The sequence below is a fragment of the Ictidomys tridecemlineatus genome, chromosome 12, assembly GCF_052094955.1.
Source record: "Ictidomys tridecemlineatus isolate mIctTri1 chromosome 12, mIctTri1.hap1, whole genome shotgun sequence".
Lineage (NCBI taxonomy): Eukaryota > Metazoa > Chordata > Mammalia > Rodentia > Sciuridae > Ictidomys > Ictidomys tridecemlineatus.
The window spans coordinates 48,836,445-48,908,165 of NC_135488.1; the positions used below are offsets into that span (position 1 = coordinate 48,836,445).

Below are 71,721 nucleotides of genomic sequence, written 5' to 3' on the forward strand. Positions count from 1 at the left end.
CCCCTTCCTCTGCTGTAGGCCACCCAGATGGCAGGATTTGGTTGCAGCAGCCCAGGACCCGCCTGAAAGTCTGAGCTTGTCGGCCATGCAGGTCGGATCTGGGACACAGACACACTCTGATGACTACATGGTCTCACCCCTGAGGCAAGACACGCGCCAAGCCAGGCCAGGTGGGGAAAGGGCTAGGAACACATGGTGGGGGCTGGTGCCTGTGTTACTGGGAGCACTTCTGACCTGTTTCCCTGATCTGCTGCCAACACAGACTACAGAGGAGGGTACAGGGACACAGAGCACGGATCTTCCCCACTCAGGATGCGCAGACAAACACCATGGCCAGGAGCCTTGTGTCATCTGCCCATCCTGAGAGCTTTTCCCTCCCTCACCTACCACTACCTCCCCATTGCCTCTGGCAATATCTACTCAGTGGATGGCAACATGCCTGGGTGCTGCTCTCTATTGAATGCACGGGAGCCTGTGAGCCCAGGAAAGTGTGTTTCAAACACCCAGATCAAACGGGCCACCTGGAGGCAGGAAACAGAGGTGGCTGAGGCAGAATGCCAGGTGTGGACTCCTGGCACTTCATTATTTATATTAAAAGACAAACAAATAAACAAACAAACAGGTTTTGGTGTTTGATAATATTTGATGTGCAAATCCTCATCCCCCACCCCCAATATTTTAATTTTTTATTCAACATATGAAATTTTACCAATATGAACTTGATTTTGTATTATAGAAAATTCATTGAAATCACATTGGTATAAATAACAAATCACCAAACCTTCAATGTTTGTTCTCCTTTCCTTTTAGAAACCACTTTTCTACAAGAGAACAGAGGACAGACTCATGGAAATGCTTGAAATGACAAGAAGCTCCCACTCAAGCTCAGCATTCAGTCCTGGACAGGGTACGACCAGGCCACTTTGACATCTACTCCAAAGAGTCTACCAGACAGAATCCTCTGACTGATCCCTGACTGAGCCATAGGAACTGGCTAGAAAAGCCTTCATATCCTGAATACATTCATCACTTCAGGACACTTGAGAATGAATCAAATCCATTTCTCATTACCTTGCTCCACAGCCAACAATTCTTCAACAAATTCAAAGGAGCGACTCATATAAGCACATCCAGAGTAAGGTTAACTTCAAACATCTATGTGTAAAAAATACAGCTGGTATTTCTTCTTTATCCTAGATATAAATGAAATCTCCCCCACATTACTTCCACAAACCAAATAAAAATATTTGTGAAATTCCCACATAGAAGACAAGATACACTTGCCAAGGAGGCAGTGCCAAGAATTTTGACACTCCAAATGTGGAGTGTGTGTTTAGGAGGCAGTCACAGTTTCCATGAGAGAGTCCCATGAAATCAATTAGGAAGATCCATGCTCTAGCCCTACCATACAAGTGATGTGACCTTGAAAGAGTCATTTAGTCTTAGCAACCATCACCACTAACCACTAAGTCAATGAATAAAGGTCCTCAGGTGTCAAGCTACAAAATGCGGGATGAGCATGGATCAGGATGGGTGGGAGAAGTCTCCCCCTCTAACACAATTAGGGAAGGCTGTGCCTGCCCTCAAGTGGCTGGGGGGCCTGGGATCCTGCCACAGAGGGGGATTCCAAACCTCACATCCCCTGACCCAGGCCAGAAGACCAGGTAGACTCCAAGAATCCTGGGGTGGCCCAATGGCAATAAAGGTCAAAAGGAACTAGGGATCTGCCTGGACCCTCAATCCCCTACTCTGAGCAGGGCTGCATGAGGAGGCCAGAGGCCATCCACAGCAATCTGCCTTTACAGGAAAACAGGGACTGCAGGCTGCCTCTGGCTCACTGAATCAGGGTGGTCTTTTCATAAAGCAAGACCACTTCCTCACTTTTTTTTTTTTAAGAGAGAGGAGAGATAATTTTTTAATATTTATTTTTCAGTTTTCGGTGGACACAACATCTTTATTTTATGTGGTGCTGAGGATCAAACACAGCACATGCCAGGTGAGCGCGTTACCGCTTGAGCCACATCCCCAGCCAAATACTTCCTCACATTCACCAGCAGCTGCCTCTAGCATCGAAAATGCTGCAGAGACACTTGGCTACACCATGAACAAGCTCTACCATTGACTTCAGATCCTTCCCTGCTAAGAAAGGAGGCCAAATGCTGTCCAGATGCAGCTAATAGAATTTTCTCTGTTCTCTGGCTTTGATTCTTCAGAATCAAACACACACACACACACACACACACACACACACACACACACACACACACATACACAAACGCACACACTATCTCTCTCTCTTTCAATGAAATAAAATTTGGACCACAGCACACATATCAATATGGTAAATAGTAATTATTTACAGAAGAAGGTTCTAGACCATGTGTTTCCTTGATGTTATTCTTTTTATTATTGTCTCAAGAGGCTAGGAGCAAAGAGGATCCTGTGGCTGTCCTCCTTAAAGTCTTCCATGGCTCTTCCTTTCTGGCAAGTCTCATGGGTTGTACAGCCAGGAAGGGGAATGAATTTGGAGGCCAGAGCTAAGGACAGCCCAGCCTGTGAAATCAGATTTGGTGTTTTCTGGCACAGTTTGGAACACTGACACCTGAGCCCAAAGATCTGTCCAGAGAGTCAATTTTGAAAACACTTGTTTTTACACATGAAAGGCACATCTTCATGGAAAGATTAAAGGAAAGAACTGTGTCTTATAATTACTGCTAAGCATCTGTTAGCAGTTGTGTATACTAATATGGCCCATGAAGAAGGCCAAATTTATGCCCTGTTTCCAAACCTCACACACACACACACACACACACACACACAAATTCTAACAATTAAAACATTCATGACACCTATCAAATAATTGTGAAAATGGGTAAAATTATATGTATACAAAAAAATTTCAGAATACACTGCTGTTCAGAGCTTGTCAGAAACGCTGCCACTCAGAGGTGCTGGAGTTTTGCACTGACAGAAGCCACATTTGAAACAAGCCCCGAGGCCATACCTGAACACACCCAAGCTCTTGTGCTTGTACTCCACACTGGGTTCCTCACCTTGGCGCCCTTGGCCCATCAGGCCAGATCCTTCTTAGTCTGTAGACGTCTTCCCCGTGCAGTGTAGACATTCAGCAGCACCCATGGCCTCTACCTGAGTTTTGCACCAGCACCCCTGACTTGTGATAACTCAAAAGGTCTCTAGGCATTGTCAAGTGACCCGAGGGGAGGAGGAAAGTCACCTGTGTTGAGGGAGCCCTGCCTGGCCTGGATCAGGCTCTCAATGAACATCAGTGGAGAAAGGCATTGCAGTGCCCATGAGGACATGAGGACAACAGCAGAAGCCCTCTGTCTCAGGGGCTTGAATTTGCTGTGGATCCTGTATGTTCTGCAAAGGGACCCCAGCTTCCTAGATCCGATTCTATTAGAAGGTGTCCTTGCAAATGTGGCAACTGAGCAAAAGTGAGCTTCTCCATCCGTGTGGATTAGACAGGACCTCAGGTAGATCTGCAGGCATGTTGTAACCAACAGCCAATCAACATTTGCTTAGAAAATCTTGGAAAGACTAATGACGGGGGTGGGGTGCTTCACAGATGCCAAACCCACACCTGCCTTCTTAGTCTGTAGAGGCCTTCCCCGTGCAGTGTAGACATTCAGCAGCACCCATGGCCTCTACCTGAGTTGTGCACCAGCACCTCTGACTTGTGATAACACAAAAGGTCTCCAGGCATTGTCAAATGACCCGAGGGGAGGGGGAAAGTCACCTCTGTTGAGACCCATCAGCTTCAGGGTCACCTGGGACCTTGTTACAAACACACATTCTCAGACCCCACCCCAGACTGGCAAAACCAGGAACTCCAGTGGGGCCCAGGAAACTGGTTAACTCTCTGTGAGACACAGGCACTCTGAGGTGGAAGAGGACTCGGGAAAGGCCCTGCAGTGAATCACTATTTGGTGACAGAGAAGTCACAGGGGCCACAGCATGACCAAGAGGTTGCAGGCCGTGAGTGATAAAGAGCCCAAAGCTGTAGCCACCTGAGAGGGTTTGCAGCCAACACTTCCCCCTGTGCTATCTCCATGACCTTGGCCAAGTGACCTGATCTTTCACTGCCTCAGTTGTCACCTATGGAAAATGGGGACAACCAAAGCACTGTTCCTCCTGCAACTATTGAGAGATGAGGAAGCTTTTATGATAAGGTGCTTAGAAGAGTGCTTGGCTCCAAGACCTTCAGACAAGTCAACTAACTGGTCTTGTCTTCACCACTGGCCTGTCTTGCCCCCGATTGTTGAGTCCCCTACAAGCCAGCCAGGCAGGTGCTTCATTCTCTGCCACATCCTCAGCAGGGAGCCCTGGCCTGGCCTGGACCAGGCTCTCAATGAACATCGGTGGAGAAAGGCATTGCAGTGCCCACGAGGACATGAGGACACCAGCAGAAGCCCTCTGTCTCAGGGCTTGAACATTGCTGTGGATCCTATATGTTCTGCAAAGGGACCCCAGCTTCCTAGATCCAATTCTATTAGAAGGTGTCCTTGCAAATGTGGCAACTGGGCAAAAGTGAGCTTCTCCGTCTCAAATCATCATGATAGATAAGGTAACAAAAACATATATTTTTTTAAATAATAATATACTAATGGAAACAACAAATACAGGATAGAGTAACAACTGTGTTACTAAAAAAGGTCAAGGACAATGGCAAACTATAGATTCAAACTTTGAAGCAAATAGTAATCAATGGAAATATTCCTGGGCTGCCTCAGCCCCGCCCAGGCACACAGCAGCAGAATGGTTTTGCAAGCATCCTCAGGAGGGCTGCAGCCTTCTTTGCAGGACGAGAGGGAGGTTGAGGCTGGATCCACTCATCATTCTTTTGGGAGAGGCTCCTTTTCCTCAGCACGAAGTTGGGTTCTGTGTGAGGGTTCTTTGCATAAAATACGTTGGCCTGCGCTGGAATCCTCAGCTCTGGGGAGAGAGGGGTGTACAAAATAAGGTGGCTCAGGAGGTGCTCCCTAGGACACCCCAACATCTGAGAGCCTGTGCCAGAAAAGGCCAGAGCCACACACCTGAACGCTCTCCAATTCAGCACCAATACCAACAAGACAGCCTCCACAGTCCTCCCTGAGGAAGAACTAGGCAGAGCACTTCCACAGACCTAATGTCTGTTCCTACCAAAGGCTTTGGACTCCAGAACATCCCAGGTCCTCTTGCATCTGCCAAAGCACACCACTGGATTTACATCTGAAATCTCCCACAAAAGGCTCCTGTGCCGAAGATTCAGTCCCCACATGAGCCATCTTCACAGGTGGGTTTGGAGGGAAGCATTGGATGGTGAGTGCTCTGGTGTCAACATGAAATTCTCATTCAAGATGAATACACTACTGGGAGGTGGGAGGGACTGGAAGAAAGGTTGGGCATGGGTGGAAGAAGACCTAAACAGGGTTGCGCCCGGGGCAACAATACCTTGTTCCTATTGGCTCCACTGAATCCTCATTCTCCATGTAGAGGTCCTCCTTCTCCTCTCCATCTTTCTCTCTCTCCCTCTCTGCCAGCCTCGTTCCCTCTCTCCCACTCTATGCCTTTGTGGCAAGGGCTGAGGAGCTCTCCACTGCCACACACTAGAGCTTTATGGACAGCCTCAGTGCACAACCAAAGGGAAAGCTATGAAACCCAGAGAAAAAGGCCTAGGATTCCTCTTCTGAGTTATTTTCCTCAAGTATGGCCACAGTGAGGACAGGCTGACCAGCACGGATACCACATTAGAGCCATGCTTCTGTGTTGGTGGAGCCCACCTCCATGTGAACCAGGCTTCTGAGAATGGAGGCCATATCCCAAATGCTGCCCTACTGAGAACAATGGTTCCAAAGACCAGCAAAGGGACTGCTTCCCTCCAACATGGTGTATGGCCCAGTGGTGCCATGACCCTGAGTGGGGGAATACAACAGCCAGCTTCTCCTTCCTCTGAACACCTGTTTCCTGTCGCCCTCCTCTAACCTAGAGCCTGTTCTCCATCCCTTCTGGGTTGGATGTGGGGATCTCTGCTATGAATTTCTAAGGCTACCAAGGCCCCAGACAGACTTCCTCTTCCATAGATTCTACTAACCTAACAGTAGGTTAAGATAGGAGAAAATTGATCCTAGAACTCATAGGGATGGTGGTCTTCAGCATACATAGGCTGGGATAATGGCTGCTGTGGTGTTTGGCTCACAAAAACCAACCAACCAACCAACGAAAAAGCGCTGGCATTATTATCAGATGAGCTCTGTGGCTACGTGCTCAGGAAGCCCTCATCTGACTTTAATTAGGGATCATAACCTGGCTATTGTGATCACTCCTTGGCAGGTGGACTCAGGTACAGACAACCAGGGAATTTGCCCAAACACAGATGATTCAGGCTGTCCCCCAGGCTGTGTTTTCTTCCCAATTTCATCCTGTTACTGCTTGCTAGAATCCTGGCAATGCTCTGCCCAGACAGTGGTTTTCTGATCATACAGAAGGCTTTCAATCCTACTGCTTCAATCCACAAAATGCCAGTTCCCTCTTTAGCCCATGCATTCCCATGTTCCTCTGAAACCACTCCTATCCCAGACCACAGAACCATACTGCTCCTGGAAAGAGGCTTTCCTCCTCACTCCTCACTGATGTCAGCTTTAGATGCCTGTTCATGTCCAGGGGAGGCACCTGGTGGGGAGCCACAATATCCACTGGGGTATACCATTAAACCTCGAGACTTTCCACCAGCAGAAGTGTAGTTGGCTTAGTGCACGAGCCCCAACACACCCTGTTGGAGTGTTCTTGGGGGTCAGAGACTACTCTTTGGTGCTAAGAGTTAACTTCCTGACCCTTGCTCCCTGCCATCTGATTGTCCCACTTACTCTGACGGTGAGAGATGATTTGGCCCAGCTCATATTCCTCCGGCTTCTCCTGAGTAAGCAAGTGTAGCTCGAGGGCCCTGCGGATGACGACAGGAGCCCGATCGTGGCAGGTCACCTGGAGCAGCATGGGAGACAGGCCTTCAGGAAATGGGCCTTGAAGTGACTACTCAAGGACAGTGGGCAGGAGCATTCTGGAGGCACCTCCACTCTAAATACAAGGGCAACATCCATGACCCTACTACCTGAAGCTGGCCTCCTGCTCATCGGGCGGGCTCTTCCCATAGGTTACTAGCCCAATCCTTGTACATAGGACTTCCTGGGCCTGCCATTGCTCCTTGTGGAGCTGCACTCCTCTCGAAGTGAAAGGACCCCACTACCTGCATACAGATGCAATCTCATCCCAAAAGTTGGGAGGAATGGGACAATAGCCTCCAAGATCCCAGGTCTGCCCGAGGATGCAGGCGGCATTGGGAATGGCCTAGGCACAAAACCTAGAGGCTTTGGTCTAGATTCCAGGGACAAAAACAGACCCAGAAACATGACCACACACAGGAGTGACGAAAGATAGTCACGAGAGCTCCTGGCCTCCAGAGGCTCAGTGCTGGCTGGGGTGTAGGAGGGCACCTCATCCGGCAAGGGTGGTCACTGGGTTACCTGGACATTTAGTGTGCTTGCTCCACATCCATATCGACTCTGCAGAGAGACCCTCTCAGCTCCTTGTTCAAGGAACATGCAGAACCTCACACTGCTGTCCTCCTCCATAGACGTCAGCATCCCATACAGGGGAAACTGCAACCTAGGTCCCGTCCTGTTCTCATCTGTCACCCATACCGGCCTATGCCCTTCTGGACTGCATGCTGCCACCTGACACACAGACTCCCTCAGACATGGCGGTGGACAAGCTGCTGCTATCCCTCATCTCAGCTCCAGCCCTTCACACTGACCTCTCCCTTCTTGACTCCCATCTATCCTCCTGATCTTCCAGAAGCTCCAATGCAAGAGGGCATGAGTAGTCCATGGTATTGACCAGTGTCTGCTCCCCACCCAGGTGTAAGCACCAGGGGACACCCCTGCTCCCAGGCTTACCAGGACCTTCTTGGCCATCTTTGGACTTTGTGTTTCTAAGTGGACGTGAATTAAGCAGGTGTCTCCCACCTGCTTGTGGGAAAGTGGCCTGGAGGACTTGCAGGTTGATTCTGAGAACTGTGGGGGATGGAACATCATCAAACCCAGAAACAGAAAGCCACCCCAGCCTGTCAGTTGGCTCTATGGGCTTCTAGCACATATGTCCAGGTTATGAGGCTTCTTATTTCCCCAGGTGGGAGTGGAATGGCAGCACAAGTACAGCTTGAATAAGGTAGGTGTTTACCTCCTTTCCCTTGACCTCGGGGCGTTTCCTCACGACAAAATATTTTATTCCCGGATTCATGGACAGATACACGAGTGAGTGGTCAGGGACCTTGATTTCTGCAGAGCGAAGTGGAGAGAATTGTTAGGTGGCACTCAAGGATTATACCACAAAACACCCACAACCCCTGAGAGTCTCCGCCAGGCCCACCACACTTTGGTATTTTGGGGCCAAGGCCCACTTTCTCTTGGCTGTGAGTTATCCTGAGCCCACTGTCGATCATGTCTCCCCACTGTCTGATTGTCCTACTTACTCTCATCCTCAGATATCATACTCAGCAGCTCAAAGTTGTTCACATCCTCATGCTGCAACAAATTTTGGTCCAAGGCCCTGCGGATGAGGCTTGTCACCGTCTCCTGACAGGTCACCTGGATCAGGGTGGGAACAAATGTCATCAGAGAATGGCTTTTAGAGGAGCTACCCAGAAGACTGTGGTCAAACATTCAGGAGAAATGTTAGCTACATATACAAGGGCACAATCTTGTTATCCTACTAACCAAGTGTGGCCTCCATATCCCCCCTGGGTTCTTGCAATGTGCTACTAGAACAATCCTGGTACAAATATCTGCCTGTACCTGCCATCTCCCCTCCCCCTGGGGAGCCACATTCCACTCAGGTCAAAAGACCAAACTGCCTATGCACAGACACACTCTCATCTCACTGAGATGGCAGCAATGGGCCAGGGATCTGCACACCAAGTGTGCTCTGGGATGCAGGCTGCCTTTGTGGGTGGAAGAGGCAGATGCACTGAAAATTTTGGTCCTTTATGCCACTACACAAAACAGACTCAGATACAAGAGTGTGCACTTGAGTGCTTCGTGACAGCTCTAAGAGGCCCTGGGCTCTGGAAGCTCGGTGCGGGTCTGGTTGTAATGATGTACTTGACTCAGCACTGGCAGTCACTGAACATGTCTCCTCTGCAGCTGGACACCTGCAGCATTAGCGTGTCTACTGCACATCCATAGAAATTCTGCCAAGAACCCCTTTAGCTCCGTATTTACATACATGCAAAGGCTGACATTCCGAAGCTTTGGCATGACCTCCCAGGTGATCCCGACCCCAAATTCCTACACCTAGTCATGCTAAGGAGGTTCTCTTCCCTGCCACCAGGAACACATCCCCTCTAACATATGTGACAAGTCACTGCCACCTCCTCTGCTCCAACCTCACTAATTGAGAATACCAAGTTGTAGGCACTGCAGCCTGCACCCTGGACATATCTCTGCCTTCATCTGTCCACAGCACTTCCTTCTGCACTTCTGGCCTGCCAAACCCACAGTACACAGGCCCACGCACTGCTGGAGCTGGGCATGCTGATGCTCTCCCTCCTCAGGTCAAGCCCTTAAGACGGACCTCTCTCTATTTCCCACCACAGCCCCGGGGTTGGCTGTGTCTCCTGCCTTCCACTGTGTGGACACCCAGGAGGCAGCCCTGCTGTCGGGCTTACCAGGATGCGCTTTGTCTCCCTCAGGCTCTGTCCCTCTAGGAGGACGTGAACAAAGCGGCTGTCTTCCACCTGCTCACTGGAGTGAAGCAGTGAGGAGCTGCTACTGGTGACTTTTCTCAGGCACCACTCATTGCTTTGGGTGGCATGGGGCAATGATCCTGCAGTCACTGCAGAGCTGCTGCTCATAGCTGCTGGGGTCCTGGATGCCACTGCCACAGAAGGCTCCAAGAACTGTGGGGGATGACAACATCAGCAAAACCCAGCAACTGCACCCCACCCAGCCTGGCAGTTGGCTCTGTGGGCGTTCTACAACATCCATCCAGAACCTGAGGTTCTTGTCCCCTTGGAGGATGTGGAGTGGCACCAGGAGTAAAGACTGAAGAAGGTGGCTGTTTACCTCCTTTGGCTTGATCTTCAACGACTTGCTGGCATCTGTTTCCCGAAGAAGAAAGTTATAATCCACTCCTCCATCCAGGGCGTAATATACTTTCCCATCTGCAGGGATCTTCAGCTCTGGAGAGGCAGGGGCAGAGGCGTGGTAGGTGACACTCAAGGAATACACTACCCAACATCCCCCACAACTGAGAGCCTCTGCCAGCTCAGGTCTCACACACAGACCTGAGAGCCCCCAAATCCAGCTACTGTTCCACCAAAGACTCCCCACTGATTCCTCCCTGAGGACCCTCTATGCACAGGAGGTCCACTACAGGAACACCTTTCAAGAAAATAGCCCCTCGCACCCCAGAACCTCTTAGTTCACGTTGGACCCACCTAAGAGAAACAGCTAGACTTTGTATCTGGATTGGTCCCCAAAGACTCATGTGTTGAAGGTTTTCTCCCCACTGCAGCAATGATCACAGGTGGGTTTGGGGAAAAGCACTCGATGGTGGGTGCCTCCACCTTGCCAGTGGATTTATCCACTCATATAGGGCTACACTAATTTGAGGGGTATGGTTTGGAGGTGTGTTGAGCGTGGGTGGGGTGGAGGATGTCCACAGCCAACAGGGCTGTGCCATCCAGAGCAATATATTTCTCTTGAGTTCCCCACTTCTGCATTTCCTGCTCATGAGTATAATTCTCATTCACATTTTTAATCAATTTATTGTTATACTTCTTGTTCAGCTTGTGTTTCTCCTTCTTGTTCTTGTTCTTCTTCATCTTCTTCTCATGCTTCTTCTTATAGTCATCTTGACCTTCTTATTCATTGTCTTCTCCTTCAACTTATTTTCATTTTTCTTCTCCTCCTCCTCCTTCTCCTTTTTCTTCTTCTTTCTCTTCTCTCTCTCTCTCTCTCTCTCTCTCTCTCTCTCTCTCTCTCTCTCTCTCTCTCTCTCTCAGAAGAGTTTACAAGCTGTGAAGGGTTCTATTCTACCACACACTTCTCTCTAGAAATGGCCTCTGGTCCTAAATGGACTCAGTTTGCAGTGAATAGAAAGATTGGAAGCCAGAAATGATTCTTCATTGAACTGCTTTTCTCATGTACTCATCTAGCTCAGGAAAGGCTGCCAAAGTAGGCACCCTGTGGTTGTCTGTCTTCTTTGACACAAGACAAAGAAGCCTCTATTCTTGGCCCCTTGTGGATAATAGCTTTGCAATGCCTCCTCAGGCCAAGGAAAGAACACATGATAGGCAGGTCCACAGCCCCTGGGGAACATGAAGAACCTGCAGATTTATGCCCCATCATTACACTTTGTTTTGTGCAAAAGTCCCACCATACTCTTCCTGGGCATTGGGCCAATGCACACTGTGTTTTGGCTCCCAGTTATCGTGAGCCCACTGTGACTCACTGCTCCCTACCCTCTGATGGCTCCACTTACTCTGATGGTTCGAGACAATTTGCAGAAGCTCGTAGTTTTCTGGATCCTCCTGCTGGAGCAAGTGTGCATCTAAGGCCCTGCGGATGATGACTGGAGTTGTGTCCTGGCAGGTCACCTGAGCAGGGTTGGAGAAAGCTCATCAGAGAGGGAATTTGGGAGTAGCTACCCAGAGGACAGTGCTCGAGGACAATCAGAGACAAGTGAGCTCTCAACACAAGGGCACCATCTTGATACCCTGCTACCTGAGGCCTTCATGTGATCATGTGGGGTCTTCCTATGAGCCTCTAGTCCAATCTTGGTACAAGAGTTTGCTTCAACCTGCTATGCCCTACAGGGACAAGGGAATAAGGACCAAAAGGCTTTGTACAGATACACTCTAGTCCCATCAAATGGGAGGAATGGTCCAGTGGATTTCCATATCCCTGCTCTGGTCTGGGATGCAGCTGCATTTTTGTGTGGACCAGGCACAAACCCTAGGTGCTTTGGTCCTGACAGCCAGAACACAACACACACTAGGACTCTTTAATGATAGGCATGGAAGCTGCTGGGCTCGAGAGTGTCAGTGCTTTCTGGGGTGTCAGGAGGTTCGGACCCAGCAGGTGCAGTGGTTCAACATGGCTCCCCTGCAGCTGGACACCAGAGTCTCATGATGGATACTCCACACCCAGGAAAATTCTGCAGAGAGAGCCACTAAATCTCTATTCACATACATGCAAACTAGGACACTAATGGGCCCCTCCAAGGCCCCCAGTTGTCTGTGACCCACACCTACCCACCCTAATCATTCTACAATGGCTCCCTTCCCTTCAACCAGCAACATGTCCCCTCTCACACACAAAAAAATGACTGCCAACACCTCTGCTTCAACCTCCATGGTTCAATACACTCCTCCTCAATACCAAGGTCAGTAGAGGATGGCCTGTACCCTCGATATTTCTCTGACCTCCTCTGAACCCAGCACTCACTCCTGCACTTCTGACCTGCACACCCCAAAACACGCAGGCCCACAGGCACCCAGACCTGGCATGCTGCTGCTCTCCCACCTCTCTCTTCCTCACTTTCTGCTCTCCTTCCTGACCTTCCAGAAGCTCCAGTTCAAGAAGACAGGCCTAGTCCAAGGTGTTTGCTGTGGACTCGGTCTTCCCCAGTGTGGGCTCCCAGGAGACTCCCCTGCTCGAAGACTCACCAGGATGCTCCTATACTGTGTTGTGTTTTCATTCTCCAGGTAGACGTGAATGAGGCACCTGCCTCTCACCCGCCTGTTGTACTGGGGCCGTGGGGAGTACCGAGTGGAGACCCCTGATGTCCTGGACTCCAGCTCTGCCCCTTCCCTGGGAGAAGGCTCTGCCTCTGGGGTTGGCTTAGGAGCCGTGACAGGAACTGAGCTTGTAGCTAGAGGAGAAAAGATGCCAACATGACTGCCTTGCCCTGACCTTCCCACAGACAGACAATACCCCTGCTCCCAGGAAGAACTCAGGCCCTTAGCCCACACAGGACCTCTTTGCAGACTGGGATCACTTCCTGAGTGGACAAAGGCTTATCCTAATTTCCAGCCCAACACCAGGCATACAGACTCCCTGCAGTGTGACAGCAGTCGGACCTTTCCTCATATACCCTTAGGTACTCACCACAGTCCGCCTGGCTCTCAGGCTCTGCCTGGCTTGATATGTCATCTTCAGTTGGGGCCAAGAGGTGGTGTGCTTGGTGCTCCAGGAAGAGATACATATACGGCAGCAGCAGCTGCAGACTCAGAGAGCCTGGAGGCTGATGGGAAGCTTCGGTGAAGAAGTTCACCCAGGTCCCCAGGAAGGAAGGTGAGGCACTGTGGGGAGGCAGGTGTGGAGTCAGCAAAACCCTGGCCTTGCCTTCGCCACGGCCTCCAGAGCAAACCTCTGACCCTACACTCCTGAACCGTCCCTGGCTCTGAACACGCCAGTCCACCCCAGACAAGTCACAGTGGCTGTACAGGCAGGGACAAGACAGGTCGCCACAGGCAAAGAACCTTCAATCAAGGAGCACTACACATCCATGGTTTGACCAGCTCTCCCCTCCTCTGGGCAGGCCTGACACTCTTCTTCCCCTTGGCTACGTGCTCTCCAACCTGGAATGCACCTTTCAGGAGTGTCTGTCCTCCTGCCCAGTCTTCTCAGGGCTCAAGAGACACCTCCTCCCCTGGCGTGGGCTGCAATGCTACCACATTCTCTGTGAGCTCTCACTGAGTCCCCCTGAGTAGCAGTGGACCTCTCTTTTCCCATGAGTGCAGACCACATCTCTGTGGCCCTGGGGGAGGACAGGGAGGTGTGATGTGGGGGGATACATTGTCCCAGGGGCTCTACCAGAGGACCATGACTACCTACAACTCCCCGCCTTACCCCTCCTACTGTTGAAGCCCCACACCTTACACTGCAGGCAGAAAACAGAATTGGGGAGAGCAGTCTTTTCTCAGCCTTCCCAAGTCAAATCACCTTGCAGGTCCCTATTTTGGAAACAGACCCCAAGCCCATTCCATGTTGAAGTTGGTCCAGGGGTCCACCATAGTGACTGAAGAGGACAACGTGCAGTTATGACTCATGGAGTCAGGGATGCAGTCACATGTAGGATATGTACTCATGGCACCTGCAGTTTTAGGCTGACCCCCATGAAAAGGGACACAATGGCAGTCATTTGCACCCCGTTTTTCACTGAATTATGAAACGTGACTGGAAACGTGTCTTCACACGGTGGGTGCTTTCTCCGTGTTCATCAGTGAATGAGCCCAAACTGCTGATTCCCACATATCTCTGGGTGTGGGAGCTGCCATGTCCAAAGCCCCTGTCCAGCTATGTCCCAGCTAGGACGCTCTGTCCCACTATGGAAACTAACATGTCTTTATTAATCCAAAAGTGCTTTTCCCAAGGCCCGAGTTTTGAGACGCCTCTGGCACAGATCTACGTTCTTCACGAAGCCAACATCACACCAGAAAGACCACCTGGCCTCGCTGAGTCCACCTGGGAATGAGCTCAGTGCACACCATTGAGCTGTGGTGCCCAGTGTGTGGGGACTGCTCCACGGACCTCTGTGGATCAGCTGGAGTCAGGATGGTTTCTCTCCCTGAGAGGGGAGTTCACTGCCCTTGCAAGGCTGTGGCAGGCACCTCCAGGACTTGTCCCATTCGGGGCTGACATTCCACTATGAGTGTGGTCCTCTATCTCATTAGGTATCACAAACCTTTGGGTCCCTGAGAGGTACATGGCAGCCCCAAGACCCAGGCATGAGGGGGCTACACACTTGGGCTTGGTGGTCTGGTGCTTACCTTGGGAACAAGAGATCCAGCACCTGCTGGGTGGGGATGAAATCCCAGGAGATTAACCCCATGTTGCTGCTGAAATGTAGGTTCCTCCCACCAATGTCAGGCAGGAGCTCATTCCTACGCTGGTCCTGCCTGTAAGGTTCAAGGCTCTGTACCCTGAAGGGCTCCTCCGTGTTCTGATCATTTTCACCCTGGGTTGGGACCAAGAATGGTGGGTTCAAAATGGAAATGGTGACAAACAGAAAAATGACTTGTGCCAATACACTAGAGTCAAAGCACAATGGGACAGTTCCCATCAGTACAAACACACACACACACACACACACACACACACACACACACACACACACACAGTCAGAATAAGAGTCCTGGGCCATTCATCAGGGATCAGACCAGAGGGCCTGCTGGGCTCACCTGCCCTGTGCTACTCACTGTTACTCTTGAGCTCCTCTGCGACAATTGCCAGAGGATCTGGCGTCTAAGATGAAGCCTCACCCAGTGTATCCACAAAAGGGCTATTTGGCCCCCCTGAGATTCCTGGGAGCCTGAGGCTCGGCATTGTTTGCAAGGACAGGGGAACATCCTTCTCACTCCAGTTTCTCCAACCAAATGAGCTCGGATGGCTTGGTCAGTGAAGTGGGTGCCTGGATACCAGGGTTCCATGTTCTGTTTGATCCATTGTCAAGGCAATGATGTCATTTCCTGTGCCCATACCTGAGCCTCTTTTCACATAAGACCACTTTCAAAAGCCCTATGGGCTGCTGATTTCTCCTCCATGCCTACCCATCTCAGGTGCGCATGTGTTCACCAACAACTACCCAAACATCCCCACCAGCATCTGCCCTGCTTGGTGCCACTAGAGTTCCAGCTTGGAGCCTTCAAAAATGCATTCACAACCAGTCCTTCCCTCTCAGCAGCTTTTGGACCCTGGTCCCATCATTGTGCAACTCATGGTGTGCCCAGTCTTTTCTGGAAAGTAGGGTAGCATCTAATCTCTAGTGTTTATTGTGTCTATTGGCCCATAACACCCTCTATTCTCTCTGAAACCAGAGATGGGACTCCCAGGTGGCTAAAGCACAAATGTAGAGATGGGACAATCACAAGAAGGGGAGAGACAAAGAATGCACCCTAACTCAATCACGCCTGTGTCCCACACAGGGACGTGGCCAATGTCGGTCCTATCCTGGCTGCAGTTCCCTCTCTACACCATGGCGAGTTGGAGGGGACTGAGATGCAGAGGCTGCTCCCCTCTGCCATACAACTTCCCAAAGCTTCTCCTAAGATTTCAAAAGGGCCAAGTGTGTCTAGTGTTGGGGTCTCACAGAGACTCCGAGGTACCACAGCATCCTGCTGCCCAGAACCGGTTCACCCCTCACCTCAAGGGGGCTCAGCCTCTGGATTCATGGGAATTGAAGTGGGTACAGGTGATGGGATATCATCTCCAACACCGAGTTATGCCAAGTCCATGACCCCTGTCTGCATCCCTGTCTCCAGCACCACTGCCCTCCTCAGAGCAAACAAATCCATTTAGCAAGTGTGTCCTGTGATAAAGACATGACAGTCACCCATCCTCTCATTACAAAAACACTGAGGCTCAGCCAACATGGATCCTACTAGGAACACAGGCATAAACTCAGATTCTGATCCTCCCAGCTGAGACTCAGTGGAGCCTGGACTCCCAGCCTCCTGAGTCAAGGAAACAGAGGTACCTAGCCGAGCCACCTTGGATGCAGCTGCACACAAACTGAACTCATCAATGCCCCTTGCTCTCAGTTGTGAGTAAGAGGGGAGGTGGTGTTTCACAACCCTGGACAACAAGTGCAGTCTCCAGGCTTTGGGGTGTGCCCTGGCCTCTCTCTATCTGCCCAGGCCCTCCAACCCACACTGGCCTTTTACCCAGCCTCCTCCTAGGTCCAAACTCAATCCTGCCTCTCAATTTCTATTGCCTTCCCCAACACACTGCTCCCCAAATTGAGCAGGGCTGGCTCTCTGTTATCATGCTGGTGCCAGCAGCAATGCCACCCCACTGACATAATTCTGAGTCCCAACCTAGGCACTCCAGCTGTCTTTGCCACACCTGGCCTGTTTGGGCTCTGGCTCTTGCTCTTTTCTTTCATGTGCATGTGTTTCGAGGTTTTGAGTTTCTCCCACTGCAGAACTGCAGCTGTAGCAAAATAGAGCTCATGAGGGTGACATTCTGAGCCACGTCCGATCCCATCAGGACTGTTAACTGGGGTGATGCCGGAACACAGTGCTGAGTGAACACATGGGAGGTGGTTGGACCCACCTTGCCTCTGAGTGGCTTCCTTTCAGGACAGGAATGTAGGGATGGGAGGCCCTGGCGTGGGATGCTTTGCACAAGGCGTGACCATGGGCTCTCTTTCCTGGCAAAAATGGCTCTACTCAGCATGGAGAGCACTGTCATTCCTGGTGGCTAACAACAGCCCTGGACCCCAGAAAGGAACCCACACTCAAGATTTACGTCTGAGTGTGCATGTCCTCGAGGAAATGAGGTCTCCTGATCCCAGGTGCAAAGGGGTAAGTCCTCTAACTCCAGGGGCCATGAAGGGACATTTGAGTTTCCCTTGTCCTTCTTTCCCTCTTCTGAACCCATGGTGTCCTCACACTAAACACAGTTAGGACCCTGGCCTCATTCCCCAATGAGGATCATTAGGCTCCATAAAGAACAGTCTCTAAGATGCTCAGTGGACCAACATCCTCTGCACAACCCATAACCCTATTCACCCAAGATGCAAGGATTTCTATTCAGGAAAACCAGGAAAGGGAGAGCCTTTGTCAAGGACACAAGGACATTAGTGAGTGAGTAGTGATTAATGGATGGAGAACTATTTCCACCACCAACTTCCAGGAGCATATATGGCCCTTTGGAGAATTCTGCATTGTGTTGGTGATTAAGGAGAACGTGTGAATCCAGGGGTCACTAGGTCCTCTCAGCCATAAGGAGGGAAACTGCCATAAAGGAACTAGGACAAGGGTGCGAGGAATGCTCACTGGGGGGAGATCGGAAGGAAGGAAAGTGTACTCATTACAAAAGTGTCACCTGAAAATTCTTAGCCAGCCAAAAGTCGTGCGAACTTGTGTGGAAAAAAGAGTCTTTGCACAGTGATGAAGCTAAGAGCTCACATGATGGAACACAGCCTCAACTGGGACCAAATCCAATATCTGATATTCTTGTAGGAAGAGGAGAGTCTGGACCCAGATACCAGGGAGACTGGGGGATACCGGCTATGTGAGGTTGGAGCCAGGACGGGATGCCCATATGGGAACCACAGATCGTGGGCAGCAATAGGAGAGTGGGCAAGAGCTGGGAGAGTTGGGGGGACAGTCCCCTAGGAACCTGTGAGGTGTTTTGGCAGTGGGACTGCCCAACACCTAGTGTGTTGAGCCCCTGGAGCTTGAGGGAAGGCCCTTCCTCTGTGGTTGGCCACCCAGTTGACAGAGTTTGGTTGTAGCAGGCCTAGGACCCAGCTGAAGGTCTGAGCATGTTGGCCATGCAGGATGGATCGGGACCACAGACACACTCTGATGACTGTAGGGTCTCAGCCCTGCATCAACACAAGCACCAAGTCAGGCCAAATGGGGAAAGGCCTAGGAACACACTCTGGGGGCTGGTGCCTATATTACTGGGAGCACTTCTGACCCCAATTCCCTGAACTGCTGCCAACACAAGCTACAGAGGAGGGTAGAGGGACACAGAGCATGGATCGTCCCCACTCAGTGGGCCCAGGCATGTACCATGGCCAGCAGCCTCCTGCCTTGCCTGGTGAGTCCTGAAGCGGACCCCTCTTCCCAATCTGAGAGCTCTTCCCTTCCTCATGTGCCACTACCTTCCCACTGTCTCTGGAAATATCTACTTGGTGTGGTCCTCTGGCAGTTTATGATTTAAGTTAAAAAAAAAAACAGATCTTGGTGCTCAAAAATATTTGATTTGCCCATCCTCATCCCCCAACCCCAATATTTTCATTATTTCCTCAACATATGAAATTTTACTAGCAAAAAGTTAATTTTGAATTATACAAAGTTGATTCAAATAACATTGGTATACATAATCAATCACTGTACTTTCAATGTTTGTTCTCCTTTCCTGTTAGAAACTGCTGGGAAAAAAGAGAACAGAAGGGGCTGGGGATGTGGCTCAAGTGGTAACCTGATCGACTGGCATGCGCAAGTCAGTGGGTTCGATCCTCAGCACCACATAAAATAAAATAAAGATGTGTCCACTGAAAACTGAAAAAATAAAACAAACAAACAAATAAAGAGAACAGAGGACAGACTCATGGAAATGCTTGAACTGACAAGAAGCTCCCACTCAAGCTCAGCATTCAGTCCTGGACAGGGTAAGACCAGGCCACTTTGACATCTACTCCAAAGAGTCTACCAGACAGAATCCTCTGACTGATCCCTGAGTGAGCCATAGGAACTGGCTAGAAAAGCCTTCACATCCTCAATACATTCTTCACTTCAGAATACTGGACAAGCATTGATATCCATCTCTCGTTACCTTGCTCCCCAGCCAACCATTCTTCAACAAATTCAAAGGAGCAACTCATGCAAGCCCACAGAAAGGGGTGTTTACTACACACATCCATGTGCCAAAACGACAACTGGTATTTCTTGTTTGGGCTATTTCAAATAAAATCACTTCTGCATGACCTCCACAAACCAAAGGAAAATATTTGTGAAATTCCCACGTAGAAGACAAGATACACTTGCCAAGGAGGCAGTGCCAAGAATTTTGACACTCCAAATGTGGAGTGTGTGTTTAGGAGGCAGTCACAGTTTCCATGAGAGAGTCCCATGAAATCAATTAGGAAGATCCATGCTCTAGCCCTACCATACAAGTGATGTGACCTTGAAAGAGTCATTTAGTCTTAGCAACCATCACCACTAACCACTAAGTCAATGAATAAAGGACCTCAGGTGTCAAGCTACAAAATGTGTGATGACCATGGATGAGGATGGGTGGGAGAAGTCTCCCCCTCTAACACAATTAGGGAAGGCTGTGCCTGCCCTCAAGTGGCTGGGGGGCCTGGGATCCTGCCACAGAGGGGATTCCAAACCTCACATCCCTTGACCCAGGCCAGAAGACCAGGTACAGTCCAAGGACCCTGGGGTGGCCCAATGGCAATAAAGGTTAAAAGGAACTAGGGATCTGCCTGGACCCTCAATCCCCTACTCTGAGCAGGGCTGCATGACGAGGCCAGAGGTCATCCACAGCAATCTGCCTTTACAGGAAAACAGGTACTGCAGGTTGCCTCTGGCTCACTGAATCAGGGTGGTCTTTTCATAAAGCAAGACCACTTCCTCACATTTGACCAGCAGCTCATGCGCTGACAGCACAAAGGCTGGCTTGACTCAGGCCCTGAGAAACGAAATAAAAAATTCATAGCAAATCCATCTTTAGCTCATCTACATCATCAGGGGCTCTGATTCACTTCCGTCAACAAAGGGGTCTGAAATGGTGTCTAAACACGCTGGGGACTCACCTCTGTGTGGAACTCTTCAGGAAAAAGGGGATCAAATCTCATGAAGCAACTCTTCTCTCCTCTAGCCCGTGGGCAATGCAAGGAACTTGCATGATACCAGAGGCTCACTCTCTCTTCTCATGTCTTCTGGAAAGGAATCATTAATGCTTACTTCAAGGTGAAGCAGAAGCCTGAATTCCCAGCTGCACAGAAGTGTTTGAGGGCAGTGTCTCCCTTAAAACCCAAAAATAAAAAAAACAGATCATTAAACAGGCACATGGAGTAGAGTACATGATCAATGATCCCTCCTCCCTGAAGCCTTCCACATGCCCATCTTCCACATTCACAGTGCAATGCTTGGCCATTCTCAAGACCAGGAGACCATGATGCTCACCAGGAAGTCAATAAGGAACATGAACAGAGCAGCATGGATTGCAGAAGGTGGCACACCAAGGATCTTCAGCTCTGCTGCTAGAACACAAGAACTTAACTTCAGTATTGACTTTCTGCCAACTACCAAGTACGATAGCAGTGTCAAGCCCAACATGCAGATATGCAAGTAGTAGGTGACATCCCGCATCCATTCACAGAAGTGGGCAACATCTGCAAGGGAACAAGGAAGTATCTTATCCTTCCTCATAAAAATCATCAGAAACAAAATTAAATGGATGCAAGACTTCTCATTTCACTATTACGTAGCTGTTGGAATTCCCTATTAAATAATACCTCCTCCAAAATAAAAAGTATCTCAGACATGTGTCAACTATTCAATGGATGACATTTTAAAAACTATGGCCTTTACTTAATATTTATGTATGCTATATCCCTGCCTAAGGCTCTTTGGGAAAGGAGCACATAGAATTGGATCTTTGAAAATCTCACATTTGTTGATAAATATTTCTGCTGATCTCAGGCATGGCAAAGTGAAAAGTGGGACTCTGGATATTCAAAGAACGCAATGTTGTGGGATTTGTGTCCCTGATCGATACATAGCAATGGTTTCTATGAAATCCAGTGAGGGAGCAGGAGTAACAAAGCTGATTGCACAGATGACCTCAGGGAATGCTGACAGGTAGGCCAAATGAAAAATATGTTCCAGCTGACCATTGGTATTTGGGCTTCTGATCCCAGTCCTGTTTTTAAAAAAGGTGCAGACAGGCAGTGTTCATTAAAAAATGTCTACCATGTAAAAGTGGGTAATTTAAATGGCATCTAGTTACACATCTGATAGAATGGTCTGGCAACATATGAATTTAATTCTGACAACAACAACAAAAAAAAAACATAGAAAATGAGACATAAAGATAAAACCTTGTCTTCACCAGGATGCCTAAAAATAGGTTTTATTTGGCTCATGCAAATATATTTCAATAGAATTTCTGATTTCTGAATGAACCCATTCAATTTTTTTTTTTTTTTTTTATTGGTTGTTCACAACATGAACCCATTCAATTTTATACTGCACAGATCCCAAGGTTTCTTTACACAATATTCTCTTCTTTTTAAAGCCTCACATAGAAAATATCTCACAGGACATTGGAGGGAAATGACCCAAAGGATGAGAGAATGGCTGGAACCATTCTCAAATGTGCACATACAGCCAAAAGTTTGAAGGCACCTAATTATACTCTAAAACAATTATGAACCTATTTGATCCATTAATTAATAAATATCACCACTTTACCACTTGAACCAAATCACAGAAAATTGGAAACAGATGATCATTGGCTTTGATACCTTTACTTCCATTTCATTACCCAGAGATGATCAGAATGCCTAAGGTCCTGGGGATATATTTTAGCTCAGCCCATGGTATTGCTTCATTGTTTTATTATTTTGTAAATAATAAAATATAACTTCATGTTGGATGATATATTCAAGCCATGAATATATCATCCAACATTGTTCTTCCCAAAACATTAGTCCAATTTCTGTGCATGCTCACTTACTATTTAGGAATTTTACTAATTGTTTGAAGGTTCTAGAGGACCTGTTAGACTCGTAATGGACAAATAATCCAACATACTCTGGAGAACGTATGAGTGCCATAAGAAGAAAATAAAGTCAGCCTACAGCAATGGGCAGCTGCCTGCCCTCGGCTGGGAGAAGCACTGGAGAGGGCACCAGGGCTGCTGGGCAGCAGAGGCCTCCACAGCCTGCAGGGAGCCTGGAACACAGCTGTGCATAACCATGCTCAGCCCTGGACAGGTGCACAGGAGTTCCCATCACAGGCTAGAGTGTGACAGTCCCAGGTGCACGCCTGTCATGCCAGCCACCAGGGAGGCAAGAGGAACGTTTGATGTCAGCCTTGGCAATTTAGACCCTGTGGCAAAGGGGAAAAACATTTACAGGGGTCTCTGAATGTGTAGCTCAGGTACATCACTTGTCTAACAGGCTTAGGGTCCTGGGTTCAATCCCCAGAACCACACATACACCAAAAAGTGAACTTGGAACATCGTTTAAAATGATGGGTCAGGTACACAGAAGGATTTCAATATCACCTCTCAGAGGAGCTGAACTTGAGATTAGAAGGCAACAAATGACCACCCGGACCATTGACTCAGTGTCTGAAACCCTCTTTGAGCGTGGGAAGAACTGCTGGCAAGATACCAGAGGACCAGAGTACTGTGGCCCCTGTAGGGGTGTCTCTTGGCTACTGACAAAGATTGTTCCCCTCCTGGGGCAGCTGAGAACAAGCTGGGCCTTGATGCAAGGACTAGTGCTTTAGATATAGACTATGTAGGCAAGGGACAATGTCTTTAATAAAACTGTAATTAAGAAGTCACTTTGATAAAATTAAAAAAAAAGAAGAAGAAAATAAGGTCAAGTAGAGGAACGGGCAGAGGCATCCAGAGGAAGCCCATTTTCACAGGAGAAAATCCCCCAATGAAAAGCATCAGAATAGATATCAAGAAAAATACTGGGCTGGGGATGTGGTTCAAGCTGTAGCATGCTCGCCTGGCATGCATGCGGCCCGGGTTAGATCCTCAGCACCACATACAAAGAAAGATGTTGTGTCTGCCGAGAACTAAAATATAAATATTAAAATTTTCTCTCTCTCTCTCTCAAAAGAAAAAAAAAGAAAGAAAAGAAAAATACCAACAAAAACAGTGTCCTCTCACTTTGTATCTACTCAACATGCAAAAGTTAGAAAGTTAGATAATACAATCCTGGCCACATACAGAGCTATTCAGAAGAGCCACTTGGCAGTGCTTAGTCAAAGAAGTAAACATACATACTCTGACCTAGAAATTCCACCTGTCTATAGATTACCCACATAGTGCTTAAGCAGTTTCACAAGGGGACATGCACAGGGAAATTTATCCTCATGTTCCTTACAGAGTTGTCTGTGCTTACAGGGAGTCGAGGGCTGTCAGGGTGCCCATAGGTGGGAAAGTCAAAAGCTAAAAATGTAATGGATGCCAACCTGGATATATTAATAGAAATCAATGAAAAACAATAGATTGCCACATGACAATAAAATCCCTGAGTTCAAGTTCTTGCTATCCTACCTACCAACAATCATGCTTGGTCAAGATACTGACGTACTTCAAGGCAAAAAAGAAAGAAAGTATTATGTCATCATTAGTTTTCTTAAATGCAAAAAAGGAAATGGTAATATTTACTGAGCCATGACCTGTCATACATAATATGTGGGATTATTGTGGACATGTTGGTAAATGATTATCTACTCAGATATGTTCCGTGACTCACCAAATGCAAAGGCCCATGAAGAATTAGTCTCCACACATGAATTCTTCCTCAAAAGCCTTGAGTCAACAGGGGCTTCGCAAAATGGCTTCTTGGCCAACTTGATGACCTCCTCCTCAGGCAATGCTTCCACCTGAAAGATGTCTCCAACTTGTTCTCGCTCACATTTCCACAGTGCCGTCAAAAGAAACAACATCTGATACTCTATTCAATAAATCCTGAAACGGACCAAACACCGTACTTCCTTAAATATTTTAAAATTATCAAATGCAACTTCAACTCAATAACTTGTATTAGGCAAAATGCGACCTTAACCTCTTACACTGTGCTCTTTTACAGACTCACGTGTCCTAGGACTGACTTAACTGGACACTGAGCGGTCAGAACACGTGCTACTTCACATTCCTTACAGGTGTTCAATTCTCTCTGCCAGGCTGAATACAAATCCCTGGTCACTTGAGAATGGAAGCATATCTCCCACAACAGCATGCATCAGGAAACACTGAGGTTTTCGTTAAAATACCCTTTTGAAAATCGCCTAAACCCTGCCAGCTCACTTTTCTCGTCTCTAAAACAAAAGGTCCAACAGGACTGTCCACCTCGTGGTTTCCCTGAGTTTCCTAGAGGAATCAGTGCTTAGGCTGGTGTCTGAAGCCAAGCATGCAAACAACCCATTTTAGCAATCAGCCGCCGTCACTGGGCATCATCCCAGGGCACATACTGCAAAAGCTGTCCCCAGGCGACTCTCTCACACACAGTGGGCAACCTGGGGCCCAGGACTCCCTCCCCTGATGCCCACCCTATCGCTGCTCTCTCCATGGCACTTCCAGGAACCGCACTGCTTTGCTGAATCCTTAAATCCCGCAGGGTCTCTTCCCATGTCCACCAGGAGCAGGAAGGAAACAGGACTGAAACCCCAGAACCCACAGGTGCCCCAGGAAAACAAAGGACACAGGGTCAGTGACACCTGACACCCCTGGGCGGGTCTCCCTTCTAAACGCCGCCTGCCCCCAGGTCACCTGGGCCCCCTCCCCTCTCCAGGGGCCTGCGGTGAGGCCACCTCTTCTCCTCTGAGGTCCAGGCCACACGGCTGAGGCCACCGCGTCCTGCACAGGACCCTGCAGGTCACACTCCACCCGCTGTGACCAGCAGCTCCGCCGAGGAGGGCCCTCAGGTGAGAACCGGGACGCGGGGTCCGCGGTGGGCGCTGAGGGGACCGCCCGGCGACTCCGGGGACAGGCAGCCGGGACCGAGGCTCCAGGGCGGCGGCAGAGTCCTCCGGGTCCCCTCGTGTGGGCGCCTAGACCGGGCCGCTCCCGGCAGCGCACCTTCTCCTGTCACGGACCCCGGGAGCCGGACGCTCCATCCGGGACCTCCAGCCCCGCCGCGGGCGCTACTTCCGGGCTCCTCCCCCTCGGAGCTCCGCGCGACCGCGGCTCAAAGTTCCCGCCCTGCACAGGCCCCGCCCCCGTCTCCCTGGCGACGGCCCCGCCCCCGTCTCCCGGGGACGCCTCTGAGGCCTTTCCCTTTGGTGTGCGTGCTGGGGGCGGGGCCCTGCGCCCTTGCCGCCTGCCCTGCTGTCACCTCAGCTGGATACAGACCCCCTCGTGTGAGGCCTGCGGCTGCCCCTCGTGGCCGTGGGACCCTGTGGACTCGCCCGGATGCTCGGGTTTCCTCAGCCAGGGGGAGGGGACTGCTGCCCAGGAGGACAGGGCCCTGGGGAGGCGCCCGCCACTCTCCTGGCTTTAGGGACCGCCTCCGAGGGCCTCCTGGACAGCCAGCTGCGGGCGAGGGCTTTCCTGGGCAATGTGGTGAGCTCGCCCCCAGCCTCAGGTCGGGAAGTGGGACTCGGGGTAGCACTGCCCTGTGGTGGCCCTGTGCAGTCAGCGATGTGGTGGACTCTCCCAGGGAGCTGGGACTAAGACCTAAGAGAAACCACACCGAAAGAAAGCCCAGGACCCTGCTTCCCAGGCTCCCCATGAGATGGGCCTGGAGTCCCCAGAGCTGCTGCTGCGCCCTGATGGGCCCTCCAGTTCCCCAAGCAGCCTTCCTGCTGAAGTCCCGAAGAGTTTGCTGTCACCCTGACCTTCCACCAGTGTTCCCCATACAATCCCATAACTCAGGTCACCTGGAAAGATGACTCAGTTCCCTGTAGTTTCAAATGGCCAAACGGATGCGAAGAGGCAGCACATGGCATGGATCAGATAGATGGTAGTTGACTGTGTTAGGTAAAGGAAGTGTCAACTAAAAGAGAACGACCACTGGAGACATTAGGGTGCCCGCTATCCTCTACTCTTCCCTTCTACAGTGTGTAGCATTCTGTGTTTGGCTGTGGTTGGTCCAAGGATAACAGATGTGGTAAGATGTACAGTCACTGAGGTTGGGCACTTCTGCTTAATACTTTGGTTTAATCGTAATTTTTTTTAAACCTTTGATTGCTGCCTTCAGAATTTGCCACTACAGAAGAAGGCAGCCTGAAGACAAAATTGCTAAGAGGAAAAAGGCAGGCCCAAGATCACCATGGAGAAGTGAAGATGGAGTCCAGGTCCATCTATGAGCAGTGAGTGAAATTCATTTTGGGAATTGAGCCAGTTAGTATTGGGATTTGATATGGCTTGTAACAGTGTACCAAATAATTTTGGAAGGTTTTCCAACTAGACAAAAATGATGCCCCATAGTGAGACAGTTTGAGAAAATGCCTATAAAGCTGTACATCGTACAATGTGTAAAATGAGCAACTTCCCTATGGGACTAGAAAAGTAATATCGAACAATTATTTAGAAAACTAACTCCTAAGAGCCACCAGAATTTTTAATATTTGTATAACAACAAATGCTGTTAAAGGAGGGTTGATAAATGAATTTGCAGACTGTATTCAAAGCCTTAGATGGAAAGAGAATTTTTTCCTGCCTTATCTCCACAAGTAAGTTGCCTTTATTTAGCTGTTACTCCATGGATACTTCATTGAATCTATTAATTATTTGATGTAGAAAAAGATCAAAGGACAAGAACTGAAGATCACTACTCAGGTTTTTTTTCCAGGTTTTGAGAAGGGTTAGAAAAGAAAATCCAGGGATATTTTTTCTATCTATTAATCAAAAGGATATTATATCATTTTTCCTTTCCAGTGTGGGATCTGTGTATTGTTTATGTCATGTCTCTTCAGGTTTCTTTCTTTGGAATATGTTTCTCCTTTTCTTGGTCTTTTATAAAATTAATATTTGAGGATTACCATCCTCATTTTTTTTTCGTTTGATGTACAGTCAGATGGACTTTTCTATTAGCTTACAGTTCTTTGAGTTTCAGTAACACTGAGAATCAAGCAACCAGCAGCACCATTGAGTAGGATGGTAGTTGTAGGTTTGTTGTGGCTGCCCTTTACAAAACCTCTGAATCTGCCAGTTAATCATCATTATGTCCATAGTGTAAAAATCAAATGCGAGTCTAGGGAAGTAAAGAGAAGACTTTCCTCAGTTCACTGCACTTCAGCAAATGCTTCTCATTTTGTCATATCCCCTTTGGCTCACTTAAGTGGCCCACTCCTGCTTTAGGTACTCTTAGGTGATATTTTCATTTCATGTCCCCAAGGTTGTGTTCTTCTTTATTTAGGTTTGCTCTACTATGTAGTTTAACTTTTATTAACCTATATATCCATGTATCTGTCACTCCATCCATCCATCTCTCTTCTCAATTGCAGACATATGCATATCCATGTATATTCATCATCTATTCTCAATAATTGACAACATGTGGGTAAGTTCGTTTTGTTTTTACTTACATTTACTAATGCCCTGGGTTTCCATATTATTTAGAAATAAGTGCGAGGCACCTTATTTTTTCACTCATAAATAGAAAAGTAGGACACAACTATCATCATGGTCATCATGCAAATAACACTGAATTCTTTTTGATTTTTCCAGTGTCAGCAATAGAACTGAAGGCTGCAATACTGCTAGGCATGCATTTTAACCCTGAGCTACATCTGCAGCCCTCTCCTAAATTTTTGTTTCAAAACAGGATATCATTAAATTACCCAGTTTGGCCTCCAACTTGTTATCCTCCTGCTTCAGACTCTGAGTTGCTAATAACCATGGCTTCTTAATATTATCACACAGACAACCAGTGTTTATATTTCTCCGGTTTTCCTAACAAAATACTCTTTTAGGGTTTGGTTATTTGGTTCATAGGATGAGAAGGCCTATGCTTTGCGATTGAATTCACCTGTCTCTTAAGTTTCTTTATTCTGAAAGTTCTCTGTTTATTTTTTTCTTGCAGTGAAAGCAATGAGTCATTTGTCCTGAAGGACTTCTTACACTGGGGTGTTGCTGATTGTGTCCCTATGTTCTCACGGATCATTCTCTATGTCTCACTATCTTCCTTTCATCAGTAGTTACGTTTAAGAGCTCAGTCTCTGATTTTCGTTTGTGTTCATGTGGGTATGTGCATGTACACATATGAAGAACAGTTTACAGGTGGTGTAATTCTATCAGGAGTTGTGCGAAATCTGTCATCATATGATTTGGGCAGTTATTAATGATCATTGCTTGGATTCATTTATTCATCAGGAGGTATAAAGTATTGATATTCTGATTCTATTATTCTTTATTATAAGTAGCTGGGATACTTCTCTAAGAAGAAACTTCCCTTCATTAACATTTTTCTTCCCTGAGGATCAATGTCTGATTCCCACTGTACGAAGTAGTTTTCAAAGCAATCCTCCCAAAATGACCACTTCTTCTTTTGCAGAATCATTTAACATTCATGGGTCCAAAAAGATTGAATGAGTTTCAGTTTATTGTAGCTCTTTTCTTTCCCACTGTTCAAATTGTCCTATTCTTGGCTTTGAGAGGGATCCTTTCCAAGTTGGTTCTGGAGCTGACCATATCCTGTTCCATACACCTTTAACTCTTCCGTTTGGTGGAACCTTAGAGGTTTGCTGCTTCAACCTTTCTTCTTTTCCATTGAAGCTCATTTTTTCTCATCATTTAGAGACTTCCTGAGGGCCCTAATTATGTATTTACACTAACTTCTTTCTTCTGCTAATTGACGTGTTTCATGTCAACACAGCAATCATTCTTGATTGACTTTAGAATATTTGGGGGGCATTTTTGCTGTAACCTGACAATTCTACAACAGAAATCAATCCACATTTATAGAATCTGGGATAAGCTCTAAAGTTATTCAGCATGTTATCCTATTATTTTTCAACTCCTTTAATCTCAGAGTCCCTTAAAGTTTTGTTCTTCTTAATTGAGGATGAACAACATCATCTCTAAAGAAGATAAAACCCCAGGGTTGGTTGGGGTTTTATCCCATTTATCCTCTTTGAATCAATGCTCCCAGGTGAAGGAAAAATTGATTTCTTTGAATTTCTGAGCCTCTCAAGGAGCACAAACAATGAAATTGTAGTAAATGGCACAATAAGATCGTGTGTGTGTTACTTTTAATATGCAAATATAAATACTGTATTATAAATTTATGTGTACAAGATGTATATATACATGTAAACCCTAAGTAACCCCATGAATATTCTGTTTCTCAACCCAAATTGCTTTCCTTTAATGCCATAACAAATTGCTTCCTGATATATGAGACCCTTAGGATAGATTCCTATTGATAGACCCAACCTGATCTTTTCTTAAAATTGGGAGCCATCTCACCACAAAGCCATTAAAAGCTAATTTTGGCTTTGCTATAAATTACTGCAAATTCTGAACCTGCTTGGAATGCCTGCCCGTGCCTTGAACTCACCCATGCCTGGCTCTCTGACCAGATAGCAGCCCTCTCTGAAACTTAGTGACACCTCACAAATCTTGGCCTTCCCTGGCCAGATAACGACCCTCTCTGAGGCTCTAATGACCTTCATAAATTCTGATGTTGGGGCCAGCAAAAATATAAACTACCATTAGTGTTATGCTCCTCAGAGTTCTGTTATCTGTAACCCCCCCTTTGTGTAACTTTCTGAGCTATAAAGCTGGGCTGCAGGAAAGCTGCAGTGGCTGTCTTGTTCCAGCGGTTTTGGGTGGGAGAGGCAGCCCGGCCGGTCATAATAAGTTTGCTTTAATTTAATTTTAATTGGAGTCAGTGGTCTTGTCTTGTGTCATGGTCTAACACTATTTTCATGAATACTTTGAAGGAATCACTTATTTAAAAAGAGCAGATTAAAAAGATACCATGGAGAAGAAAGATGGTGGATTAGTGGAAATTTGTGGTTTTCACATCTCCATGAGTTGAGACTCAAACAGTGAGGAATCTCCTTCTCCAGGAGGTGAGTGAGAGGGAAAAACCACTCCACTGACACTGAACACTGGAAGAGTTGGGTTACATCAGACAAGGCTAAGGAAGAGAATTGAAGCTGGGCTCCAGATGGGCTCTGGGGGTAGGGAAAAAATACAAGGTCTGAAAAGATCTATAAGTGCTGATATATGTTGGTGTGGGGAACCCCAGGATTAGAGAGGGAGCCCACCCTGGGTAAGCCCAGACGCTACTCAGCCCAATAAACTGGTACATAAAAATCAGTCTTTCAGCCATACACAGGGAGCATAGACTTAAATACCTCCATGAAACCAAGCTGAAATCACACATGAATCTGACAGGTGCCGTCTGCAAGATCTAAAGTGAGAGCAAAAAAGGAGAATCTCTAGTATAGAGATTTTCTGACATGGAGACAACCTTCCCTGGGGGCAATATAGATCAGAGAGTCCAGAGAAAGCCCGTGCCCCTCTCCCTGACTCCTCTGAATCATCAGCAACCAGGACCAGCAGCAGGGAGAAACCAGGTGGGGCAAAGAGACAGAGCTCAGTGCTCAGAAACAGCTTTGCCTGGAAATAATATAGAACCCAGAGGTCAGAGAAAGCCTGTGACCCTTTCCCCCCTCCATTGAACCTGCAGCCAACAGTGCACAGAACCAGTAGCAGGAAGAAACTGAATGAGGAGTGACTGAGTTCAGTGCTCTAAACCACCCCACATGAGAAGCCAAAAACAAACACACAACCAACCCTCAGTATCCCTGATAAACAGCACCAGTGAAGGATCAACTTTCTCCTACCACAGGTGGTTCCCTGTACAGGGTACTGGAATACAGTCCTGAAATATCATTGACTCTTTAATGCCTGAACCCCCCACCACCACCATAAAAAAATACCTGGGAAAATAGCAGATCAAATTCCCACCCCTGGGAGCTTCACTTGTAGCAACCCATTGCACAGATCCCAAAGACAACACTCAGGAAGTCAAGCTGATAGCATCTTCCACAGCTCATCTTGAAGGGTTCATTTTATGTATGTAGATGCTCCATGGTTTGGGGCCTAAATATTTATGATTGTTATGTCTTGTTGATGAATAGTTCTCTTAAGCAATATGAAATGTCAAATAGATCATAACATAATAATGGACTTCAACACACCTCTCTCACCATCTATAGATCTTCAAATCAAACACTAAATAAAGTATCTGACATGATGCTGACATGGTCAAGTTTGCAAGTCTTTTTCTTTGTGAAGGAAGAAAGTATCTAAGGTTTTTGTGGGCCACAGGGTCCTTGCACAGCTAGTTAATGCCGCCATTGAGGCAGGAAAGGTCTATGGGTCAGACCTAAATGAATGAGCACAGGTATGTTTCCCCCAAAACACTTCATTTATGAAAATAGGTGGCGACAGGATTTGGCTCATGGCCATAGTTTGCTAACCCCTTATACAATAGTAAGAGAGAGAGGAAAAGAGAATGTTCTAACTCAGTTCCTTTAACTCAGTTAACTGATGAGACAGATTTTTAAATTTTTCTGTTTTCCTTTATGTCTGGGGAGATGCTAATCATAAATGTTGGAACTGTGTATTTTTTTTTCTGTATTTCTTATGCTAACAAGTTTAGGACTGAGTAAATCTTGCAGTCTACATCTCAGCCTCCTTGTCTCCCGTCAACTCTCACAACTGCCAAGACAGTGACTTTGCTTCTGGGTCACACCAGCTATTCCCTAAAAGGCTTGTGTTCACCTGCACTTCAAATGCCTGGATTTGAGGGGGACAAACCCCCAGCCCAGCACTCTTTTTGCTCCACATGTACGTTATGCAGGCAATGCATTATTCAGCTCAATTGAAGAGCTCAGGATACAAAGCCACTGTGTGTCATGTGTCCTCCCACCCTGCCAGGGACATTATTCAAACACCTGATGCTTGGGGTCCTTTTGCTGCTTAGCTAGCTCCCTTATCTTAGCTGAAAATAAATTGCAAACATCATCAACAAGATTCCTTAAGTAAATCTTCCTGTGCCTGCTCATATCAATACTCCATAGAAAATTATTTGAAATAATCTCTTTCTTTCTCAGATTTCATTTTTTAATTGCCCAGGAACCTTGGAGTGTGGGTGGGGGGACAGTCAGTTCTGGGCAACATTGACACATTTTGTCTTAGATGCTGTCTTTTCACACTTTCCTGGTCACTCCTGATTCTTTCAGTAAGGGTCCAAATAATGTTTAAAAAATGCTAAGAATGATAATGGCTAATATTTATTAAACACTCAGCACTTTTCTTGAAATATCTTATTTAACTCCCCCAGCAAGACTATTAGGAAGCTGTGACTAAAATCCCTAGATTTGCAGAGCCGAGCTTTGGTCCCCAATTTCCAGTTGGCTCCCCAACTTGTACTATGTTCTGTGGACCACATCACCCACACTCCAAGCCCTTGGACTCCCCAGCCTGTCTGGCTTCTTAGTCAGGTAGCCTTTTTGTTGACAGGATAACAAAATAATGATCACAAAAGTAAATTTCTGTTTTTTTATGAAAACTTTCAGGTTCGCACACGTTGTCACTTTCTATTATCCCAAACAGGTCAGGCAGGTTAAAATAGAATTGAAAAGAAAAACCATAATATTTAAAGATGAAAAAAAAAATGAGGATTTCCACATACATAGGTAGAAACTAGCAGAGTTGGGAACTCAGTTCAGGCTACTTGTTAGGTCCGCTAAAGTGTCCTTTCAGGGTGCTATGGTTCTCCTCAGGAATTCTCTTTCCCCAGGGCAGTTCAATGCTTTCTTGTGATTAAGGCCCAATGGAACCAACCTAGATAGCCTTCATCAGATGAATGGATAAAGAAAATATGTCATATATGCACAATGGAATATTACTCACTCAGAATGACATCATGGCATTTGCTGGTAAATGGATGGAGCTGGTGAATATCATGCTAAGTGAAATAAGCCAGTCCCCCAAAACCAAAGGCCAAATGTCTTCTCTGATATGCAGATGCCAACTCCCAGTAAGGGCCGGGGTGTTAGGACCTGAAAAGATAAAATCTTATGGGAAACATAAGGGCACAAAGGTTGGGTGTAAACCAAAGAAAATCATTTGGGATTTTGAAAATGCTTGGTGCAGGAGAGCAATAAAGTATCTGTATATTTCCTGTTGATGCTAAAACAAATCACCTCAAACTTAGTGGCTCAGACCAACACACATGTGCCATCTTATAGTTCTGGAGGTCAGCAGTCCAAAGTCACTGAGCCGAAATCAGAGTGCCACAGAGCTGGTTCCCCAGGACTCCAGGGAGAACCCCGTCCCAGCGCCCTCTGCCCGGCAGTCCCTCTGTCCTCAGCCTCCTGCGCCTGGCCACTGGACCTTGTCTCTGACCTCACCTCCACACCCACCCGTGAGGACGTCTGTGACTGTGTGAGGTGGAGGACAGTTTCCCACCTCGGGATTCTTCTTTCCCTCTGTGCAGCCCTTTACCATTTAGGGTGCACACTGACGGGGTTGGGAGTGTGGAGGGGCTCCTTAGGGCACATTTAGCTGACGGCAGTTATCGGGACCTCTGCATCCGAGCGAGAAAGGTCCTGACCTTGGTCATTCCTACTCGCTCCTGTTGAGACATTTTGAATGCCCACTGCAGTCAGATGAGCTAGAGTGCTCCCGTAGCTTCTCCGCGGGCAACGGGCTCTGGGGTTGGGGTCCGGGGCCCACGGGCGGTGGAGAGAGCTTCCGGGTCTTTGTGTAAGTGAGTGTCAGCACACTGAGGCCAGGCAGTAGTGGGCCAGCTCTCCCTTCCTGTGACCATGCCTTGCCCCTGCAGAAAGGGGTGGCAGTGGGGACAGCTGTATCCCCACTCCTGCAGAGTTCAGGCCCTGGCTCCACCTCCTTCTTGATTTCCTCTCTACCAACCCCAGGATCCCCTCTGTCTCTTCTTATTCCACAGAAGCTACAGACTCCAGCACTCCACTGAAGCTCTGCAGACAGGAGAGAGGCTTGGAGGAAAGCCCGTGTGTCCCTCAAGTGTGGCACACTCTCAGTGACTCGTGAACCACCAGCCTCTGGGCCTCCAAGCCTCACCACTGCCTGTGTGGACTCCACAGACCCTCCTCCTCCAGAGCCTCCTAACTGGTCCTCACTGGCCTCCTACAAACAAGAGGCTCCCGGGACTGGGGCCCACAGGAGGGCAGCTTGCTCCACCCGTTTAGATGTCGCGGAGTCCATGACAGGCCAGTCGTGCACCAGAGCTGCTTTGTGAGTGCAGGTCGATGTGTGTGCATTTAGAAGTATGTCGAGCATAGGTACAAGCATCTGTGTGTAATGCAGCTGTGTGCGTCTGTGTGCATCTGTGTGCGATGTGTATATATGTATGTGTATGTGTCCTGGAGAGTGCACAACTCATGGCAGCTTTGGGACAGTCTGTCACCTGGGCTTTCTGATACTAAGTTCCTGTTGTCCCAGGTCCCTGGCTCGATCTGACTGGCTCCGCTGCCTCCTTCCCACTTCCAGGACTCCTACAACCACAAGCTGGCTGCACGGTGCTCGGTGCTGAGGGATTCCCCACCCTTCTGTCAGGTGCTCAGTGTCAGGGGTCTGGCATACCCTCCCCGAGGAACTCAGTGCTGGGCATTCCGTGTGGTTTGGCTCACTTTAGTGGCTGATCAAATTGGCCCACTACCTCCTCTGATGAGGTGAATGAGCAGGTGCCTTGCTGTGGCTTCACATATTTCCGTGAATTGCTTTTAGAATAACAAGTTTTGCCTCTTCTATTCTGACCTTAAGGAATGAACGATCACGTCGAAGGCATTAGTTACATTAATGTTTCTGGCTGTTTGGAGGGTGCCCACCCCTAGCCCGGCAGGGCCTCCCGGTGCCCTGCAGTCCTGGGAAGCACACTTTGTTCTGTGGCACATCAGGGTGGCAGGCCAGAGGACTCAGCCGCCCAGAGGTACGTCTTGTTGAGAATTCCTCCTGGCGGATAGCATGTCCCCTGTGGTCAGGATGGCTGTCTGTTACGCCTGCTTGGAGTCACCTGGAGCAGGCTTTGTGGCCGACGCTTCTCCCCTTGTCCTGGGACCTCCTGCTGTCTCTGGGAGCATCACATCCCAGTTCCTGTAGGGGTGCTCTGCAGGGTGACCGAAAGGCCTGTGGGCATCCCTCCAGCACCCGTGACACCTGTGTAACATGACCTGAGCCCTGCTCCTTGAGTGCTGACCACACAAGGTGGGCACCTCAGTGGGCCCCATCCCTTGAGGGTGGCAGTGTCTTCTGGGGGCTGGCTATAAGAAGCAGGCAGCCCTCCTGAACTTCCCCACCGTGCCTTCCAGCTGTAAGCTCGGGTCAGGGGTCTTTGTGTTGGGAGAAACACACGTTCAAGGTTTATTAAAAAAGAAAGGAAGAAGTAGCTGCTGACTTTATGTATGAGTACGTATTGTAAGGAAAAACCTCCTAAGCTGAATTCTCTAGGTTATAGTTGTTTTATGTTTGCTGATAAAAAAGATAATTAGTCTCTTGTGACCCAGCAGATCCTAGAATATATATCTTTCTAAGTCACTGGAAGACCATTTCACTTTTTTTTGTTTTTAAAGGTGGTTTTTCCATGTTTAGTTTTCGATGATTGATGCCTGTCAGACGGCATCGTCCACTTTTATTTCACATACAGAACCCCATTAAGAGCCCAGCAACTCTGCAAAGGCACAGGTAGGAGGCTCTGGAACTGAGGCTCCCTGTGGTCAGGGGCCAGCAGGACTGAACTCGGGAGCTGGGAGGACTCTGGGAGGGGCGTGGAGACTGTGGGAGCCCGGCCTGGGGAGGGCTCTGAGGAGCCCAGGCTCTGGGGGGTGGCAAAAGCCTCAAGCAAGCAAAAGGAGGCCTGGGGACAGTGGCCTCAGAGGCCTCTTGCAAGTGTGTTTGTGTGTGTGGAAGCAAGGTGATGGCCAGGAGGTGGGTGGCTTCACTGACCGGAGGTCACTTCAGTCAACAGGAGCCGCTCCTCCTAGGTGGGGTGGGGCTGAGAGCCTTGTGGAACACTGGGAATGTGGGAGATGGTGGCTTCAAATGCTGGTTGAGGACGGGGTCTGGGTCTGGCCTTGGGATGACCTCTGCTCACCAGAGTGTGGCAGCTTGTTGGAGGAGTATGCGTCGCGCGGTTCAGCCTCTGCTGGCAGGCCCTGTCCAGGACCACTCCCTCTGGGCTCTTCTTCGGGCCATGGATGTCAGTGGGAGGCACGGGACAGCAAGCCCTGGGGTGAGGTCTTCATGGTCTGCTGAAGGCCCAGGAGCAGCTCCTGGTGGGAGGATCTTGGCCTGCCCTGGGATCCACCTGCGGGTAGGGACTCACCCGCATTGTGCGCTCCAGCCATCCTGCCCTGGCCCCCAGGCCTGGGGAGACTGACAGGGGAGGTCATCAGCTAAGAGGGTGGGAAGGAATGGTATTGGGCCTGTGTCATCTTCACACCAAGATTCCCAGAGGAGCCGGAGCACTGGAAGACCCTCTCCATGCTCCTGGGTCTCAGGCATTCTGGATGAGGACCAGCCTGTGTCCTGAGGGCAGCAGAGGTCCTTGTCTGAGCAAGGAGGGCTGCCTGGTGGGAGGGTGTGTGGGTTGGGGTGGACAGGGGCCTGGCTACTCCATGTCCTAAGAGAAGCGCCTCGTGCTGGCCCCATTCCTCCTCTCTGGGGCGCCGGGGAACTGTCACCAGGAGGCAGGTGCTGGCTTCCTGCAGTGCGGTTGGAGGGGCTGAGGAACACACCCCTCCACACAGACCTGCTGGACACCTGTGCTGGCAGGGCCCACTGTGGAGCTCGGCTCTGTGCCTCCTGGCCCAGTCCCTGCCCAGTGCCCTGGGAGCAGTCAGTTATCATCACTTTCATGTCACAGGGAAGAAGCTGGCTGTGGGTTGGGGACACCCTCTTCCCACAGGCGGCAGGCCTCATGCCCTGGATGGCTTTGTGCTTGTCCTTCTTGGTCCAGGACTGCAGAGAGGACTGCTATACCAGGCTGGGGCTGGGCTGCCCAGAAAGCCAGGGCGCACCTCCTCACTCTCCCCATTCCTCCAGCCCCCTCCCAGCCCAGAGCAGGCAGAAGTGTGTCTCCGGGTTGGGCTGCTCGCCCGGGCCAGCTGATGCTGGAGCCCAGAGCAGCCCCTCTGGTTCTTCTTGCTGTTCTTTGCAGGACATGTTAGTTTACACAGTTGCAAAATTTTTCTTTTTGCTCCTTCTCAGCACTGATAGCAATGCCTGGATCTTTCATATGAATTTTTATTTATATTGGAACATGATTCTTGCTTCCTTTCCTGACTCTTCTTAGGCTTGCTTTTCTTCCTCTCTGAGCTGCAGTTTGAGCCTTGGCCATTGTGCATGGAGGAGGGAGGAGTCAGACTCTGCTATGGCCTTAGCTGGCCTTTATTGGAGAACTGGCTTTGAGTCTCTTGCAGATGCGTTAAGTGTCCTCTGACCAAGATTCTCATGAGCAAATAGGGTGCCGCCTTTCCAAATGAGGGTAGTCTGGGTGAGTGCTTGTTCCTCTGCTTGCATTGGAACCTGGAGCTCTGCCGCTCATCAGGGTCTTCCAAGATGTTGGTGTTACACGTTTTGTTCATCTATCTCCAGCATGCATTTCCAGCCCTCCACAGTCAAAAGAGAGGAAAGATGAAATTATTCCTGCTTCTTTTTGGTAAAGTCGCAGGGTGTGGTCAGCTCAGTGCTGCACAGCTGAGTGGGAGGCTGTGAGAGGGGCAGAGAGAGAGTTAGCCAGGGGGCCAGAATCCTAGTTCCCATCCTTTCTTGCATCTCTTTGAAGTCTATCCCAGGAAGCTGTACTATTTTCTTTGTTGAGATGCTGCTGATGCAGTTTTTGGTATTTTCAAAAGTGTTCTTTTTGTTTCCTGTGTGTATGTGTGTATGTTAGATAGGGTCTTCCTCTGTTGCCCAAACTCCTGAGTGCATGTGATTTTCCTGACACAGCCTCCTGAGTGCTGAGGCTACAGGTGCAAGCCCCCAAATCAAGGTTTTTTACATGACAGTAGAATATGTTTTGATGTATCACACATACATGGAGTACAACTTGCCATCCCTGTGGTTCTACATGAAGTGGAGTTACACTGGTTGTATATTAATATATTAACATAGAAAAGTGATTTCCCATTCATTCTAGTGTCTTTTCCAATCCCATCCTCCCTTCCTTTCCTCCAATTCTACCTGTCCAATCCTGTGAACCTACTCTCCCCACTCCTGCCCACTGTAAGTCAACATCTGCATATCAGAGAGAATTTTCAGCCTTTTGTGTTTGAAGACTTCCTTATTAAACTTAGAATGACAGCCTTCAGTTCCATCCATTTACCAGCAAATACCATAATTTCATTCTTCTTTATGGCTGGGCAATATTCCATCATGTATATGTAAAAAAAAAAACAGAGGATGCTAATTGAAATGCAAAGTGTGATGAAGATCATGATGAAAAGCCAGTTCAGTGGTCACTTGCAGAATGACACATTAGTAGAGCATCATGAACAGACATCTTTACCAGCCCAGGAACAACAGCAACCAATGCCCCAGCTGGAGCAAGAAAACATCAAAAGCTCTCCTCTTCCCTCTTCTGATTTTGCAAAGGAAGAGGTGATTGGCATGGTGACAGGAGCCCACAAGGATACATTTTTGTATAATCAAGAGCAGCAAGAAAACTCAGCTGAGAGCATGTGGCCCCAGAGAGAAGAGTGGATTCCCAAGAACATGGAGCGGTAAAATTTAAATCATGACCATTATGGCAATGGGCTTAACAGCCATTCTCCTTGTAGTGAGAGCCAGCAGCATCTCAATGGACAGTACAAAGGGAGGAACATAATACATTTCCCAAATGGGCATACCATTTGTATTGCAAATGGACATTGTATGAACTTCTCCAATGCTTATACTCAGAGTATGTGATGGAGTTCCAATAGATGGATTTTCTCAGAATGAGAACAAGAATAGTTACCTGTGCAACACTGGAGGGAGGATGCCTCTGGCTTGTCCAATGAGTAAGTCTCCATCTATGGATCACATAAATCAGGGCATGGAATCTGGGAAGAATTTTCCATGAACTTCACTGCGGCAGTGAAAGAAGTGGTGGAATTTGCAAAGCATACTCCAGGATTCAGAGATCTCTCTCAGCATGACCAGGTCAACCTTTTAAAAACTGGGACTTTTGAGGTTTTAATGATACAGTTTGCATCATTATTTGATGCAAAAGAGCATACTGTCACCTTCTTAAGTGGAAAGAGAAATTGCGTGGATTATTTACACTCAATGGGAGCAGGGGATCTGCTAAACTCTCTGTTTGAATTTAGTGAGAAGCTAAATGCCCTGCAGCTTAGTGATGAAGAGATGAGTTTGTTTACCGCAGTTGTCCTAGTATCTGCAGATCAATCTGGAATAGAAAATGTCAAATCTCTCTAAATGATTGGATTGAAGCTCTGGAAAATTAATTAATTAAGTGTACAACCTAATAAGTTGCCTAGTCTTGCTCTACTATCAGGTGAGCTGTCAGCAGCTGGGAATACTCAATCTCTGGCATCATTCTGGCAGTTTCTTATTAATGAACATCTTTAATTATTTCCTTTTTTTCTTATTCCAGGATTTCCTTCCAAAGCTGCTGAAGAACATCCCAGAAAAAAAAAGGTGAGGTCCAACTTAAGAATTAAGAGCCCAGTTTTACTTTTAACATTAACAATGACCCCTCCAGTGTTGGCCTGTTACATCCTAGAAACTTCAGTTTTCCTCTCTAACCAGAGGCAGGGTCCTGGCTCAGCCAGTGGAGTCACCAGACAGACATCCAGACTCTGGGAGAGGCCAAGTGGATAGTGGGGGCCAGTGCATACACCTGAGATTCCCAGAGTCAGGGCCCCAGGAGTGTTTTAGGAGGCAAATTAGGACAATCTGTAGCCTCGACTGCTGTGGAGAAGAACAGAGGAGAAGAAAGTTCTGAAAACGGGGGTGCTGCAGTAAACGTGGCCCACCAAAGGAAACACTTGAATTGGAGGTGAGGATGTGCAGTCAGGCCCTGGTAGGTTCTAAACCAGGTCTGCCCCTTCCTCTGTGACGCTCGGAGTGGGTCACTTGATCCCTTCACCTTTCTTTTCTACTCTCACTGCTAAGGTTAAGGAGACAGATAATGCTTGTCTAGAACAGATGCCCAGTCAGTGACCCATGTAGCTACCACATCCTCACGTCAGGAGTGTCCAGAGGCTGTATGTACAGAGACCATTTAACCCTTGACGTTCCTGAAGCCAGCAAGTATGGGGAGTTTACGTATGAAGATAGCCATTTCATCCTCAAAACAACACTCCTTGGTAATTGTATATTTATCCCTGTTTTACCATTAAGAGGACAGTTCCAAGAGGTTAGGTAAAAAGCCTGAATCTCATGGCAGTATGTGGCAGGGCTGGGATCTGGGCCCAAGCAGTCTTGCTCTAGAGTCTGTCCTCTTACCCACTATGTTACCAGTGGGAAAACTGGGGCTTGGGAATGGAGTCGATTTTCCACAGTCCCTTAGCAAGCGAGATAGCACAGTCTGGAGTTGGGTCTGGGTGGTTCTCTCTCTCTCTCTCTCTCTCTCTCTCTCTCTCCCTCGCTCTTTTCAGTGTGCTGCTCAGTACAAGCGCACTGCCCTGGAAGAGAAGGAGACTGCCATCTTTGCACGTGTGCAGTTGTAGGCTGACAACCTCCCACAGGGTTTGTAAAGAAGGCTTAAGACCCATGTTTCATGTAAACTATATTCATTCCAACTTTTACTTCTAATTTCTTACCTTAATTTGGGCCTTGTTAGTAAATACCCTGAGACAGTTTTCAGTAGCAAAATTGATATTCAGACACTAAAGGGGGACATCTTGATATATTAAGTATTTCTCTGAAAAAGAGCTGACATTACTCTTCTCCGTCTATGCACCTAATCGATTTCCAAGTGTGGAAACGAATTATTTAACACAGTTGAGTCTTAGATTCATGCAGGATCAGTCACTTGCATGTTGATGAGCTGCTTTCACATGCTTTCTGAATTGGGTGTCTCAGGGTAAGGTGTCTGGGCTTATGCTGTCAGAATGGATGCAGGCAGTGACATGAGAATCCAGGAGAGGGCCCAGGGCCATGCAGATGTGGAGATTTTATTTAAGCACGGGATTTTTCACTGGCTTATTTTTGTTTAAACTCCTCCTTTCATTAAGGAAGACTCCAAAGTCAATCTTCTGCAAGTGAAAGGGTTATTGTTAGTCCTTTTCTTCTTTTTTCAATAAAGTAGAAACACACATAAAGGAAGCTGCAACACCACAGTTAATGTGTCTGTCCTACTTGATGACCTCCTTGTCTCTACAGCTCCATCTGCAGGCCTTCAGGGCTCCAGTAAGCCTCACCTGTGGAGCTTGCAGGAGGCCTTAGTCATTGGCCAAGACACTCATCTGCTCAGGATGCTGCTTGAGATCCACGCCTCGTTTTGGAGGTTTCAGATATGCCATTCCTTTTTTTTTTTTTAAGTAGACATATGGGTTTACCTCATGCAAAAATCACATCAGATGTGGCCAGTATTCTTAAAATCAAGAATAAACTACAAAATGTAAATCCACAATCATCTTTTTGGACCTACCCCAAAATAACTTTTTCAGGCCCTATAATAAAATGGAGCACTTTTCTTAAAAAGAAAATCCACAGGCATGGTGTCTTACCTTCTTGGAGCCTGTTCTGTGTGATAACCACACATTCTTTTGGAACTTCTTAGAGTATAAGTATAGCAATTTTCACTGAAGCAGCAAAGTGCATTTTTAGTTTAGGAAGTCTCTCTTAATCTTCATCATAAGGTTGTGGAGTTAATTTGGATGGCCCCTGAGCCCTCTGGCTCTGGGGGACCTGGATTTTGTCTTGTGAATATTTATTGAGTCAACACACAGGACCCACAAAGAGACTTTGTAATTGTGGAAGTGAGGAGCAGCATCCCCGTCTTAATGTGGCCACCAACCACTGACCACATGTCCTTTTGATGGGCTACCTCTCCCACTTTTATGTTTTCTCTACCTGGTTTAATCCTTTTTTAAAAAAAAATTTCTTCTTAAAAGTTAATTTCATTTTTAACATGAATCTGGTTAGCTGTGAAGGTTGGATAGAGGAGTCAAGCATAAGCCTGACCTTTCTTGGCCACTAAGTTCCACCATGAAGTGACTTGGGGCAGCGGTTTGGATTCCACACCCTGGAATCAGTAGGAGCAGAAGGTGTGGAAGGGGAGAGTATTTGAAGGTGGAAGCGAAGGGATAAGGTAAGAAAAAACAGGACTTCTCAGAAGGATATCCACATGCTGGGTGCCCCTCTTCCCTGGCAGAGGAGCTCCTGGGGACTAGTTGCCCAGTGTTCATGGCCACCGGGATTCCTGTGTCATCAGCAGCTGCCAGTGCTTTCTTTGCCATCAATCATTGTGTCTGTGAATACGTGTGTTGGTGTGTTTTAATGGAGTGCCTCCCCCCACGCAGAGCTAGAGTACACTCATGCTAAACGTGTTTGATCAGCAGTCATGACCTGCCCAAGATCAAACACCTTGTTTTCACCAAGAAAATAAGTAAATGTGTGCAAAGCCTTGAGATGCACACTATATGCATCCATCACGTATAGAGGGGACCTAAAAATGTATATGACTAAAACTTTAAACTCCATATAGGATGTGGGTTGCATCTTAAAACAAGGTCCTTTTCCATTTCAGACCCTGATATCTGAAGTCTGCACTTTCAGAGTGGTTTCTGTCTTGGAATTCTTGCAAAAGTAGCTGGGACTGTGTGCTTTCCTTTAGAGACACTGGGAGAATGGGATATTTATTTTTATTTTGTATACTTATTTCTTGGTACCATGGATTGAACCCACTGAGCCACATTCCCAGCCTTTTTACTTGTTATTTTGAGACAGGGTCTCACTGAGTTGCTTAGGGCCTTGATAAGTTTTGAATTTGCAATCCATCTGACTCAGCCTCTCCAACTGCTGGGATTATTGGCATGCACCACTGCGCCAGGCAGAATATGATCTTTAGGATCTCAGGAGGTTGGAGACAGGAGCCAAGAGTGATAAAGGCACTTCACTTGCTCAGCCACAGGTTGATAGTCACACTTAGCAGATGTGGCTAATAAACAATTCCCCATCCTTGTCACCCCAGCCTCAGAACTCAACTGAACCAGCTCATGCGGGCAAGTGCAGTATAATTTTTAGGCAAGCCAGTGTTTATTTCTGTTTACTTTAAGAGCATAAAGAACAACTGGACAGTCTGTGTGCTTTAAATACGGCTTATTTTTCTAACTAGAATCTTGCCAGGATGGCTAGCATATTCTCTCCCCCTCTGTGTTAACCAAGTGTAACTGCATTGGTAGCCCCCAGGATTGGTGGACACACTTGAATCTCAGAGTTGCCCTCTAGAATGGGAGTATAGCAAGGGAGCAGCCAGCCAGCAGGCAAAATCACCTGCAGCTCCAGATACCCTGGAGGCCCAGGGTTGGTATGGCCCAGGTTTCAAGCATGAGGTGGGAAGTAGCGGTATGGAGGACTCTCAGTCTGGGGTCTGTGTACTTCTAACTGTCTCTATAAAATCAATTTCCATACTGATCAGACATGAAACAGAGTAATTTCCTGTAAGTCCTGGGTCCCAGTGAGGTGGAAATGCTTCTGCTTATCTATCCTGATTATTTAAGCCACAGGATCTCAGAGGGAAAGACTTGGCTTGGATTCTAAATGTCTTGAAGTGTAAAAGTCAATTTTTGTCCTCAGCACTGACTTAAATACTCCCTGCACTACCATCTCAGCAGTTACCATCCAAACAGCAAAAGTGTCTTCTCCTTTTCCCAATGTGTACTGTCCCATTTCTTCCCTGAAAGCTAAGCATTTTCATGTGGGTTCTCACCAGTTCCTGAGGAGGTGAGGCCACTTACAATGCCTTACAAAGGGTGTTGTCTTAAGCACAGGAGGTGATGCCTGCATCTTCCTCTCCTGGTGGGACATCTTACTCCACCTTAGCAAGCCCCAGGCAAGCTAAGTGCTGGGGGCTGCCTGCCCCTGTGAGCTGAGAAACCCAGGTGAGTTTCTGTATTCCTCTGTCTGTGCTGACTTTGGCCAGAATCCTCCTATGCTTTCTGTGCTGTGCTTTTCCATCTGCACAGAAAACACCACACAAAAATTGACACCCACTTCTCAAGGATGTTATGAGGAATGAAGTGATAGTGAGCATAAGATCAAGGCATCTCCTGCAACTTCAATATAAATTCCAAGTGACCATACAAAGTGATTGATTGTGCAAATAACACATTTCCCTGGTTGAAGTGTTGCTATTTCCCCCCCTGTATTCAGCCTCATTATAGAAAGGAAGATATTTATAAAATGAAGATGGGTATGTTACATGCCTTGGAAATTCATACAAAACATGTTTCTTGTGTCATTTAATATTATTTCATAATTTCACACTGAAATGTGAGAAGCATGACAAACATAGGACATGAGCCTCTTCACAAATGATTCCAAGAGGTGGGCAAAGGGCAATAACCACAAGCTTTCTTCACTACCCCTGATGTTGCTTAATGACCCTAACCAGTATACACTGTTTTGTAATTAAATATTATGACAGTGAAATGGGAAGAGCTGACAAAGAGTTGTCTAGCCTTGGTGTACTTCTACACAAAATACCCCAAGAGTCAACTGGGAATTCAGGAAGAGCACCTCCACTCCTGCACTGGCACTGTGTGAATGGTGCCCCCTAGTGGTTTGAGGGATGTAGCCTGCAGAGCTGCTTTGGCAGGAGATGGACAGACAGGAGACTCTCTGGATGACTTCGTAGTGCTTCATATCCTAAAGCTCAAAATTGTGAAAATGTTTTCAAAATGGGAAGTTGAAGATACTGCCCTCTTTGAAGTTTTTCTCAAAAACTCAGATCAACAGTATCTGAATGCTCACCTAGACATGCTCAGATATCTTTGACACTCTGCCCAAAAGGCTGTGGCAGAGAACTGAGTTCCATTTGTGGAGGAGCTGCACACTGCATCAGAGAAATTGAGGCCTCTCCATTCCTGGGCAACCTGCACTCTGCTGTTGTAGAATTGAGGGCACCTGCTGCCCTAAGTCCCCATGCTTCTGGGACATTAGAAGTAGGTCCTGAAATGGCAGTTTCTCTTGGTAATCCTGAGGCTTTTGCAGCTGTGCAATATAATATCCCCAGTCACTCTGCTACTGTCCTTCACACAGCTAGTACTGACCAGAGAGCTCCTGGTTCTGCTGCTGCTGTGTCTTTTCCTGCACCCTGTCAACATAGGACAAAGGCAAGGGACTGCTCTTCTAGCTTTCCTCTATCATGAATGTGGCCCTCTCAAAATGCTGCAGAGATCAAGCAGGATGACTGCAGATGGTTTGACTGAAACTGGGAGAACTTTCACTTCCTGTGGCCCCTTCACCCAGTGAAGCACAACTTAGTTCTTTTCTAGTGCCTTTGGAACACAGAGTCACATGAGCCATCCTCTTCACTGGGAAGTCCCCAGGTCTCCATAGGAAAGGAGCCAGCTCCTTCCAGTGGAGCCTGCTTGGGGGAAGATGTGTTCAGTGGCCCTGTTGTCATACTTCATCTGGACAACCTGGTGACTAAAATCGGGTGACCTTGGACAGGGAAATCATGTCATCTTCTAGCGACAAACATTCTCTGTTTCTCTCCACATCATAGTCTGGATTTTGTATTTGGAAACCAATCTAAAAAGAAAGAAATTATTTTCAGACAAATATTTTATTGTAAACCTTAGTTTCAGCATTATCACTGACTTGCTTATTGACCTGGAATATACACCAAAAAGACAATCCTTCCTGGGCTGAATCATGGAGGTTATTGTGCAGGTTATAAATGGTGAACAATTCCCAACTCCCCAATTCCTCAGAATATGCAGCTGCCCTTCTATCCAGGTGAACCCAGGCTTTTCAAAATCTCCCAGCAACCTCTCTGCAATCTCTTCAATTAGAGTAAGCAGAACCCCACCTACCCTATGCACATTCCCACAGCTTCTTGATTTTTCTCAAGTTGCCCCATCAACACACATGACTCAATGTATTGTAAGATTATTCTTAAGTGCATTGCATATAAAAGTCATGAACAGAACAAAAATTTGTAAATACTAGACAGTGTGTTATAGATGTGATCTTAATAATTTCACAAAAGGACTCTAGTCTGCATTTTTTTCTCCTGCATCAATTGAGGATAATTGCAATGCCAGCCATGATCCCCAAAGCTTAGAGTCATGTGCTTAAAAATTAAAAAATGCTTTTTAGACTATGTAACTTAATTATCTAGGGTTGTAGAGGGTCACAGGCAAGAGTGTCTGGAAGATCTTTGATATTTACTCACTCCTGGAAAACATCTCCAAACTCAGAATGGATTAAGGTAAATATCTAGAAGAATCTTTGATCCACACATGGGATGGTTAAAAATTTAACTCTACTTAACAAAACTGGTACCTCTAAACACATGTTCTCATTTTCTCTTCAAATGTAATTAGACACAATGAAATAAGGTGCTAGCATCCATAATTTGTCAATGGATACAGATCAGTTAGTAGGTCTGTTACAAAAAGATGAAGCCAAAAGGCAGGTACTCCCTTTCTCATATCCAGACCTCCTAGGATCCTCTCCCTGACCATGCTTGCTTCTGGATCACATGGGCCCATTCTAAACAGTTACACTGCTTTTCAAACAAATTTCTCTCCGTCATTATCTTGTTCAGATTTTTTACTGATTTGTACAGCATCATTGATTTACAGGACTTTTGAAATGTTTCCAGTTCATGGAACTTTTATAACACAATAACACCATAGCTTACAGAGAATTTGCTATTCTTTTATTTTGCAACAATGTTTTTATATTCCCTTTCTTATTTTCTCAAAGAAAATGTCATCCTAGTCTCAAGCAACCAATATTTTCAATAACCGATGAATAATGATAGAAGAGAGGTATATGGAAACCTGACTCAGTGTATTAGTGCAATCCCAATACAGTAAAACTTCGTGAAGCTTTAATAATGATTCACAAAAAATATCTTATCAGAAATTCCCAAAACAAAATATTGGCTCATGTAACAAATGGCTACAAAGTACCTACTAATACTGTAAGGTGCCACATGTTGGACATAATTGAACCACATCCTTTCTTCTGTATCTTAGGGGATCACCTGTTGGAGGTTTGATCGGCATATTTGACAGATCTCAAGTAAAAACTTCTAATGTCTCCAGCAAGAAATCTGATCAAGACAAATTGTAGAGTTGTTCTTAACTTCTCTCACAGAATATCCAACATCTCTGCAGACTATCAATTAAACCTTTAAAATATTCAACTTTTCTAGTTTTGTTTAATTTCACAGCCAGCACCATGATAAAAACCTGGCAGGATTCCTATTCTTGATAATTACAGAGCATCTTAATTGGTGCCTACTCCAATACCTGCCTCCCAATACTTGATTTTTTCATAAAATAATATGATACAGTCACAGTCACACTGAAGTAAATATGTGACAAGGGTCAACAATATCATATGTGGAAAAGTGACATGAAAAATTTTCAAAGAAAAATTTATATTTCCTGTATCATGTAAAAAATATGTTCTTGCAAATTTTTGGATTTGAATTACATTGATTTTACATATATGGCAATGCATTTTCTTGGCTAGCTGTTTCCTGATGCAGAAATATGGGGATGGCTTCTGTACAAATGATCAATTAAGAATCTCTAAATCATGTTTTCTACATGTGTGCCATGATTTTTCTTTTCATCTTTTTTGTTTTGTTCCTCTTACTTCCTTGTGACTATCTTCAAGTGAAGATGCTGAAAAAATACCAAAAAAAAAAAAAAAACCAGAAAGAAAAGAACTTAGGAATGCTAGAGGCATCCAGAGAAAGAAAAGAACACTTGTTCAACCAGATTTTTGCAAGGTGGAGCTCTGCTTCACAACTGATTCTTTATAATAAAACCAACAATGGATTAATGGCTGATCCTTAAAAATATGAGAAGAACATGAGATTATGATTTGCATGGCTGGAAAACATTTTATTCTAACACAATTTCAAAATATATAGAAAGAGACCAATAAAAAATGCTCAGCCATAACAGTATTTGAGGAAGAACAAATAAACCAGTTCACATCAACCTGATAACCAACACTTTAAATCATTGTTGGAAGAGTAGGAGTGAATAAGATTAAACCAAAATAGGGAATAAGCATTGGGATGTGACAAGTATCGATGATTCTGACCATTTGGGGATTTTGCTCATACTATGACATTCAAAGTGAGCTTATCCTTCAACATAGTGATCAAATAAATGATACTTGAAGTTTTGTAGCATGTTTATATTGCCCTTTCCTAACCCCCCTCCAGTGGGATGGCAGTGTTAAAACACTGGACACAGAATGTCAAGGATTGTATGGTGAGTACATTTGTTTGATGGTATTACAGATTGAAGCCAAGGCCTCAGGCATACTAGGCAAACCCTCTACCACTGGGTCACACCAAAATAGAAAAAGCAAAAAAGCTAGGCATGTAGCTCAGTGGGAGAACACCTCTGGGTTTAATCCCAGAATGACACAAAAAATAAAGAAAAATGAGGACACAAAGTGGGAAATAGGACTATGAAGGAATAATGTATTTATGAGATTGAAGCTAAGTTAGTATTAACATGAAAATAAAATATTGTAATTTAATTCTTTTTACTGTAAGAAAAAGAGCTACAGATATGACACCAAAGGAAACGACAAGGGAGTCAAAACATGCCACTACAAAGAAAGAGAAAAAAAACAAACAAGTTGAAGCAGTATAATAACAAATGGAGAAACACAAATACACACAGAGAGAGAGAGAGAGAGAGAGAGAGAGAAAGAGAGAGAGAGAGAGAGAGAGAGCTGGAAGATATACCAAAGAAGAAAAATGGCAGGAATAGTCCTACTCTCTCCTCCTCCTTCCTGTCTCTCCATCCAATAGCTTGGTTTTTTTTGTTGTTGTTGTTATGTTTGTTTGCTTGTTTGTTTTTGTTGTATTTTGTTTTTTGTTTTTCTGTTTAGGTATTTTTCAGTAAGTAGGGGATAAACCCAGCAGCTGTCTCACTGGCTTTATCACAGAGCTTCATCCAGCCCCCCCCCCTTTTTTAAATTTTGAGTCAGGGTCCTACAAAGTGGCCTCAAAATTGAGATCTTCCTGCCTCAGACTAAAGGAGTCACTGCAATGAAAGGCATGGACCCCTGGGCCTTGCTACTAGTCCATTGTTAATTGGACAATAATGGGATTCTGCATGACACACTTAACCATGTATTAAAGACATGTTTGATTGATACTCCCTCCTTTTATTTTTTTGTCCTTTCCTCCTCTGTGGGTGACCTAATCCACTTGGAAGGCATCCATTCTTCCATAGAAAACAAAAATGAAGCATTTATTTTGGATTCAAAAGAAACACTAGGCAGAAGTTAACAAATGGTGCTAGGAAAACTAGATATTCATGTGCAAAGAATCAAGGTGGACATTTTACCCCATAAGCAAAAATCATCTCAAAATTGAAAAAAAAAAGATGGATAAAACCTGCTGCAAGAAAACGTGGGGGAAGGTTTAATAATGTTGAATTTGGCAACAATTTTATAGGTATGTCACCAAAATACAAACAAAAACAAAATATATTAGACTACAATTAAATAAAGAACTGTGAATCAAAGGACACAATGAAGAAAATGAAAGGACCATCTGTGGAATAGAACAATCCTTTTGAAAATCATATCTGATAGTGTTAATATCAAGACATAAAGAACCACAACTGTAATTTAAAGTAGGCAAAGGATTGGAATAGACATTTCTCCAAAAAAAAATAAATATATGAATAAACAAATTTTCATCAAGCATGTAAAAAGATGGTCAACATTACTTTTGGTGGGAAGGCAAAATGGAGTAGGTACTGTGGGGAAAGATATGGTCATTGCTCAAATAAATAAATAAACAAATAGATAAATAAATAATAAAAATAAAAATAACATAGCCAGCAATATCATTCATATAAGGTACCTAGACTAGTCATAGTCATAGAGACAAAAATCAATAATAGTCCTCAGGGTATAAGGAGGGGACATTGGGGAGTTCTGCTTTAATGGTTACAAAATATCAGTTTTACAAGATGAAAAGAGCTCTGTGGACAGTTGCTCGTGGTGCTTACAAGGCAAGGTAATGTAGACGAAGCTACTGAAGCATACATTTTAAAATGGTAGAGAGAGTAAATTTTACATGATTTTTTAATAAAATAATCATAATTTTAAAAAAACCCTCAGGGAAATACAACCAAAAAAGAAGACCTGAATCTATACATGTTAGACAATTATAGTTCACTTTTAGAGTAAAGCTACTTATAAGGTAATATATGCCTCAAAACAGATTCAATTCACTATGGGGGTGGAGCCTCTCTGGCCTTAAAGACCACACCTCTCAATATTGTTCCATCAGGGTTAAGGTTTTCACACAGGAACTTAAGAGGGTTCAACATTGACTCCATTCCAGACAGGCTGAACCCAGAGTTATTCCCTCTCAGTCATGCACCAAGTAACAATGCTGTGGTCAACGATGGACTGGATATGTGATGGTGATGCCCCAGATCATATCATCAAGTGAAAATTGACATCAGAGTTGTATTAGTTTATGTAAGTGAACTCTATGATGTCCACACAAGAAAAATCTTCTCATGCATCTCTCAGAACCAATCTCACCATTAAGCAATACCTAATTGGAATTGATTTTTTACCTTTTCACATGTTTTTAATATGATAAATACAATTCCTCTTAAATACAGGCATTGTGAGTTCTGATTTATGGAGCAAATGACAATTTCATTTATGAAAAAAAAGAAGATTGTATTTAATCACAGAGTGAGCTCTGGAGAGTACATTTGAGACTTCTTACTCTCTAGGAGAGGCTGGTGAGAAGAATAAAGGATGCAGTGCTTTTAATAATGGTACCTAGGAGATATAAAGTTTCCCCAATATTTCATATGCAGGATCACTTTTAAACCTCTTATCCTAGAGAACCTACAAAGATGTGCAACATGAGGTACTAGTATGAGACTGCAAGTTCACCCAATATTTTAAAACAACACCTAAATGGGAATTTAAAATTAAGAAATAAAATAAAACACTTCATTCACAGCAAAATTACACTTGGGGATTCCAGATGAGCACCACCACGATTCCAGGAATCTTCTGGTCTCTTTTATTCCACTCCCTACCCCATAACTCATATAAAACAGTCTCAGGTTTTCTGAAAAGCAAATGTCCATGCTTCAAACATATGAAAGACATGAGGTTTTTAAAACAAATCTTTGTAGTAAAAACAGAAACCAAAGAGACAGTCCTGTGGATTAGCCCCACGATTAAAAGCAGGGCCTCTGGAGCCTGCTCACCTGAGATCCATGAGGCTTTGTTGAAGACTTCACATCTCAAAGGGTCTACAGTTAAGTCCTCACTTTTTTTTTCTGTGAGGGGGGGCGGTCTCTCGTACACATTTTTACCTCTGAGAACATGTGCCCAGTGGACTCCTGTGTCCACTATGTACAGTTGGGGAGGAGGGTCATGTATAAGTTGCAAGACAGCTGGAGCTGAACCCATGACCTCCTCTGAGCCAGGGCTCATTAGAAAAAAGAAATCAGAGCTACAACAAAGACTTTTGAATGTCTACCTCCTAAAAAAAACAGATGTGTCAAAATCTCTTCCACTATCCTAGATTTAAAATTTTCCAATTTGTTTCTGAATTGCACAGAATATTCAAGATAATATGAACTAAAAAAAATTCCCAGGACCATTCATTACATTCTTCCAGTATATTTTCTAGCCTCTCTCCCACATTTGGATTCTGGAGATCTAACCCAGGACCTGGGACGTGCTAGGCAAGTACCTTACCATTAAACTACTCCGATGAATTGGTTTGCTTTGTTTGTGCTGGAGGTATCCAGACGGAAGCCAAGGCCTCATGCATGTGGTCTCCCATGTTTGAGCCTCCTGCCTGGTAGGTAAGCACTCTACTACTGACCCATACCCTAGCCTATTCTGTTGATTTTTATTTATTCTCTTTACTCTGGGCCCTTTACCACCTCTGTCCCCATTAACATTCAAAATGCCCAGACTGGCCATGAAGACAGGATCCTGCTGCCTCAGCAACCTAAACAGCTGGGATAACAGGCACACAGCACCATGCCTGGCTAATTCTTTATCTCACAGGAAACAAGAAAGAGTACAAGAACCTAAAGAACTTATCCCTCAACCTCAACATAGTGAAACAAAATTAGCTACACTAACTAGACCTTACTGACTGTGTTACATGTGTCTGTTTATGGCCTCTGTGTGTTAGTACCTAACAATAACAACAACAACGACAACAACAACAAAAACAACAACAGGATTGAATTAAAAGAAACCATAGTTCTAAATGAAGAAACAATACTTTCTAGACCTACAGAATCCGACCCAGATGACAAAATACCAAGAGAACCATAGCCTCTATTACCCCTACAAATGAGACCATGAAAGGTAAAGGAAAACCAAGAAACTAGACTAGGTACTTCACTCAGGGAGCAGAAATTTACGAAGTCATGGGAAAACACATTTAAAATTAAAGGATGCTGAAAAAATTTCCCCAACATCATCTTGGTATTACATTAGTTCTGTATCTGGCCCCTTCCTTTGTACCATAAGAGATAGTTATTATTTTTATGGCCCAGTTTCTGTTCCTACTATATTACAATAGTGTGTTTTGCTGATCATTTTGTTCCTGGATATCTAGTAGAAAAAGTGCTTTATATGAATTTGCTAGAAACTTGGAAGTGTTTTACAAATTTGAGCCCAAACTATTTTGGACAGTTTTTCCTACTCTTCCAGACACATAAGCAAAAGAATATTTTTTTGTGCTTAAGGACTGCCATAGTTTGGACTTTGAGAGTCCCCCCGAAAGGCCCAGGTGTTCAAGGATTGTTCCCCAGTGTGGTGGTATTAGGAAATGATAAAATTGACCACAGAGCAAAACCTCCAAAACTGTGAGCCAAAGTAATGCTTTCTCTTTATATTTGACTATTGTAAATAAAGAATAACAGGAAGCTGAGAGACACAGGGATAAAAACTAATAATACTGACTGAATAGTTGGACCATGATCACTTTGATGATGGCAAAATTTATTTTTTCTATCTTCACAGGACCAGCCTGGTCTTTCAAGAATAGTAGACTTTACAGCTTGAAATTCAAGGTTTGTTCTGTGACTTCAATCAGCCAAAGAAAAATGAGTAGATAGTATTATGTAAAATAATGAGAAAAATTTTCTACCTATTTGGGACCTTTTTTTTCTGTTTAATTAACTAATAACAATTGTGTTAAATTTTTGAACTCTAATGTAATGTTTGGAGTTCATTTACAACCATGGCACTATTTAGACAAAAATAAATAATCTACAAATTTCTGTTGCTAATATGCAACCTTATGACAGGCTGCTCCCTTCGATCTTCTATATTAAGCCCGCCATCCAGCTTTGTCATGTTTGTGCAGTCCTCATGATGGGCCGGGGTTCTGGGTCCTTAAATTTGCAGAAGCAAGGCACCTGCTGCGGTAGCCCTCCACAAAGTCCGCAGTCTAGTCTATTATTTTTAACTGCACTGAGCTTATAGCTAAGGTCTTAAACATCCCATAAGACTACACAGGGCATGGTGACACGGCAACATGGTGGGATGTTTATGAGGTGGGGCCTAGTAGGAGATCTTCAGGTCATTGGAGGCAGGCTCTCAAGCGGATTATGGGACTTTAGCCCCTCTCTCTTTCAACTTATGACTTCCTGGTCATGTGGTTGATAGTTTTTCTCTAATGTGCTGTCACCCCTTTGGCCAAAAAATAGGGACAAGTGACTAGGGACTAAAACTCCAAAACCATGAAACAAGCCTGATATGGTGGACAACACCCATAACCCCTGCAACTTGGCAGGCTGAGGCAGGAGGATCACAAATTCAAGGCCAGCCTGAGCAATTGAGTGAGGCCATGTCTCAAAAAATAAAGATGGCTGGGAAAGTAGCTCAATGCAGAGGAACCCTGGATTCAGTCCCCAGACTACACACACAAAGTCAAGATAAGTCTCATCACAGATATTAGATATAGTGGTGGAAAACTGACTAACTTACCTAACTTGATTACTTTATATGAGCCTTTGTATCTAAGGGTTCTGTGTTCTGGAAGAAAGTATAAGCATTTTCCTGTAGAAAACACCTAGTAGCAGAATTACTAGGCATCTGCAACTTCAATCAACATACCAAGTAACCATCCAAAGTGATTGTGCAGATAATACATTTTCCCAGTTGGACAGTTGCTGTTTCCCCCAGTTCTCTATCTCACTTTAGGAAGGAAGATATTTACAAAACTAAGATTTTTATGTTACATGCCTTGGGAACTCAATCCATTTGGTTGTGCAGTTTAATAAGTATAATAATTCACCATCAAATATGAGACATCACAAACAGGATCTGAGACTCATTATGATGGTCCAAGAGGGTGGGCAAAGTGCAAGAACCACAAATGCAAGCTTTCTTCACAACTCCTGCTGTTCTTTAAACAATCATAAGCAGCACACACTGTTTTATGAACAGATGTTGCCAGAGGAAAATGGAAATAACTACCAAAGAGAGCTCTAGTCTTGGCCTGCCTCTACACAAAACACTCCAGGAGTCACTGGGAATTCAGCAGTTGCTCCACTTTTCCAGTGGCACTGTGTAAATGGTGCCCCCTAGTGGTTAGGGAGATGTAGCTTGCAGAGCTGTGTTGGCAGGGGCTATCCCAGGGACAGGAAATTCTCTGGAATACTTCAAAGAGCTCTATATCTTAGGCTCAAAATTATGAAAATGTGTTCAAAGTGGGAGGTTCCCAGATAGCCTCACTTTGAACTTGACTCAAAAATGAAGATCAACTCTACCCAAATGCTTCCCTGAGCACCCCTCAGATATCATTGACCCACATGCCCAGGTGACAGAACACTCTGGATTCCCAAGAAGGGGCTCTCAGGCCTGTGCAGGAGCCTCCTAGGGTTCTTGAGGTTGCAGAAGCTGGAACTGCCTTTAGTGGAGAGATCTCAGGTAGCATGCACCTTTAAGGTGGATGAGGTATCAATCAAACTAACAGAGAAAGGGTCTGCCAAGGATGTGGATTGAAAATAGAATGACACTGCAATAGGCAGATGCCTGGCACAGGCAACCCCCGGCACACTCCCTGTGAGCACAGTGGGAGAGTATGGCTTGGGAGGATTTTTAAAGGCAAAAATAAAAATAATTACAACATATGTTTCAAAACAATAAGTCGTGGCCACATTGGTGAATAACAAGGTACATGTGAGTCCAAAGTTAAGGAGATAGTTGCTGGGCAGATACCTTGCAGAAGTCTGTTCTCTTTAAGGCTTCATTCCAGCAGAATTCTTGTCAAGAAATAATGGGTGAGATGGCTTTTTTCGTAACCTCCTCGCTTGTTTCTTTCTTTCTTTCTTTTTTTCTTTCTTTCTTCCTTCCTTCCTTCCTTCCTTCCTTCCTTCCTTCCTTCCTTCCTTCCTTCCTTCCTTCCTTCTTTCTTTCTTTCTTTCTTTCTTTCTTTCTTTCTTTCTTTCTTTCTTTCTTTCTTTCTTAGGTTGGCACACAAGCAAATTGTGACACCAATGATGCTGATAACTTTCAGAGAGTCCAGGCTGTCCTGGCAGGCTATGCTGTGTCCTGAAGAGGCTGTTCTGGGCTAGGGAGGAGAGCAGCAGCCTGCAGACCCCTCCATACAAAGGCAACTTAGAGTATCTTACCTCCAAGGGGGAGAAAATTTGTGAGGCAGGGCTGTGCAAGAAGTGGCTACATAAAATACACGTTGGTTTGAATTTGGCAACTGCTGTTATTTGGGGGTGATCTTGCTATCTTGGTCTTGCCTGTTGCATTGGTAGTGGCTGCATAATTCCACCTTTCTCCAGGGCACTAGAAGATGCACAGTCAGGGATATACCCCGGGGGTTACTGCTGTCTCATCAGAACACAGTGACAATTCAGAATATTCTCTCTCTCTCTCTCTCTCTCTCTCTCTCTCTCTCTCTCTCTCTCTCTCTCTCTCTGTGTGTGTGTGTGTGTGTGTTTGTGTGCTTTATTAGGGAGCAGGGGGTTATATGAAGGATTTGGGGGTTTTGTTTGTTATTTGTTTGTGTGTGTGCTTTTGCTTTTTGATTTTTTTCTTCTTGTTTTCTTCAGAGCCTTCCTGAGCTCAATGATTTATATGCAGATTCAAGAGAGTCCTTTGACCTGAACCCCTGTGGATAGTTACACAATAACCTATGTCTATAGCTCTCTAAAATGTAATGCCATGTTGTTCTCCAGTTATAAGTTTGACCCAGTCATAGACCTCTTCAGATCCCTCATCCCAAAGCTGCTGGGTTGGGGAAATAGGCTGCTCTGCAGCACCCTGCTGTCCAGCTGGCCCAATGGGCACTGACAGAGAACTGACTACTATTTGTGGAGGACATGTATATCTGAGAGCTCAGGACCTCTCCATTCCTTTGACAACCTGGACCCTGCTGTTGTAGAAGGGAGGGCACATGCTGCTCTAAGTCCCCATGCTTCTTGGGCACTAGAAACAGTCCTGAAATGGCAGTTTCTTTTGGTAATTCTGGGGCTGTTGAAGCTGCTGAAGATAATATCCTCAGTCATTCTGCCATTGTCCTTCATACAGTAGATACTTACAAGGGACCTGCTGGTCCTGATGCTGCTGCATCTTTCTGTTTTAAGCCACCTGTTTCAAGGTTATCCAATTGTAAGCCACCCACCAAGATTCCCAAGATGCCATCTCTCAACAGCACCACCGCCCAGCCCTCTACCCCCAGCAGGCTCCATTGGGAAGAGCAGGCTGGTTGTCATCCTCTGGTGACAAGCAATCTTTTTTCTCCCTAGATCCTAGTCGGGCTCTTTTGTTTTGAAACCAAATCTAAAAAGAATGAGAAATTATTTGTAATAAAATATAAGTTAGAGGATGGGGCTGTAGCTCACTGGTAGTGCACTTACCTGGTATGTGTAAGGAACTCGGTTTGATTCTCTGAACCACATTTAAATAAATAAAAAGTAATAAACATAAACAACTATATATGGTAGTTTAGCTTAGTTTCATAACTATCACTGACTTGCTACTTGACCTTGAGTAGACCCCAAAAAGGCAATCTTTCCTGGGATGTCCTTGTGACTGAGGTTATGAATGGTGCATAATTCCAAACTCCCTACTGTCCACAGAGTCTGAAGCAGCACTTCTGCGCATTGGAACCCAAGCTTTTAAAATTCTCCCAGCAAACTTTCTGCAAACTCTGTTTTTAGACTGAACAGATCTCCAGCTGCCCTACATACATTCCCACAACTTCTTTATTTTTCTCAAGATGCCCCATCAAGTTACATTCATGACTCAATGTATTGTAAAAATATTCTTAACTATTTTTGTATTTAAAAGCAACAAACAGAACAAGCAAGGGTTTGTCATCACTGGACTGTGCATTTTCCAATTGGTCCTAATAAGTGCACTGAACAGTCTTCATATTTTTCTCCTGCAAAAATAGAGGACAATTGTAATGTGGGCCATAGTCCCCAAAGGTTAGAGGTATGTGTATGGAAATGATAAAATGCTTTGTAGACTATATAGCCCAATTAGCCGAGGTTTAGAAGGGCACAGACAAGAGTGTCTGGAAGCCCTTTGATATTTGATCACTCCTGGAACCCATCTCCAAGTTCAGAATGGCTTTAAGTTATCAAGTAAAAGCATCATTGATCCATACTTAAGACAATTAAAATTTTAACTATACTTAACAAAACAATGATATCTGAGGGTGCCCAGGGGAGCCTTGGGATATTGTTGATCTGAGTTTTTGAGACAAACTTCGAAGACAGCTGTATCACGGAATTTTTCACTTGGAATCATTTTCACAACTTTTGGCTTGAGGACATAGAACACCTTGAAGTCTTCCACCAGAGAGTTTCCTGTCTCTCCAACAGCTCCTGTGGACACAGCTCTGCAGGCTACATCCCTTAGACCACTAGGGGGCGTCATTCACACAGTGAAGCTGGAGATGCTCTTCCTGAAAATCCCGTTGACTCCTGGGGTGTTTTGTGTGGAAGCAGGCCAAGACTAGAGAATTTTTTGTCAGTTCTTTTTATTTTGTGATCATAATGTTTGATTAAAAAACAGTGTATACTCATTATTGTCATTTAAGCAACACCAGGAGTAGTGAAGAAATCTTGCATGTATGGTTGTTGTCCTTTGCCCACCCTCTTGGAACCATTGTGAAGAGTTTCAATGCTATGTTTGTCATGTGTCTCACATTTACTTAAGTGTGAAATTCTGAAATGATATTAAATTACTTAATAAAACGTGTTTTGCATGCATTTACAAGGGATGTAACACACAAACCTTTATTTTGTAAACATCTTCCTTCATATAATGAGACTGAGAATAGGTGGAAAAATAGTGACTCTTACAGGGGGAATGTCTTATTTGGACAGTCACTTGGAATGTTGATTGAAGTGGCAGATGCCTGGCAATTCTGCTTCTAGATGTTTCCACAGGAAAATGCTATGCTTTCTTACAGAACACTGAATCCCCAGATAAGAAGGCTCACATAAAGTTATCAAATTTTCCTCCACAATATCTAATAGCTGTGATGAGGCTTATTTTAAGTTTTGTTTGTTTGTTTGTTTGATGGCCTGAGTGTTGAATCCAGGGTCTTCTCCACTTAGCTAGCTTGCCAACCCTCTTTATTTTTGGAGACACTGTCACACTGAGTTGCTTATGTGGTTTTGAATTTGTGACCCTCCTTCCTCAGCCTTCAGAGTTGTTGAAATTACAGGTGATGTCCACCTTACCAGAATTAGTTCATGATTTTGGAGGTTTCAGTCTCTAGTCAGTTGCCATTAATTTCTCATACTTGGTTGGGCATTCCACAGTAGTTTAGTTCAGTGGCAAATTATCAAAGGTTACTTAAATACACAAAACTTCTTATAGTTCAAAGTTAAAGATTGGTTGCTTACTATTGTGAATTAAAATTAGAAACACACACACACACACACACACACACAACCACTTTGATTTCTTGTTATGTTACAGCACGAAGAAATAAAGTATAAAATTCAAAATATCAAACTCCTCCCTGGCATTAATTTCCTCTGCCCAATAATTCCAGTTCAATTCCCATAATGTGATGGTCTCTCCTATTTATTTTCTACAATATTGCCTGTGTTTCTAGAATATATGGAGAAAAAATATAAATGGGGTATCAAATAATAAATATTTTGTTTTTACATTCATGTCTACATGAGTCCTAGCATCAAATCTTGGGAGATCATCAAAATTGGAAAAAGTTTATAAATGTGAGTACACATTAATCTACTTTATTCCATGTAGGAGCTGCAAAGGATCCTGTGGATGGATATACCATTATTTACCCAGACAGTGCCCTATTTACGGACACATGGGGTGTTTCTTTTTTTCCCCAATATAAAACATGCTTCATGAACATACTTGTGCATATATATTTTTAACAGTTGCATGTATTCATTAATTTAGGTACTGGGTTTTAAACCCAGAGACATCCCACCATTGAGCTATATTCCCAACCATATTTAACTTTTTATTTCGAGAGAGGTCTCACTAATTTGCAGAGTTGCATGCCCCTGAACTTGCAATCCATTGTCCCAACCTCTGGAATACTTGAGATTACTAGCATGTGGCCTCCTATATTGTAATAGCAAATTTATAAAAACAGCACAGAAGATGGACAGTATTAAAAACTTGCACTAGCATGACTCAAAAAGGCATAGTGAGTGAAATCCATTATATGATTAAAATTCTACAAATGACATTTAGTGGCTGTCAATAAGAAGTTAATTATTTTTTAAAAAGTCAAAATGCTGCCATGGTCCCAAAAAGAAAAAAAAAAAAGCGGTACCTATATTATCCTTATACAGTTGAATCGCCAGAAGTTTTTCACTGAAACATTTTGATCTGCATTACTGCATTGCAAGCTTTACATTTATATGGAAAATTTACACACAAATAAAAATGGAAAAGCTACCAATACCTGATTCCTCTCCCCTACTTTTCTACTTATATTCATCCACTGAGATGCCTTTTGACACCTTGGGGACAAAGGGAATGTTTAATATCAGATCTACCAAGCGTGGTTTGGTTTGTTGTTTTTGAGATGCTGTGGATCAATCCCAGGGCCTCGTGTGTGCATGGGAGGCTTTCACACAGCTACACTTCCGCCCAGCCCCATAGTAGGTTCTTATGTAAGTTCTCAATGTGTCAGAGTGCTATTTGGAGGTCATTTGGCATAACTGCTGCACGTTTGGCATGGATAGCACAGATCTTATTTGTGTGTTCTAAAAAGACAACCAGAGAGTCTTCATTTGCCTCCCACCAAGTGGAATAGCGTCCCTCTGGAAGCACAAATCTGTTTTTAAATTGGAGCAGTTTCTCGCACCAGACTCTGAAAGGCAAGTAAGTCAATCTGAATATTTTTTCTTTTTTTATTATTAGTTGTTCAAGACATTACAAAGCTCTTGACATATCATATTTCATACATATGATTCAAGTGGATTATGAACTCCCATTTTTATCCCATATAGAGATTGCAGAATCACATCGGTTACACATCCACGATTTTACATACTGCCATTCTAGTGTATGTTGTATTCTGCTGCCCTTCCTATCCTCTACTATCCCTCCTCCCCTGAGTCTGAAATTTAGTGGACAAACTAGAAGTCAGAGCACCACAATGCTGGGCCTGTAACTCTGAGTTTTCTTCGTCTCTACACTAGAGGGCGCTAGTTTCAAGCAGTTTTTTTAGCCAATGACTTCTTGGGCGTTTTACCACTTGTGGTTTGGGGGATAGTGGGCTTTGTTGGAGGACTCCTTTTGAGACCTTCTTGCTCCTTTCTACTGAAGTTAAGCGCACTTGAAGCAGTGCAGGTGTTAGGGAGGGGAGCAGTAAATACTATGTTTCTTTCCTTTTTTTCTCCCTCCCTTTCTCCCTCTTTTTCTTCCTTCATTTTCTCTCTCTCTCTCTCTCTCTCTCTCTCTCTCTCTCTCTCTCTCTCTCTCTCTCTCTCTCTCTCTTTCTATCTCTATCTCTATCTCTATCTCTATCTCTATCTCTATCTCTCTCTTTATTTCATTTTCTTTCCCCTGTTCTGGGAATTGAACTCAGGTCCTCCATGTGCTATGTTAGTGCTCAACCACTGAACCTCATTCCCAGTCCTCATTTTCATGTATTCTGAAAAGGCTAGATTCCTGGCAGGGTAATCATAGAATGAGAGAACCTTTATTGTTTGTCCATAAGGAAAACACTGCTCCCAACTCTCAGTAAACCACAGGTGAGCCAGTGTGCTCCCAACTATGACATCACTGTCTGCATTGGAATAGTGCTGTAGGAGGTGTCCTTTATATAAAATACTTCTGGAGTGGCAGGAATTGAGGTCACAGACCCAGTTGTTCAGGGCTGTTCCCCAACACCTGATTTTTTTTTTAAATAAAATCATCCTCTTCTACAAAATGGTATCTTCTTGTTTTTATTTAGTTGCTGTTATTTAGAAGTGAGATTGGGTTGCATTAGCCTACTCAAATATTTTTACCTTCTATTTCCCCTCTTTTCTTTGTATATTTTGATTATTAATGTAAATGTCTCTTATTGGTGGTGGCAATGTTTTCCCCAGACCTCCCTTTTACTATATTTTTGGTATCTTTGCTCAGAAAGTTTATATATTAAGTAGCCAAATTTCTCAAGGTTTTCCTTTATGACTTCTAGAGTTGCTTATGATTTCACACTTCAAATTTATAAAAATGTTTTCCATTATTTTCTCCAAGTAGTTTTAAAGGTTATTAAAGATATACTCTCTATTCCATTTATAACTTTTCTGTGGTTTTGTATATATATTTGAAAAATATTTTTAACATGAATTTTTTCCCCAAATGGACATCTAAATATCCTTCTGCTTTATTGCACACACTGTCCTTTAGCTGGTAATTTATTTTTCTTCATTCTTTTTGTATTAGAGATTTAACACAAGGCTAATTTACCAATGAGCCACATCCGCACATCCCTGGACTTTTTATTTTTTATTTTGGGTATCTCACTAAGTTGCTTTGAGCCTTGCTAAGTTTCCATGCTGACCTTGAACTTGGGATCTTCCTGTTTCAGCCTCCCAAGTCAACCAAGTCATTTAACTGATAATAGAGAATAAATTAAATTGTTGGCTGACTATTCATTCCCAAATGACATTCTGAAAAATTTTCCCACTGCCATGCCTGTCCCATGATTAAAAATACAAAAATAAAAATAATGGTATCATTTCAATAAATACTTAACTATTGAAATAAACAGCCATTGATGACTTATCTAAAATGATAAACTCTGAGGAATAAGGTAAGGGACATATCCATGGATAATTACTTCTGAGGAGATGGCCCAAGGTACACAGAGACTATGTAGAAGTGTGGGAATTTGCCCCCATGGTGCCAGGGTGTACCAGTGCCCGTGGTATGTACTCAGGTTTTCCTCCTGCTCTGGGGCTTGCTGTCCTCGCTCATGCCCAAAGCCAGGGTTCAAAAAAAAAAAAAAAAACAGGAATCTGGGCAGTGGCCCTCTCTCTAAGCACAGGTATGTGGTGAGAGACAGCCCAAGTGGAAAGCCACCTGGCTGGGAGTGCCTGAACCACAAAATGTGTCCTTATGTTTGGCTTTTGGCACCAGGAAGGATTTCCAGATCCACCAGTGAGAACCAGCCAGGAGAACCCTCAGTGATGCCCCACAAGGCAGCATGGGCTTTGCCTAGGAGGCTGCTAGCCCAACACACACAGCAAGCTATAGCCAGAGAAGAGAACCAGGGCATCTGGGGCAGGGTGGGGAAAGGAAGGAGAGAACTTGGAAAGTTGAGATTTAGGAAGCTTTTTGGTTGTTTATATTTTGTTTTTAAGCTACCATCTTTTTAGTATGCAGTCCCAAACTCCTGCCAGGTGGGAAAAGATATAAGAGGAGAGGAGGGCCTGCTTGGATCAGGGAGAAGTGAAATGCAGGTTGAGGGTTAAGGTTTAGTGTTAATTATTGCAATAGTAACAACAGCTCAAATGCCAGGATTCATCCATTCTGACTTTGTGTTAAGCTCCTATGAAGTGGCATAGAGTGTTTCTCAGTCCTTCCCATCAAGGGCTGGGATGTAGCTCAGTGTTGTGTCCAGCTCCCCTGGGCTCAATGCCCATTAATGGGGGGAAGGAAGAGGGTGTGATAAAGGTGATGGCCGCATGATCTCTCTACTGTACAATTGACCTTTTGTAATAAATATCTCATGGAAGATACTTTAATTCTATGTAAATATCTTATCATGTGTTTTTACCTACAAATTCTTTCATTTATTGCTGATTTTCAGCTCACTATTTATGAACACTGTGTTTCCAAAGGGTGGTTTTCTAGATGTAGAAGGGCTTAGGCAGTCAGGGCAAGATGGCAAATGAGGAGGTTGGAGTGGGGCCAGAACAAAGAAGCAGGGAGAGGGTCTTCTGAGGAGGATAACTTTCTGCTTGATGAAAGTGCTCATGGAGGACAAAAGTGGGGGACCCAATCAGACAAACACTTCTGTATTCATGCTCCTAAGTGGGGGATGCAATAGAAAAACTAAAAAAAGGCAAATGGAATGAGAGGGACACCAATCAATAATAGTGAGGAGCATGTGGACAGGAGAGGAGATAAGGAAAGGAGGAAATTCAAGAGATCACAAAAAGAACAAGCAAAATCTCCCCCATTGAGTTTCCAGCACTGGGGCCCCTTCTCTTCAGAGAAGCCTATCTCTGTCAGTCTATTGCTTTTACAATAAGTCTACTTCTTGCTTGCTATCTCTGTGTCCTGTTCTTCAATTCTTTGCTGAACAGAAAAAATAAACCTAGCACCCCTTAATAGTAACACATTCAACAATTCTATATATATTTTTTCATTTAGTTCTATAGTATTTGGGATAGAATCCATGGCTTTTCACATGCTAGGCAAATCATGTACCATTGAGCTATACCCCTCAGATATTAAAATTTCATTGTGAGACAGGGTCTCACTTTGTTTCCCAGGTTGGCCTCAAACTTGTGATCCTCTTGCCTCTGCCTCCTGAGCCTCTGGGATTACAGGAGTGCACCATTGCATCTGGCCTCTGCTTCTCTTTTTTTGGGTTCTGTTTGTCCTCATTGCTACTGGAGCATCATTGATCCCAGGCCCTCTCAGCAGACACAGCTAGGCAATACAGGTTAGCAATTCTGAAATTATTTTATAGGTTTTTAGGATTGAGCAAATAATAAACATGCTACATTTAGTAGGAGATAGTTTTCTCACTGTGGATGAAATGAACTACAACAAAGAAACGAAGAGGGTAAACAGAACCTTGTTGTTTTAGATTAGATCAAAGTTTATCAAGGTGAATTCATGTTTTAGACAGATGGAGAAATAAATCTGACTTAGCCATTCCACTCCACGGTAGAAATTGCACTACTGTGAAAATGTACCAATAGGAATGTCCATAAATGTTCTATCTTAATAGTCCTAAATGGAACTACCCAAATTTCAATTGACATCAGATGTGGTAGTGAATATTCTAACACTGTATGCAGATGTGTGGATGACAACATAATCAATGAGTAGAACTTTCACATAAAATGCTGTGATTCAATTTAAATGAAATTCAAAAATAGGCAAGATTAATTCAAGCTTTGAGAACTCAGTGTCAAGTTCTTTTGTGGGCCGAAGGAAGGTAGTGATTGTGAGAAAAGCAAGGGAGTCCCTGATATGGTTCTGTCCTTTGACCTGATGCTGGTTACACAGTGTGTTCAATTCTTTTATTTTTTTGTATCCAAGATTGAACTCAGAGGCACCTGGCCACTGAGTTATATTTCCAGTGTTATTTTGTATTTTATTTAGAGACAGGGTCTCCCTGAGTTGCTTAGGGCCTCACAGTTGTTGAGGCTGGCTTTGAACTAATATTCTCCTGTCTCAGCCTCCCAAACTTTTTGTATTAAAGGCATGTGCCACCAACCCTGGCAAGTGTGTTCAATTCTGAAAATGTCTTTGTTACTTCAATATAAATTTTTTGAAAAATCTTCATCTCTTGGTCTAAGTCTCATGTAACCTTCATTTCAACTCAGGTGTTACAAAAGCCTCATTTAAAAAATAGAATGATTCTGAACAATCTCACCCTGCTTCTTCTTCCAGACCATATTGCATAAGCATGATGATAATCCTTTCATGACTGATACCATCTCTAATCCAGGAAGTGAAAGGATTATTTTCATCCCACCTACCTTGGAGCACAGTGGAAGGGAGGAAAGTGATCTGCTCAAAGGTTACCCCCTGCAGAGAGAGAGAGAGTACAAATGCAGAGCTGTTGGGGGTTAATCCAGCTAGCCATCTTTCCTTCTAGAATTCTCCACCTAGTTAATGCCTTCTAGGGATTTCCCACCAAGGTTAAGGGTGAGAATTAAAATAAAGCCTAAGGCTTGCCTTGTTTGTAATTAACATTTACTTTGTGCATTGTTTGAAAACATATATTTTTAAAGGTCAAATCATGACCTTCAATCAGATATAAAATGAACACGTGCTAGGGATTTTTACTGAATCAATGAGGAAACTAGGCAGATTATAACTGACTCAAAGGAGAAGTCAAAAAGCACAGACTTATATCAATTAAAGGAAAGTTAAAGCAGAAGCACAGATAGAGCTCAAATAAGCTTCTTCAAGGAATGGAAAAGAAAGTTAGTTGAACCTGTCTGCAACAGCAGAATATTTCTGTGTAGAGGTGAGGGTTATTTTGCATTGCAAAGTTTTTGTGATTTCAATGGGCTTTCTTGATGAGCTCAGCTATCATTAGTTTTATTCCACACCCTTGGTTTGTTTGTTGGTACTGGGGATTGAACCCAGGAACACTTAACCAACTAATCAACATCCTCAGCCCTTTTTTATACTTTACAAAGAGGCAGGGTCTCACTAAATTGCTTACATCCTCTCTAAATTGCTGAGATTGGCTTTGAGTTTGCTATCCTCCTGCCTTAGTCTCTGGAGCTGCTAGGATCACAGGCCTCCACCAACATGCCAAGCCTTTTATTCCACATTTAGGACTAATTGGAGGAAGGTGAAAATCCAAAAATGTTCAATGTGAACCCTTAATTTAGAGCCATGGGTGCTTAGAGATAATACTTGTTTCCTTTTTGAAGGGGACTTTTAAGATAAAACTAGAAAGTGACAGGAACTGTAAAGAAGTTTAGTTCTCTCCTCAGTGAGGAATTTCATTTTATTAAATAATCAAGGACATAATGAAATCAATGCAAAAGCTAGAAAATTATTCTGGTGAAACAAACCCAGAATCTTTCGACACAGATAAGTTACATAGAAAAAAGAAAAACCCTTTGTATCATAGCTGAAGATGGCAAATGGCAAATCAAGGAAATGAGGCCATCAAAATTACACAAACTTTGCTAAGATTTCTAAAGTATTTTGTAATGTAAAAAAGTGGATGATACATTTTATTCATTTATTTGATACTAGGTATTGATCTCAGGGGCACTTTAACACTGAGCTAAACCCCATTCTTTTAAAAAATTAATTTTGAGACAAAGGCTCATTAAATTTCTGAAGCTGGCCTCTAACTGGTGAACTTCTTGCCTCAGCCTCTCCTGAAGCAGGGATTATAGGCACTTACCACTTGGAGTGGTTTTGTCTAAGATACATTTTATAAGCCTTGCATGTTATGTATTATAAATAGTATTATATACTGTGTTAATTTATTATGATATATTTCATAGTGTGATAAATGCAACCTTTCATAAGATTTTTAATATTTTTCCATCATATTTAACACATTTCAGTATCAGGTATTATAAGTAAAGTGAATAAAATTTGTTTTATTTAATTAAGTTTTTTTCCTGTGCTGGTGATTTAACTCTGAGCCTTGCTTATTCTGGGTAAGTGCTCTCCTGCTGAGCAACATTTGTGGCCCTAAAACTCATTTTAAATTTATTAGGCTTTTTCGTATTCTGTAACAAAATGATTCTTTCCTTAGGATTAATTTCTTTCTTTTTACAATTTCTTTTTTTGATACTGGGATTGAGCCCAGTGGTGCTTAACTACATTCCCAGAAGTGTGTGTGTGTATATATATATATAGATATAGATATAGATATATATATATATAGATATAGATATACATATACATATACATATACATATAGAGATAGATATAGACATAGATATAGATACACACACATCACACATGTCATATTTCTTTCAAGCATTTTCTATTGAACTCAAGTGTGTTCTTTTACAGCTGAGTCCATTTTCCATAAAAAAAGACAACAATCCAACGATGTCAGTGTGGTCCTGAGGGGTAAGCCTATCTACCATTCAGGTATTCTTTTTCAGGTGAAGTGATAAAAATCATAGATGGTATATGGATGGATAGATGTATCTCCAATATATCTAAAATATGGCTGCATTTGAACCAGTGTTGTGATCATCTACCAAACATAAAGTGAATTAAGATCAAAAAGCTACATGAAGCTGGGTACAGAGGGGCCTGAAAGTAATTCCAGCAGCTCCAGAGGCTGTGGCAGGAGAATTGCCAAATAGAATTCTGCTTCAGCAACTTAGCAAGGCTCTCAGCAACATAGCAAGATCCCGTCTAGGGGGGCAGGGGGTACCAAACCAGTAAAAAAGAATTTGCTAGAGATGTGGCTTAGTCATTAAGAACCCCATTTATCACAAATACCTGAATAAAATAATACAAAATCTACTTGGAGCAACTCTACACAGATGGGAAAACCTGTGAAATTTCATATGGGAATTTGTTTGAAACACATCTGAGCCAAATGATGACACAATTTTCAAATGACTGAATCCTTCATTCACATGAAACTTCTATTGTAGGTCCCAATAAACGAGAGATTTTAGAATGATTCCTGCCCACCTGAAGTACTCAGAGAACTTTAAGTTGATATCATGTTGTTACTACCAATAGCTGAGATACCTTGTCAGGCGACCTAGGTATCCCATGTGCCAGGTCCTACTATTTCCTGGGGAAGTTAGTACTGCTGGAGCTGGAAAGAGTCCTTCAGATACACCTGGCAAGGTCAGCATCATTTGTTTGTGACCAGACACAAACACCTGGGTATGGGCCTCTGAGAGTTTTCAACTGCACCCCTGAGGATTCAGGCCCCCACTCCAGCCAGAAACTTCACTCTGACCTTGCTCTTCAGTGCAGAAAGTCCCTCCTGAGAGCTGGCAAATGATGACTCATTGCACCTCACTTTGCTAAAGCCTGATTTTGTCTCCAGAAACCATAAGGTGCCAGCTCCTTCCTGCTAAGTCTTCAATTCATGTAAGAAATATTCTTGAAAGAAAACCTCTAAACATGCAAACAGAAGAGAGAGAGACACGCGCACACACACAGAACAGAGGCAAGAAGAAAATGTGGCCACATCTCTCCACAGCTGCATTTATTATTCCCAAAATTACATAGCCCCCATTACCGTGACTACATTATATCTTAGTATTTTTAACCCTAAGGCTAGCTAACCTGCTGGGTCCTGCCCTAGTGGGGTCCAGAGAGTCCTGAGGAATGAGTGGCATCAGTGAAGAGGAGGAGACAGGAGTCTTTCCATTGGAGCAATCTCCAGAGAGAGATCGCAAGTGCAGGTTTCTCTGGGTTGTCTTTTATTGCACTTTTTCTCATCATTATGGATTCAGAATATGTCATTAATTATACAATTTCAAAACTTTGTCAGGACATGACATTTCCTTAACAATCATTAGGGTTATAGAAAAGTGTAATATCAATTTACATTTTTTTAGAATTTGATCTTTAATTTTCAATTATTAAGGGTACAGAATCATTAATAAAATGCATCACTAATTTACATTTTTCAGATTTTCCCAAGATGTACTATTTTTTGCAAGATATACTACTTTCTTATTAACTAATGCCAAACTACCTAATCATACTCTAAGTCTCTTAACCTATCATTAACCTTTAAGCTTAAAGTACACCTGGACTTTATTTCTAATCCAAACATCTTCCTTCACTATATGGAGGAAGATGTTTACAAAGTAAAGATTTGTATGTTACATGCCTTGTAAATGCATGCAAAACACGTTTTATTAAGTCATTTAATATAATTACAGAATTTCACAGCTTAAATGAATGTGAGACACGGGACAAACATAGCATCTGAAACAATTCACAATGGTTCCAAGAAGGTGGGCAAAGGACAACAACCATAAATGTAAGATTTCTTCACTACCCCTGGTGTTGGTTAAATGACAATAACGAGTATACACTGTTTTTTAATAAAATATGATGATGGAAAAGTAAAAAGGACTGACAAAAAATTCTCTAGCCTTGGCCTGCTTCCACACAAAACACCTCAGGAGTCAACAGGATATTCAGGAAGAGCATCTCCAGCTTCACTGTATGAATGCTGACCAATAGTCATCCGATGGATATAGCTGCAGAGCTGTGTCCACAGGAGCTGTTGGAGAGACAGGAAACTCTCTGGTGGAAGACTTTAAGGTGTTCAATGTCCTAGAATCCAAAATGGTGAAACTCATTCCAAATGAAAAGTTCCATGATACTGCTGTCTTTGAGGTTTTCCTCAAAAACTCAGATCAACAATATCCAAAGGCTCCCTTGGGCAGCCTCACATATCATTTACCTGCATGCCCAGGTGACTGTCAGAACACTATGGATTCACAAACAGGGGATCTTATCTCAGTGCAGGAGCCTCAAGGAGTCCTTGAATAGCTGAAGCTGTGGCTTCAATACAAGTTCTGCTTTCAGTGCCAAAACTCGGGGAGCCCATATAGGAGGATGCAGGTATGGAAATAAATTATGGTGAGAGAAAGATTCTGGCAAGAATGTGAATTGGAAATGGAATGACACATCAACAGGCACATGCCTGCCACAGAACACCCCAGGTACATTCACTGTGAGCACAATGGGAGAGTTGAAGGCTGGGGGAAAATTTTAAAGGCAAAAGTAAAAAGAACTACAACACATATTTCCAAACAATAAGTCTTGGCAACTGTGGTAAAGAACCAGGGAGATGTGAGTCCAAATGTAAAAAGAGAGTTTCTGGACACACGTAGCAGCAGAAGTCTTTTCTAATAGGTGAAATTTCAGCAGACTCTTGTGAGTTTCTGTCAAGCCGTCCTGGCTGAGATGTTTTCTTCATAATATCCAGGCTTGTTGTTTTTTGTTTGTTTGTTTCTCAGGGTGGACACACATGAAAATCCATTGTGATGCCAGTAATACTGTCAAATTTCTGAGGAGACAAGCTGTCCTGGCAGGCTACAACATCTTGAAGATGTTGTTCTGGTTCAGAGAAGAGAGCAGGAACCTGCAGACCCCTCCATACAAAGTCACTTTAGAAGATCTTATCTCCAAGGTGGAGGTAATTTGTGAGATGGGGCTGTGCAAGATGGATCTAGCTAGAGCACACATTGGTAGAATCTGGCAAGTGCTGTCTTTGTGCCTGTTGCTGTGGTAGTGGCTGCATGAGTCCAACTTTCTCCAGATCACTGCAAGAGGCACAGTCAGGGATCAACCACTGGTGGGTACTGCTACCCCTCCAGAAGACACTGAGAGTTCAGGGAGCTGTGAGGAGCAGGCTGTTAGCTGGAATAAAGAAGGCTGTATGAAGGATTGGAGGAGTTGTTATTTATTATCTATTTGGTTTTTATTTTTGTGGGCACTTGTGGTTTTTTGTTCTTATATATTTTTAATGGAAGTTTTCTGACTGAGCAATTTTATCTGGAGTTTCAAGAGAGTCCTAGCTCTGATTGAGTCAAATTATTGGATGACTTAGGCTTATAGCTGTCTAACTAAAAGCCAAGTACTGCATTTATAATTTCTGCCCATTCATCAAATTCTTCATACCCCTCACCCCAGGCCTGTTGGGTTGGAGATCTGGCCTGCTCTCTAGCAACTTGCTGCCCATCTAATACAAAAGACTCTGGAACAAAACACATCTCCTTTTGTGGAGGAGATGTGCATTGAATCTTGGAACTGGAGTCTTCATTCTTTTGCCAACTGGCATCCTGCTCTTGTTGAAGAGACAGCAATGGCTTCCCTAAGTCATCATGCTTCTGATACACTTGAAGTGGGCCCTGAACTGGCAGCTTCTGTTGATAACTCTGTAGCTGCTGTAGCTGTGGATTATAATAAACCCAGTAACTCTGGCCCTGTTCTTCACACAGACCAGAGGGCTGCTGTTCCTGCTGCTGCTGCATCTTTCCCTGTACAGTATTGACATAGGGCAAAGGGAAGTGCATGCTCTGGTGGCTTTTTTCTGTCGTGATCACGGCCTTCTCAAAATTCTGCACAGATGAAGCAGAAT

General features: G+C 44.5%; 1 protein-coding gene, 1 long non-coding RNA gene and 1 pseudogene across 17 annotated transcripts; 2 read left to right on the forward strand and 1 right to left on the reverse strand.

Annotated features, from left to right (window-relative positions):
- Positions 1-4,583: 4,583 nt before the first annotated feature.
- LOC144369323 (uncharacterized) lies at positions 4,584-25,468 on the reverse strand. 16 transcript variants are annotated; one of them, XM_078028918.1, is made up of 16 exons: positions 25,350-25,367; positions 24,821-24,929; positions 24,025-24,239; positions 20,705-20,913; positions 20,332-20,544; positions 14,828-15,015; positions 13,164-13,357; positions 12,722-12,927; positions 11,536-11,650; positions 10,116-10,231; positions 9,719-9,949; positions 8,525-8,639; positions 8,233-8,330; positions 7,950-8,066; positions 6,864-6,978; positions 4,584-4,953 (listed from the first exon to the last, which is right to left on the reverse strand). In XM_078028918.1, exons 5-16 carry the CDS (start codon positions 20,371-20,373, stop codon positions 4,748-4,750), a joined length of 1,743 nt encoding a protein of 580 aa, XP_077885044.1. In that variant the 5' UTR covers positions 20,374-20,544; positions 20,705-20,913; positions 24,025-24,239; positions 24,821-24,929; positions 25,350-25,367; the 3' UTR covers positions 4,584-4,747. The 16 variants fall into 16 exon arrangements, with proteins under 16 accessions (XP_077885044.1, XP_077885053.1, XP_077885051.1 ...); XM_078028927.1 differs by lacking the exon at positions 24,821-24,929 and having other exon boundaries at positions 20,332-20,454; positions 20,705-20,778; positions 25,350-25,468; XM_078028925.1 differs by lacking the exon at positions 24,821-24,929 and having other exon boundaries at positions 20,332-20,457; positions 20,705-20,778; positions 25,350-25,468.
- A 108-nt stretch (positions 25,469-25,576) lies between these two features.
- Positions 25,577-27,952, forward strand: LOC144369324 (uncharacterized). Its single transcript, XR_013428842.1, has 3 exons — positions 25,577-25,832; positions 26,470-26,581; positions 27,719-27,952. It is a non-coding gene; the product is annotated as an uncharacterized LOC144369324 (long non-coding RNA).
- Positions 27,953-38,187: 10,235 nt separating this feature from the next.
- On the forward strand, positions 38,188-39,762 carry LOC144369583 (nuclear receptor subfamily 1 group D member 2 pseudogene; annotated as a pseudogene).
- The last annotated feature ends 31,959 nt before the right edge of the window (positions 39,763-71,721 follow it).

What these genes read in the sequence shown, in the direction of transcription:
- LOC144369323 (XM_078028912.1), bottom strand. Translation starts at nt 15,120, where the DNA reads ATGGGAACTGTCCCATTGTGCTTTGACTCTAGTGTATTGGCACAAGTC. An exon ending in CACAGTATAGGAGCATCCTG is followed by an intron (nt 11,651 to 12,721) that starts GTGAGTCTTCGA and finishes AACCCTGCTCAG; the next exon opens with GTGACCTGCCAGGACACAAC. An exon ending in GGGAGACAAAGCGCATCCTG is followed by an intron (nt 8,640 to 9,718) that starts GTAAGCCCGACA and finishes ACCCTGATCCAG; the next exon opens with GTGACCTGTCAGGAGACGGT.